Consider the following 70,845-nt stretch of genomic DNA (forward strand, 5'->3'; position numbering starts at 1 on the left):
TACAGAAACAAATACACAACGCTAACAAAGTTGGTTTACTTGGTATCCACCTCACAAGAGGTGACTAGTCCAAGGATCCACACCAACGCACACACCCTCCACTAAATAAAACCTCCTTTGTGGTAACTACCAAGGGCGGAGAAGCCCTACAAGACTCAATACAAGAAGAGAGGGAAAGGATACAAGAAATACAAGCTTACAAGCCTTACAATGAGTACAAACCCTAACCCTAGCTTCTCTTCTTGGCTTTGATCCGCCTCTTGACTTGGAAAGCTTCCAAGAACCTTCAAGAACTGGCGATCACGAGCTTGGAGAGTGTTGTGGAGGAGCTGGCGAAATGCTGGAGTAAATCGGAGAAGAGATCGTGAAGTTCTGCCGAAGACCACGCTCGCCTGCGGCTTTAAACCCGACGCAACGGTCGGATCCCGATCGATTCGAATGTTCCGAATCGATCGGGGAGGCTTTGGATCGATCCACGGATCGATCCAGAGCGCCTCTGTGCTCTGGAAACGCGCCTGGATCGATCCACGGATCGATCCAGCGCTTATCGCGCGAAGCAGCATCGTCCCGATCGATCGGCTGATCGATCGGGACCTCTGGATCGATCCACGGATCGATCCAGAAGCTTTCTGTTCGGAAAAATCCGGATCGATCCACCGATCGATCCACTACCTGGATCGATCCACGGATCGATCCAGCACTTGGTTTTTGCCCAAAACCAAGTCCCAAACCTCTCAAACCAACATTCGGTCAACCTTGACCTGTTGGTACATCATGCCTCGCATCTGGTCACTCCCTTGACCTGCTAGGACTCTCCCACCAAGTGTCCGGTCAATCCCTTTGACCCACTTGGACTTTACTCGTCGTGCCAAGTATCCGGTCACTCCATTGACCTACTTGGACTTCCACTAGATGTCCGTCAACCTTGACCCATCTGGACTTCCTTCTTGCCAAGTATCCATCAATCCTTTGACCTACTTGGACTTCCCAACACCGGATGTCCGATCATCCTTGATCCATCTGGATTTCCTTCTGTCTAGCTTCACTCACTAGGACTTTCACCTAGCTTCACTCACCAAGATTTCCTTCTGCCTAGCTTCACTCACTAGGACTTTCACCTGGCTTCACTCACCAGGATTTTTACTTGGCTTCACTCACCAAGATTTCCAACTGACTAGCTTCACTCACTAGAACTTTCACCTGGCTTCACTCACCAGGATTTCCTTCTGCCTAGCTTCACTCACTAGGACTTTCACCTGACTTCACTCACCAGGATTTCCTTCTGCCTAGCTTCACTCACTAGGACTTTCACCTGGCTTCACTCACCAGGATTTCCTTCTGCCTAGCTTCACTCACTAGGACTTTCACCTGGCTTCACTCACCAGGATTTCCTTCTGCCTAGCTTCACTCACTAGGACTTTCACCTGGCTTCACTCACCAGGATTTCCTTCTGCCTAGCTTCACTCACTAGGACTTCCTTCTGCCTAACATGCCAGTTAGGACTTCCCAGTCAAGTATCCGGTCAACCTTGACCTACTTGACTCTTCTTCGATTGATGTCTTATTGTCAAACATCTAAACCCTAACCAAGACTCAGCTTGGTTAACCAGGTCACCCTTGACCTGAGGGATATTGCACCAACACAGCTCACCCCATCAATAAGCTTGTAGGGCCTCCCCTGGTCTAGAAGATTTTGGACCAGAGGATCTGGCCTTATAAATTTGATTTATAATTAAATCAAAGAGGATCCAATTTGTCTTCAAAAGATGTGGTCCATCTGCGCTTCCTTTGCGGCAAATATCTTTTCATATTTGCTCATCATATGGTTTAACCAGACTTAGTCTCTCTGAATTTAATAATTCAATTCTCAAACTCGTTTTAAGTCTTTCTAATTTACTCTTAGTGCGTGTGACCCAATAGGTTTTTGGTTATATTGGCCGTCCATAATTAACTATTAATTATGGATCAATTATAACTGACACCTGATAATATATTATGATCCTCAATTGATCCGAAAATCAATGGTTGATCTTAGAATCACTTCTGAATCTTTCACCAGCTACAATGAGTTGTGCCTCATTCCTTTCACTTGCCTTGTTTAGTTGTATCTACTTAGTTTAGGATATGATTTATGTGTTAATCCCTACTATGTTGATTACGTCACACCTAGCTCAAGTTATACTTCATCATCCTGCATATTCAAATTACTTAGACATGTGTCTAAGAATACCATACTCTTGACATGTGATGCTTTTAGCCAAAAACTTAGAGTGATAATCCTGACAAATGACCATAGGATATAAGTCTCCTTATTCAAGGAGCTACTTAATTACCTTCGGACACTTCTACTTATGCTCAATTATCCATGGTTCACATCTACAAGGAAATTCTTATTTAAGATGTCAAATAACCATATGAAGTATCATGACAGGTCATTATAATAAATTAGTTATTCTTAACTAGCATCCATGTTTAACTCTTGTCATTCCAATATTTTCAACCAGTGAGGAGCAATTGCTTATTAAATTAAGGAATATAACACGTGCTAGTTTATCAGAATTAATGATATCCGAACTCATCAATTTATCGACTAGGAAATATTTTAATATATTCATAATTATATATAGAGATGTTCATTAATTTTGATTTGATTCAATTATAAATTTTTTCATATTATGAATTATATGGTAGAAATTTAGTAAATAAGTTTACGATCAAATTTTATTTATAAAGAATATATAGTAAATCTTTAGTTTTCTAAATAAATAGTACAACAATTGTTTTAAATATCTCTCAGATATAACACATTTTTAATTATAAAAGCACACTGTTTGCATCGAATATGCCAAAATGTGCTTCTAGATAAAATGAAAACTTCGCACTACTTAAAATTATTATTATTATTATTTTATTTTATAGCAGGGATAAAAGAAATATATTATTTTTTTTGGATACAAGTATAATATAATTATAGACTCATTTTACAACCAAAAGAATAGAACTGCCCCATCTCCTGACGAAACTTGAGCTACCCGCACCGCTTGATGGGACTTGAGCTTTGACTCGAAACGTGCTTGTATTGAGAAAATAAACTAAGGGAGTGCTTGGCATAGATATATAAAAACATTTTGAGTGTTTGTGAATGTTAATTTCTATTTCAGTTTTTATAATTTTTTATTCGAAAGTAAAAAAATTTGATGTATTTTTTTGCTTCTATTTTTATTTATTTATTTATGTCTAAAATTAAAAGTTAATATTTATATCTTTATTAATTTTTAAAAATGATGAAGTTCCAATTTAATAAATTAATGGAAGATTTTTTTTTTAAATAGATGATTGATTTAATAATGATGAGCCTCTCGTTACGAGTGGACGGTAATTATTTTTATAAGATCAATTAGCCTGAGTTAGATAGCTTCCAACTTAAAAAAAAATATTATTATGATTTATTATTTTGTTAACATTAATAAAATTCTAGTAAAAATGTCTCAAAATACTAGTTATTATATATTTTAAATAAAACTATAGTGATTAATTTAAAAAAAACTAAACGCCCAAATAAACTATAAACCCTAACCTGGCGACGCGGCGAAGGAAGGCTCCTCACCTCCGCTCCGGTTCTCCTCTTCGCCGTTCTCATCTTCACTGCGAGACCGGCGATTGTTTTTCTCTGTACCGCTTTTCTCTTTTTCTCGATAACTACATCGCCACCTTCGCGAGCTTTCTCTTTTTCAGGTTTTCTCGGGTAAATTACCGAAGATGAGGAAGTTGAAGTTCCATGAGAAGAAGCTCCTCAAGAAAGTCAATTTCCTTGAGTACAAACGCGAAGGCGGCCACCGAGAAGCCCTTATAACGCGCCGATACCACCTCACAGAGCGAGATGATTACAAGAAGTGACATTCCTTTTCAATATTTGGCAATTGTAGTTACTTTTCTCACTACACAGTTTCATAGGAATTCTATAATTTCAATTCTAGGTACTCGAGTATATGTCTGACGGTGCAGAAGCTGGTGCATATCTTGAAGCAAATGGATCCCAGCGACCCTTTCAGAATTCAGATGACAGATGCACTGCTCGAAAAGCTGTAAGCCAATTTTGATAAACAAATAACTAGAAAATCAGGTCCATTGCAGTTTATTGCGTTTTCTATTGTGGAGTTTTCTCCACTTAGCTATTCCAGAATTGATTTGAATTGCAACTGTTGCAATTGTCCCATGCAAACCTATCACCCGCAGGCTTTTGAGCTGATAAATTAGGGTTGTGAAATATCACCGGTATGGAATGTTTATGTCTGACTGATTGCAAATAACAACTTAGTTTTGTTGCATTGTGCTTTTTTGTTTTTTTATTGACTTGCAAAAGACTCAATCTAAGTCATCAATGGATACAAATATCTATTCTGATGTAGTTTAATGCGCAATCATCAATATGTCATTGTAAGAACCATTGTCACCATTTGTCATTGTTCATATCAGGGATTATTTTTTCTAGTTATTGTACTCTTTAGTATTATGTTACTTAAACCTCTGATTCCATGGAATTGTTGTTTCATAAATATGTTGGTTGATACCTCTGTCTGTTCTTATTATTTGTTTTATTTTTTTCTTTCAGTTACAATATGGGTGCAATTTCAACAAAAAAGAGCCTGGAAAAGTGCCATAAACTGTCAGTAAGCTCATTCTGTAGGTAAGCTGATCTAGTGTGCTATAGTCTAGCAGGAAGCCTTTTACTTGATTTTCTTTGTTGAGACAAATAAAAGAAGCAACTAAGAATTTACACTTGAAAGTAGATGGGTTCTTTATTTGTTTTTCTGCTCTTCACAATTGATTGCTCCTAGGTTTATCCATACACTATCTATATTTGTTTAGGTTAATAAGTTAAAGATATCACTCCCATTGGTTAAATCAATCTGTTACCTTCTCATGTTTAATTGCAAACTGCTTTAATTGGTTGATCACGTTTGACAAGTTCAAAATCTCCTTTTAGTACATAATTGAATTCACCTTGTGTTTTAATCTCTTTTTTTGTTTGTATTTTATCGTGGTACTTCATCCAGAAATTCAAATATCAACTGCTACAATTTGACTATTGAATACAGCATGCTCTAGTGTTCGTTGTTGATCTGCATTCTTAGGGTTGGTTGTCCATGCCTAGATGTCAATTTTGTTGGCTTGTTTACTCAAGTCATCTTTCTGGAGTGAAATAGTAATTTTTATTTAAGCCAAGCTTAAGTATATATATGATGGTGAATTTTTTCATGAGATACTATAGAAGCCAAAAAAGTTGGATTTCAACTCACCTACACAATGTAGAGGGCCATACACAGCCACACGAGTGTAATTTCAACAAGAAAAAGCCTTGCTAAAGTTTTATATATTGTCGGTGGTGATCACTTCTTATGCTACAAAAAAAAAAAAAAAATCAAGAAGCTTTACAAGTGAGCTGTTTTTAAACTTAAAAGAATCAATTTTAATTTAGTTTTTTCCCATTTGTTTACTGTTCTATGCTTGGCTGTTAGGTCTAACAATCACATGGTCTATACTTGTCTAAGGAAGTTAATTAGTAGAAGCCATTTATTCCCTTGATTGAGCATTTTTTTCCTCAAGTTTTTAATTGTACTTGCTGTTGCTTACATTGGACAGACACCTTACCAAAAATCATATTCAAATTCTCTAGATATGCATTCACCTAGAGTTAACCTTGTCAGTCTTCCATTTCCATTGCAGTAGAATATGTAATATGTATCTTCAAGGGAAAAAGAGTTCAGAGTTCCAAGCAGTATAGATATTAGTATATATAGAACTAACAGTTAAATTATAAGGTAGCTATTGTTGTAAGGAATGGATGTATCCTTTCTTTGCCAGAAGTTATTAAGTTAATATTTCAACATTTAGGTCAAGGATTTGAAGAGCTTATTGAGCTTGTATGTAGCAGAATAACTATATAGGCATATGAAGACATGATGCAACTATGTGATCATCATTAAGAACTTGTTTAACATTAGTTGTATTTATAGAATTATAATTTGAATGTTGTTAAGGGGGTTCTCAGAATCAGAAGTCCATAAATAGGTTACACTTCTCACACAAACTGATTATTAAAATTAAGGAACCAAAGTCCTTGTATTTACTGATGTATAAAACACAGTGTTCATTTCACACGGAAAAAAACTTGTCTTGCTAAAAATATACACTATTTATTCTACTAGCTAGATCTTACATGAGGAATTAAGTTATATATCATCCACTTTTAGAAGCAAGGAACCCTTAGAAGTCAATCACAACACTGGTAATTGAGATAGAGTCTTGTTTATCACATCTAGAATCCTTGAAATAAAGAAACACCTCTTAGAACCTACTGACTTCTTTCCGCGGTCACTAAGTGTTTCAATCAGCCATGAAACTCACTATTTTGGTCCCAACCAGATTACCAGCATATAGAAACATTTTTATACTTAACCACCACCTTCGTATTGCCTACTCAACGCCAAAATGTGGCATTTATGATTATAACATCAGAAAAACAAAGCATCACAACAAATTACTCCCTGAAACTATGACATTGTCACCTCTCTTTGATGGTGGGAGCACCCAAAGGGAAGAGTAAGGATCCTACCTAAAGATAGAAGGTTGACAGGACTCAATTCACTGTCAGAAATTGGATCAAAATGCTGCTAATGTTGCTACCTTGAAACAAGATGAATAAGATATTTAGGACAAGAATTCATTTAAGAGGGATAGGACAACCAATGAAGTTCCATGATTTTCATTGTTTGTCAAGATCAAATAACAGCTTCGCCATGTTAGTTCTCCACTACATTTTATTTACTTCAGGAGTGTGTTTGCTTAATCAATTTAAATAGATGAATATTTTTCCAATCTTTGATTAATTAAGCTGCTCGTTCCAAACCTAGGTGAATTAGTTGAGCTTTTGGGTTCATTGAATGTGTTGTTAGGAAGAAGGAGAAGGAAAAGGTAAAAGAAACACAGATGATCACAGAAACATTCTTGTTCCTTCCATTCCCTTCATCTCTCTCCTATTGATTCATCCAAGTAAACAAGCATTCATATTTTTGGGGTTAATCAACTTGGTAATTCGAAATATCATCTCACTAAGTGGGATCACAAAATAATTTGAACTTGGTCGACTATTAATTTACCACAATCGTGGTAATTGGACTTGTGAGTTCCCAACTCGTACGATCACTCTGAACCTTTTTAAAGGAAATGAGCTTTGAGAATTCATGGTTCGGTGTTGATCATATGCTGCTCTTCTTGGTGTCTCATTAGATTAAACTACAGCGACAGCCTTTGAAATCTTCTCTTACCAAGCACATCCCTTCACACCACCTTTGACCGCACAGTAGATGGAGTTGATATGATCTTTGAATAAGTCAAACTTACTCTGCTCCATTTTTTACAGGAGAAGGCTGGCTTCTGTTTTGGTATACCTCAAGTTTGCTGAGCATCTAAGGGAGGCTGTGACGTATATCGAGCAAGGCCATGTCCGAGTGGGACCAGATGTGGTAACAGACCCAGCCTATTTGGTGACAAAGAACATGGAGGATTTTGTGACTTGGGTGGACTCGTCTAAGATTAGGAAGAAAGTGATGGAATACAATGAGAAATTAGACGACTACGATCTCCTGAATGCCTAAGTTATCTTCATGTTACTGATGTCAATTGTAGCAGCTTATGAGGTTAATTAGTTTGCAGAACTTACATATCAGTTTATCAATTAGCAACTTGCTCAACGAGCTTCGTTCCCTTGTTTACTTGCTTCCTAATTTCATTTTTGTGACAGTGGGTTTTGGTACCCGACCCATTCATACTACATGAGACAAAGCCGACCTAATGACAATTATCATGGCCATGTTATAACAAATTACGTCCAGGGGCTATCAAAACTCAAGTAATTTTTTTTTTGAATTTCATCCTCCTGTTATTTGAGTAATTGAAGTCTTCCACGAATTCTTCATACAGTATTCCACATTAGCGGAACACTGTCAAATGTAGGAATGAGATAAGAGCATCCATTGTGGACGTGGCAAGAGCGAAGGAGTTCATAGACGCGGCTCCCAACCTTCCTTTTTATTTTTAATTAAAATAATTGTTTTAATTTAAATTTAAAAAGATAATAAATTTTTTATTTTAAATAATATAATTTATTTTTTAATTATTAATATTATTAAATGATGATTTATGAATTTAAATTTTATTTATATATAAAGTAAAATATAATGAAAAAAAAATATGGAACTCATAAATAGTAGAGAAATGTGTAAGATTTTTTATTTTTGATGTGCGAAAGAGTTCAGAGAGATTCTATCACGGGATGCTCTAATAAATTTATAATATTTTATTTTTTTCTATTTAGCCTCAATATTCATAAATAAAATACAATAAATAGTTTGTCTTAATTTCACTCAGCTCTCATTTCATGGCTACAAGGACATCATCGACAGTTGTAGAAATATTCCACTGTATTTTTCTTTACATTTCCAAATTTTTAATTTGACTATATTTTTCTTAATATTTGTTTTTTTGGAAATTGTTAAAAAGAAGAAGTTATTTTAAATAATATTAAAAAGTTAACAAATAAATGGATGTGTTTAATTTATTTATTTTTTCCTTTTTTATTTTATTTATTTTTTTAATAAATAATAGTGATCTCATCCCACCGTGCTAAGACTCATACCGTGGCTGCTATATCATATTGAACTGATGGCCCACGGCTTAGACTAATAACACATGAGGTAAGAGAGACACCAACGACGCGTTGCATTTCTGGTATTTCTGATAACACTTGCTCTTCTTCGCCGTCTCAGCTTCCAAACTTTGACGCCACTCCAGTCTCACACACCCGCATCCCTCTTTCCTCTCTCTATATAAACGTCTCTCCAGGTTGCACCTTCTTCTTCGTTCTCTTTTCTTCTCTTTGCTTGCTTCAAGCCTCCAACAATTCTCCCACACTCCTCAGATTCCTCCATCAGGAATCAATTTCATCGAGCGACGACTCCAATCATGGCCGTGGATGCAGTGGTTCCTTCCGACGATGGCGGAGAGACGCCGCCGCCCACACAGCAACCGTCACCTTCGCCGCCGCAAGGCTACCAGTTGGAATCGTGGGCCAAGGGGAAGCGGTCCAAGCGCCCCCGCACCTCCAACTCCCCCTCCGCCTCCGACGAGTCGATCACCGAACACCGCACACGCTCCGATGAGGAGCAACTCGCCCTTTGTCTCTTGATGCTCTCCCGCGGAGTTCGGGGATCTACTCTCCTCTCGGTGCCCCAGTTGCAGCTGGGGGACACCGCTCGACGAGATCTCGCGGTGACCCAGCCGCCGAGGACTCCACAATCCTACGAGTGCTCCGTGTGCGGCAAGGCGTTCCCATCTTACCAGGCGCTCGGCGGCCACAAGACCCGCCACCGCAAGCCCGTAGCCCCGACAGCGGAGGTGGTTTCCACATCGGCCATCGGTGCCGTAAGAGGAGGGAGGGCGCACTCGTGCGCGGTGTGCCACAAATCGTTCTCTACAGGGCAAGCGCTGGGCGGCCACATGAGGTGCCACTACGAAGGCGTGATAAATGGCAACGCCGCCGCTATCGGGGCCGAGAAGGCAGCGTCCTCCTCCTCCGCGGCTAGCTCCGGTAGGAACCTGACGCTGGATCTGAATCTGCTGTCTCTGGCGATGTCGAGGGCTGTGGGTGGAAGGCGGAACAGGCCGAAGAAGAAGGGGAAAGAGGAGGAGGAGGTGCTCGGCCCACTGGCGTTGACAACAAAAAAACCGCGGCCGTTGACGCCATCCGAAGGCGGCGTGGTTAATCTGCAGAAAGAGGAGGAGTCGTTGAGCCCATTGGCGTTGACGATGATGCCTTCCCTCTCGACGTCGAAAGACGGCGGCGTCGAATTGCCGTCGCCGACCCTAAATTGGTTCAGTTTCATCTAATTTGCCATCTGTGACTGTTTATGACAAATTCAAGAATCGTTAGAATTAGGATCTGTAATCGTTCTTTATTTGTTAATCTCCCGTTCATTGTTTACTGTAACACGATGCCTTTGATTCTTATGCGTGTTACGGATGAAGAGAACGAAGATGAGAATTGAAGCATGATAAAAATTCGTGGCGTGCGAAAGCGGAAATTAGAGGAGTGGTTGGGTTGGGTTTGGAAGGAAGGAAGGAAGGAAGAAAGGGAGAAGCGGAAATTAGAGGAGTGGTTGGGTTGGGTTGGGTTTGGAAGAAAGAAGAAAGGAGGAAGCGAAGGCAGTGAACGCCAGGCCAGGCCAGGCCAGGCGAGGCAGGCAGGATTAGAACGGGAAAGTAGGGAAATCAATAGCGTGGGGGAGTGGGAAGTTGCGGTTGCCTTAATCGTGGAATCAAACCTTCTTCTGGAATTCAACGTCCAACGTTTTGTTTCCTCAAAAACAATTAGTATCCTATTTGATCTCTAAAACGTGGATGGTTAGGTTACTCGAAAGATTATGATAAAGGTATCGGCCGGTTAATCTACATGATTAGAGTTTCTTGGACGGCAAAAATTGGATCATGGATCTACACACTGTAGCAATTGGCATGGACAAATTTGACACGATGTAAGTCAATCTAGACCATGCCGAACTGATTCGGATCTTGCCGGGTCGGGGTTAGGTGCAGTGGGTGTTTTAGTTGTGATGAAAATTTTGACTACATTTTTAAGGGAGCCGAACCTAACGAACGTGCTTACATGGCGCGACCCATACGACTTTGGGTGGGATTTGGGCGCGGGCAGGAGTTGGATTGTTGAAACCCCTGCCGTGTGCGTTTTGGGAAAAGTAACGTCGCAGGTCCGACACCTTCAACGTCACGGTGGGGGAGAGGGGAGGGGACTGGGGAAGGGAGGGGAGGGGAAGAGGGGAGAGGAATTGTAACTTGGAAGTATCCGATCTAGGGTTTCATTCACAAGGCGAATCCTCGAGATCCTGGCCCCCCCATTTGGTTGGGTCCTTCACTCCTTTCGTCCTAGGAAGCAAAGGTAGCGTCTCTTCGCTTCGTGGTCATCGACGGCTTCCCTCATCTCGTCTAGATCTCCAAAATTTGTTCTTTTTTGCTTGTGTTTTAGTGCTATAGTAGACCTCATCGAGAATTACATTGGGATCTACGACATCGTATGTACTGCTCGTTCGTCAGCAGAGATCGGAGGTAACTACGCTGGGTCCGGCGGCACCATTGTTTTTTGGAGAAACTTGGGGAATGTACCTTGGGCAATAACTTTATATTTTAGGAGTAACTTGGGGGGTGTGCCCTGCGCTCCTTTGGCGTTTTGGTAGTACCGGTTGAATTCTACACTGTTCTGCTTTCTAGTGGTTTTTGCTGGTTCAATCTGCTTCTTTCTTGAATGCGGTGATTTAATAATTTGACCGAGCTGCACATGAAGAGTTCAATGAGCATGGTTAACCTCCATATCTGTTTATGGTTCAAGGGAATAGGCTTTTCGATCTCTTGTCTTGTTGCTCAAGTTATTTTCTTTATCAGCGTGCAAAATTTAAAATTCTTAAATTTCATTGATGTCGTGTTGGTTAATGCTACAAATTGTCTGCGGGAGTTTGATTTGTATGAGAACCAACCGTTCATTTTTTATGATTATATTTTGCTTTTCCCCTTGCAGGCCTTAAAATTGGGCCCTAATCCACTGCTATATTTATTGCTGAAATCTTGAAATTTGAAGTTTTACAAGGGCTTCTTTTCCTTCCAAGCTTGTATTCGATCACACTATACCTGTAATTCTGACTTGCCACTGAGCTTGAATTGATACGATGAGAGCACATGAACGAGTTGTAAACTTTTCTCTTTTAGGTATGTTGCCTTTGGTTTTGCTCTTTTCTCTGTAACTTGCATATTGAAAGTTTTACTCTCCTGTTAATTCTTATTCGGAAACTTTGTTTAGTTATGGTCTATCAATCTTTTAGAATGCTTTATATTTATATTTTAAAATTTTCATTACAGGCTTGACTTTAGCACCACTTTTTGTGAAGGTAAATCCCAATGTCAATGTAATTTTGACAGCATGTCTAACTGTTTATGTGGGTTGCTATCGGTCAGTCAAGCCAACACCACCTTCAGTGAGTACTCTGTCTATTTTTAGTGGCTAAATATAACTTGCTTGTAGTGTTTGTTGGATTATATTAGTAAATATATAATATTATAACATGAAATATCTGCAGGAGACAATGTCAAATGAATATGCCATGCGATTTCCTTTTGTTGGAAGTGCAATGCTGTTATCACTGTTTCTTCTTTTCAAGTTCTTCTCCAAAGATCTAGTTAATGCAGTACTGACATGTTACTTCTTTGTTATTGGGATCGTGGCTCTTTCGTATGTAACTGCCATTTTATTTGAGATGAGATCTGTCTTGATGATATTTACTATTATTATAGCTAAGAGCACCTCAATCGTTACTAAAACTGGTATGCAGGGCAACATTATTACCAGCAATCAAACAATTTCTCCCAAAACATTGGAATGATAACTTCATCATTTGGCGTGCTCCATATTTCCATTGTACTCTCTCTCTCTCTCTCTCTCTAGCTATTATCTTTGGTTCAATATCATGCCAAATTAGTGTATGTGTTATGTTTATTAGTTTGATATAGCTTGAGACTTTAAAAATTGTTTTATGTTTGAAATGAAAAGTTCAGTACTAAAAGTCTGTTGCTAAGTATGATTGGTTGTTCACTTTTCTATATCTTGCCCTTATCCAAGAACATTCATACTTTTCGAGTTCTTTGTTGGTTAATTTCATTTAGTGCATCTACATACTCTTTAAGTTATTAAAATTCATGAGCTTTTTTATTCATTAGCTGCCATTGCACAATCCATCTGGTAACTTCTCAATTTTTGAACTATGAAATTGAAATTTCTGGATGTATTAATTTATGCTTATTCTGCAAAACAAGAAAATTATGCTGTTGATTGTACACTATACATTTAGAAATCCAAAGTTATGGTATCATTCATCTCTCATGTCATAATGACCAACATATTTCTTGCCTTGTGTACTTCATTTTAGAATTTTGTACTGCAACCAGATTGCAATGACTCGTGTTTAAAGAATTTAGGGATGCTATTTTTTTCCTTGAAGTATATATCTGGATTGCCCATGCCCTTGTGGTCCATGGCCATTTTTCTCCTAATTGTTTATTCAATATTCCTGGTTGCAGCTGCTTCTCTGGAATTCACCAGATCTCAGGTTGTCGCATCAATACCTGGAACTTTCTTCTGTGTCTGGTATGCTCTAAAAAAACATTGGCTCGCAAACAATATCTTGGGAATTGCATTCTGCATTCAGGTTAGTTCTTTTCCAAAAACAAAAATAAATTTGATTCTTTTGTTGATTTCTATTGTTGCATGTGCTCTGTAGTGTATTGATGTGTTATTGGCTTTCTCGTCATTTTTTTGTATTCTTTGCAACTGCTTTATTTTACATAATACTTGTGCTATTATTGTTTCTTTTTGATATTATATTTTGTACTTCTTATATTTTACATAATACTTGTGGTTTGATTGTGAAAAGATTCTTGTCTCTCCATTTATAAACCTAGATACAACTACAATATAATTTTCTGGTTATTGCTTTTATTAATTTTCACACTTTTCACCGTTATCAAAATAAGATATTATATAAAGCAATTATATAAAAGGGGAGCCTTGACGCAACGGTAAAGTTGTTGCCATGTGACCCAAAGGTCACAGGTTTGAATCCTGGAAACAACCTCTTGCAAAAAGCATGGTAAGGCTGCGTACAATGGATCCTTCCCCGGGACCCTGCATGGCGGGAGCTTCGTGCACCGGGCTGCCTTTTTTTTTTTAAATAAAGCAATTACATAAATAATATTAGGCTTGGACCAGACAGATAATTATATTCTTGTTTTTTTTTTTATTTAAGTAGGTTCATCTTTGCTTCCTTCCACTTTTTATACTTGTCTCCTAGATGGAAGAACTATTGATGTGTCCATTCTGAGAAACATTAATATTGTATTGGAGTTTATACTTTTTTATTTTGGAATTAGTAACAGAATTACTTACCTAATTTTGTTTGTTCTTTGAATTTTCTGTCTCTGAGATGATGCTTATCAGTTTTTAGAATGGGAAAAAGATACAATATATATTCAAACAGAGTTTACCACAAACATGTTGATAGAACATCTTAATAGATTTGTTAGTAACAATTTAGCATGTTATTCAGCCATTTCTTCTGTTGCAAACATTTAGAGGTTTTTTTACTGGAAAAATGGAGTATATGTATGCCAAAATAAGATTTTCAACATGCTAATTTTTCATGTTTTCTTTCACTGCTTCCCCTGAATATGTTCTACCTTCTCCTTTTTCTCAGGGGATTGAGATGTTATCGTTGGGATCATTTAAAACTGGTGCCATTCTTTTGGTAAGAGATGAGAAAATTCATTCTCTCTCCAGTATTTGTGTTAAAATATTGAAGTGTTAAAATACTGAATTCATTCTTTTCCTCCGACTGAAGTGTGTCCTTCAAACTGACTTTATCCTGCGCTATTTTGAGAGAGTAAATAGTGAACTAACTTAATTCCTGATGTATTTAACTTTGTCTCAGAATAACTGCATATTCCTAATAATAGCTAATGTATACAGAACTACCTTCACATCCATTCTCACGTGTAACCGATGCTCAAATATTGGGAGATAACAATGTAAAACAGAAATGCTCAAGATATGTGTGGATGCTTTGAGGCAATTCCCTTAAAATTAGATCTAACAGTTTTTCATATGATTTTCGTTTACAGAAGTTCAATAGAGTCAAAATTTGCAATGCATTTTGTTCACAACAATGTGAGTTTCATATCTTTCATTGCTTGGATTTTGTAGATTTTTGATATCATATGTCTCTTGTTTTTCTGGGTACCTCACCACTAACATCTTGTTTAGGAAAAAGTTCATAACAAAGAAGATATTATATTTTATTTGTGTAAGGTTTCTTGCCTCCGTACACTCCATGATATAATAGGATCCCCAAGTCTGCTGTCTTTTAATAACTTGATGGGAAAATTCCTCAAAATGCTGAGATACTATGCTTACAGTCAAAGCACAGCACAGAAATGACAGTAACTATGGTGTCCGACATTTCTTGATTCTTTTTCTTCATCTTATTTAATATTGTCATTATGTTGTTCTTTTTTGTTTTCCATCAGTTTACTCATCTGCAGCTAGTAAAATGGAGGAAATAGCTATTTTCTATGCCATGCGGATAATACAAACCCCCAAATCTTTATATTCTTGTTTTCCACCAGCTAATTTGTGATTGGTCTTATGTTAAGGTTGGACTATTTTTTTATGATATCTTTTGGGTGTTCTTGACACCAGTGATGGTTAGTGTTGCAAAATCTTTTGATGCTCCCATCAAGGTCAGTTAATTGTAGTAGTTGATTGTTGATTTTCCATCATTCACACACTTACTTTCTATGTGCTACCAACAGCTTATATTTCCAACTTCTGATGCTGCAAGACCAATTTCCATGCTGGGCCTTGGTGATATTGTTATTCCTGGTAAATATCTAATTCTAAGACAACTTCTTGTGCAGAAAACATGTTTTTGTATTTTATTAACCAAAATTTGGAGTAAGGTGAAAGGACATAGAATTTTGAAGGTGCTTTTTGCTATAATTATTGTAAAGCTATTAGAATGGAACTTAGTATTAAGCTTTACTAGGAGAAACTTGTGTCATCGTCACCACTGACTAATATGCTACTATCAACAATTCTTAGTAGGGTTATATACAAAAGGTTCATGAGCGAGTTTGTTAGTAGACTCGTTAAGTGCTTGTTTGATTGTTTTTCCTAAACCAAACATTAAACCACTTAATTAACAAAAATTCTTGAATCAGGAACAAAGCTTGCGAAACTATTGATAATGTTTGTGGGTAAGTTCGTTGTTTAGGTATTTAGAACAACATGGAATATAGATACCTTTCCAATTTCCGAACTTTCATGCCCCCCTACATTTTGTGCACACATATACCCTGATTTAATGAACCATCAACTAAGGACTCTTTCGAAATTAATTTGATGACCCAAATTTGTTGTTTTGGAGTAAGGGGTTTGTGGAACTAAGAGGTGTTAAAATGGACTGATCAGGCAGGCAAGGCACAAGACCGATTAACTCTTGTTTACATTACATGCTGGGCTGGACATGTTAGGTTGTCATGGACTGACAGTGACATCGATAGGGGGTGCCCAACCCCAGCCTACTGGGTTTATTTTTTTAATAATATTCTAGAGAAATGAAAATGTCTGATTTAGTTTTTTTTTTTCTTTTCAAATTTCTCTAATCTTCAATTTGCTTCACAAGGTTTTAGTATAGTTTTCTTTATGTTTTTTTTCACACCTTGGAGTGTTTGCCTCTGATTAGGGATTTTCGTTGCCTTGGCATTGCGCTTTGATGTTTCCAGAGGAAAGCAAATACGATACTTTAATAGTGCCTTTTTAGGATATACTATTGGTTTGGTCCTTACCATCATAGTCATGAACTGGTTCCAAGCTGCACAGGTGAATGTCTAAAGCTCTATTTTACTATGATTTATTCAGTGTGTTTTCTCTAAATTCATGCTTGTTTGCCATGTGCAGCCTGCTTTGCTGTATATAGTACCGGGTGTTATTGGATTTTTAGCAGCTCATTGCCTATGGAATGGGGAAGTAAAATCGGTTGGTTCTAGATCTCTTTTCTTTTGTAGCGCGACCTTTTATGTCGCCAATTTTAGAGTACTTATGCTAGTAATTCCGACAAATAGGTAAGTGAATTTAAAATTGGAAAAAAAGTGCAATGGCTTTCCTATTCTTTTGGAGGATTATGTAAGATTTAATATAAATAATTCAGCTAATTGGTATAGAAATAATTGATGCATCCAGAATCCACATTTCCTAAAACAGGACCTTTGTAATATTTATGAAGGCCATAGCTGTGTGATGACATTTTCTTGGTTTTTGGTCTCTTAACTAATGTGATGATCAATCCTCTGATGACTTACTAGCTTTAGTTTCATAATCTGTTTGATTGTTGGGTAAGAATTTGATTTCTTATTCGTGATGACTTAGTTTTTCTTAATATTGACAGTTGCTGGAGTACAATGAATCGCAATCATCGACCGAGAAGAGTAGTAGCAGTTCAGCAGAAGATGAAGTTACTAATGCTGACAAGAAAGTGGATTAGTTGTTGATTTTGTTGCCATCTTAACAATTCAGAGATTTTGTTGCAAATGAAGTTCAACTATTTATTTTTTAATATATATATTTTAAAAAAAGAGCATTTGCTATCTTTTAGTAGGTTGAATGGTTACAGGTTACAAATCTATATATCAATACAATGCATATCGAATCTATTACGGTTGTATTCAATCTTGACTTTTAATAACTTTTATGAATTTTAAAAATTTAGGTGTATTCAATCTAGATTTTTTTAGACTCTATAGAAATCTAATAATAACCAAATTAGTTTTTTTTTATAGAGTTTTAATAAGTATTTAAACTTGACTTTTTAAAATTTTATGAAAATCTTTTGGTATCCACTTTTAATAGATTTTCATAGATTTTTTTAGAATTTCTTGGTACAAATTTTAAAATATTTGGTACAACTTTAAAAACAAAGAAAAGTCATTTACTCACCTTTCATGAAATTTTTTGCCATTTTTGTCCACTGCGAGGTCGGCCGTTTTACCCTTTCATAGTCGTGCATTTGTCCTTAAACAGATCCCTCTTGGGTTACAAATGCTATTTCAGAAGAAACATTTGACTTTGAGCATGTCAAAGAATCTTCGATTTGCCTCGTTTTTACTGTTGTTTTCGACGTCTAGGGTTCCATGATCGACTTCAGCTAAGTGGGTTCATCGCTAGGATGGTGTTTGAAGTCAAAATTATTTTAGGTTTTGGTTCGATGGATGGAGTCATGATGCATCATTATTTTGAGAGGATATTTTGGTCTTGAGTTTGGATGGAATTTGAAGTATAGGGAGCGACTCTAAAGGATTGAAAATAATGTTGATCCCTAAGGAGGTTCAGTTAGAGGCGTGGGCAACTAGTGAGAGACGAAGAAGGTGAGGAGGATAATAAGGGAGAGGAGATTGGCTGTTGGATTATATGTGTCATATTATTTTTTTTGTTTCTCGATGAGATAATAAAATCATGTGATTAACAAGTGAAAAAATTATTAATGGATAAAGATCTTGGATGTTGACATAAAATGTTTGATTAGAATGAGAACAAATCAAAATCTTAATGTTTTATTAGGGTCACCATTATTACTTTGTCACAGTCGAACCGTAAAAAATTGGATTAAAAAGAGTTTGTCTTGGGTCAACTATTCAAAAGTTGAAATCAAAAGATGAAAGGCTATAACAATAAGCATTGCCAAACCAGCGATAAAAAGTTACAAAAGAATTTAAGTTTCCCAGATAAAAATGACATACTAGTTTACTTGTCGCATTTTAGTTATTTATTTCTTTGTTTAATAGGAGAACAATGATCCCCACATTGCATTTATGTTGGGCATGTTATCATAGATGTTAAACCTATACTTAAAACAATATGTCTTTAAAGTGACTAATGAAGCAGAAAATATTTAAACAAAAATTACGCTGCTTATGCATGATTGAAATATTTGATTTTTTTTTCTATTATTGGTGCTTGGTAGTAAAAACTTAGGGAAACTTTCAGTTGCATACTTTAAAGGCTTCAAAAAATAATAATCGAAAAGGGGATCATGCCATGTTAAGATAAAATGTTCTATGATCAGTTTGATAGACAATTGATACGTCAAACACTAGATTGTGAATTAAGCCAATTTGCATCATAAATTATATGAAAAATGTTTAGATATGCGTTAATCATTTTCCATGGATAAAAAAATTGGTAAAATATGTGCAATGACATGTGATTTTGAATGATACATGATTGTAGGTTTGTTGCCTATTACTTTTCTAGATTCTTAGGCATGCTTATGTATTTATTTTCTATCTTATGTATATTTAAGTGATATTACCAATGGGAGATTCACAAGCTAAATATAATATATGGACAATTGAAAAGAGCAACAAATTGTTAAAACTCATGGTTGAGGCTGCCATGCATGGATGACGTGATAGAAATGAAGTCTTTAGCAAAAAAATTGTAGAAACAAAAGTACTGTCAGTTCTAAAAAAAAAACTTGCAATCGAAAAGACTTTCACAAAATATTAAAGTCATTTAAAGTGGTTCAAACAGAGGTACAACAACTATTATAAGCATATGCGTTATAACTCTGATTTTGGATGGTATCCCTAGACAAAGAAATTCACAGCTCTTGAAGAAATTTGGAAGGATTATTTTAAGGTTAATATTTTCTATTTAAAATAATAAAATTTACATTTATGATTGGAATTATAACTCATTTTAACACTTGATATTTTTCATTCTTTGCAATCTCACTCGAAACGTGAACATTATCGAACATATACTTTTGAGGATTATGAAGATCTGAGAATTACAGTTGGAAATGGAACTGCTACATGAAAATACTCAATGAGACAAGGAGATGACATTGATGCAAGAACATTAGAGGTGGAAGGAAATCGAAGTACTAATTTGTTAGATGATTACATGTTCGATCACAATACTGGTGATTTCGTACAAAGTGATAGACAAGAATCTTCATATGAGTTTTCATTTTCCGAGGAGTCTGTTCCACCATTACCATCTCAACCCATAAGTTCAGAAGTTTCTCCAACTACTAGAAAATGAGATATGACCAAGTTTGAAAGAAAATCAAGTATATTTAAGAATACTGATACAGTTGTTATGTATATATTCTCTCACACTCTTGAGAAGGTGGCTTTTAAAATAGAATCAATAGAGAATGCAAGTGAAGGTTGTTGGAATGCTATCAAGGAAGTTTCAAACTTGGAACATCGTACTCGATACAAAGTACTTGATTTGCTTAATACCTAATCAAGGAAGATCAATTTCTTAAAAATGATCATTGAAGAGCGTTCAGGATGGATAGACTATAAATTGAATGAATGCGTGAATTTTTAGGGCATGATTAATAATGTTTTTTATTATGTTAAAATTCTATCATATTATTTTGAATTATTTTCTGGTGATTGAACTAGCAACAATTTCTTGGTTCAGATTATTTATAAATTTATAAGTTTCAAGTTGATTATCAATTATATCTTATTTTGGTTATAAGTGGAATGATTTTCATAAATTATTAGAGTTTTTTTTTATTTTAATTTCTTGTTTGATATCAGGCGATTCATTTAAATGTCAAACATGAACATGCATGAAGTAGAAGAATAAATGGAAGAAGAATTAAATGAAACGTTTAGGTGTTTGTTGGTGAAATTTTATAGGATCCTATGTGTGTTGAGTGAGCATATAACTTATATGCGTAGTGAACATGCCCATCCTCCCTTAAGTAGGCAACCAATAACTTCCAAAGGATACGATTATATTAATGGAATATTAAAAGACGATCCAATACACTTTTAAGAAATTTATTAAATGCACCCTAGTGTATTTTTAAAATTATGCAATATCCTTAGAGAAAAAATACCATTGCAAGATACAATATACATTTGTATTGAAGAAATGGTTGTAATAATGTTTTTACTCGTTGTTAGCCACAATACTTGATACTCTTTGATTCGTAAGACATTTGATCGATGTCACTACAATACTAGCTAAAACTTCAATAAGGTATTGAAAGTATTAAATAGTATTGTAGCAAATATGATGGTCAAACTTGGATCTATAGTGCCTAAGAGAATAAGGGAGAGTACAAGATTTTTTCCTTACTTTAAAGTAAGTAATGAAATTCTTCTATTATTTTTATTACTACTATTATTATTGTTATTATTTTTTCATTGTTATAGGATTGCATTGGAACTATTGAGGTCAGTCATTTTCCAGCAATGGTGTCTGGACATGATACTAATAACTATCGTAATCATCATGGAATGATTTCTCAAAATATTTTGACAGTTTGTAACTTTGATTTAGAATTCATATATGTGCTTAGTGGGTAGGAGGGATCTGTCCATGATTCAAATATTTTGACAGATGTTTTATCAAGAAATAATGGGCTTAAAGTTCCACAAGGTATATATATTTTGTTCTATATGTTACTTTCTTATTTTATTTTAATTTTTTATTTTTTTTAAAATTGCAGATGTTATTTATATTTGGTCGTTTGATTCCACGAACATGGTTTGATAGACGAATACTTTTTGGTAGATGGTGGATATCTGAATCGGTGTCAATTTTTGGCTTCATTTCAAGGTGTCCGTTATCATCTTCAGAAATTCACTGCCCAAGGTCATCACCAAAAAAATGAAAAGAAGTTATTCAATCTTCGTCATGCCTCCTTGAGGAACGCCATTGAGAGAGTGTTTGGAATATTTAAATTGCGGCTTAAAATATTCAAAACAGCTCCTCCATTTTCATAAACAACACAAGTTGAGCTTATTTTAAGTTGTGCCGAATTGTATAATTTTCTTCACAAGGAGTGTTATTATGATAAATTTCTAGTTGAACTAGATAATAAAGTTTCATCATCCTTTCCAGAACAAGTTCATGATGTTGATTGCTTTGATCAATTATTTGATACTTAAGAACAAGAGACACAAAAGTAAATCGAATGTGGAGCGATTTTTATCATATCGACAATAACAAACCTTAGATTTTTTTTCCTATAAATCCATAAGTTTCCATGAAAAAATAATTTTTTTCACAACTATGTGAGAATTTATAAAAGTTAATAAAAATTTATCAACTCCATGAAAATTTATCATTTAAAAAAAAATCAATAAAAATCATTAAATCTCTTAATTAAATATAATTCATCAGGTATTTTAGATTGATAAACTATTATATACAATTAATCAAGGCAATTTTATTGTGTAGCTACTTTATCCCATATGATATTTAAGTATTTACTTCTGATTATAAATAAATTATCAGGTATTTTCAATAAACATAAATTGAGTTGGGAAGTACTCCACTAGATTGGTATAACTTCTAAAACTTTATAATAGATCAATTTAAAATCTATGGATATTTATTTAAAATAATTATTATTTAAACCTTTTATCAACTGACAACTTCAACGAAAAAAAAATAAGTCTAAAACAAAAAGACATGAAGGTCGGAGCTAAGTTATGAATCAATTCAAACTCATTAACATGTCCTTTTAATAATCAAACAATTTTTAGCTCAATTGACTGAACGAAGTGCTAAAGATAGGAATTTGTAAGAAACAAATCTATGTTGTATTTCCCTTTCCCTCCAATGTATGAGCTAAAATAGAAGGAGACTCGCACCAAATTAAAGGCGGAGGCGGGAGACCGCCTCCACGTGGGACGAACCGCCGCCGTCGAGCTTCCGACTATTGCTCGATCCAGGGAGGTGTTCAAGGTTGCGTAATGTGCCAGAAACCTATAAAAAGCTCGCATTGCCCCGGTGCTCGATCGCTCTTCTTGTTGTCCTCGATCCTCATCCCGCCACTTCGCCGTGAGACGAATAAGAGAAAGAGGGCAGGACATCGATGGGATGCCTGCTCTTCTTACTCATGTCCTCGATTTTTATTGGGTAGACAATCGTTGGTTGTAGTTTTCTGCACCGCCCGATGCCTTGCTAATTTCTTGCCTGGATCATTAGACGCCTTCTCCTCCGGCCCAAGTTAATTACGCCTTCAAGGTATGCTCCCAAACAACGCTGTGTTAGATCATAAGAGAGGAGGAGGAGGCTAATCTCATCAATTTGAGTTTCATCTATATAAAACTATGAACATGGTTTGTATTTATCAATGTGATGCCAATTTTTGGACTCGAGCTTCATCGATATTCTTCTCTATTTGTTTACAATGCAAATTAGTTAATAATGAACTTGTTCACTATCTATTTATCTTCATTCATGCACACTAATACAAAATACTAAGTGTGTTTAATTTCATAACTCTGGTTAAGTATTCATCCTTTTTGTGGCTTTTTAAGAAATATCAAAATGGGCGCGTGCACATCAAGGCCAAACAGCAGACCCCGGTCTCACAAGTATTCTCGCCGTTCGAGGAAACACCATGGAAAGCCTGTATGTCCGCTACCTGAATTTTCCATGAGCAAGTTTGTTCAGGTTGAATCTGCTGGGAAAACAAGGCGAAAAACAGACATTTCGAATATGAAATTCCATCTGACTCAGTTGCAGTGGCACCACACTCAAGTGGATGTTCATGGTACTAGTATTTCAACTATCATCTCTTCGTATATTTATCAATTAATTTGCTTGGGATTTGATCGTGTTTCATTGTTATTCCTTCTCTCTGTTCATAAGTGTAATTTCAACTCTCATCTCTCTGCATTTTGCGCAATCATTTGCTTCTCCTAGTTGCTTCACACTTTTACCTTTACTTTCTAACTACATCTTTTCCCTGGTTAATCGTTCTCTTTTATAGTTTTTTATACAAGAAATTTATGTGCTGATTGAATTTGATTCTGGCCCAATTAACCCAATTGGGAGAAATTCCTGACTTTGAGTATCTGCAGATTCTTTTGCTCTTCTAAAATTTACAAATATTTTCCCCCAATATATGAATTTGCCTTTTTTTCTTGATATAAAAATAATATGATATGTTTTAGGAATATGTCAAGACACATGGTTTGATTCTGTCAGCATAGCCGAGTCTGATACTGATGATGATTTTATCAGTGTAGATGGAGGTAAACATTTTATGCTGAATGAATGAAAGCATCACATGACATTTCAAAAGAGTACTGACAATGGCTTCTTTTGTTACTTTAGATAGTACGCCATCAGAAAAAGAGGAGACTCAAATGTTGGATTATGAAAATGCTTCACGTGTTGTTGATGCACTGTGTAAGTTGGATGATTGTGGTAGTACTCCAGTGGCATTGGCTGTTGAACAATATCTGAAAAGAGAAGGTAAATTGGAGAAGTTCTCAAGCAAGGATGAAGAGGAAGATGCAGAATTTTATGGTGGAAGGGCCAACAAGACCCAAGGCACAGAAAAAGTTTCTAGAAAGAAGAAACAACTTGAAAAAACATATGGTAGCTTTAAGGATTTGAAAGAAAGACATGATACAGAAGAACAATCCCTTGTGAACAAGATGCAGTGTCGTTTAAGTAGATTAGTTTCTTCTTTGAGTTTCAATGATAAGATCTATGGAATGAGCACTCTTAGTCCATCAGGTCAAAAGAAAAAGTCAGCTGTTGTCAGGCTTTCTTACAAAAGGCAGTCCTGTGATGGTGAAGAAACTACTGATTTTTGTAAGTTTATAATTTGGCATCTGATTTCTTATGGATACACTTGCGCACACACATATATGCCATTGCTGTATTTGTTACTAAAACTGGGCTTCACCTTTGCCACTTGTATTTGTTACTAAAACTGTTACTGGTGCTATGAACAGATTGAATCTATTATGATAATATAACTTAATCTTGTAGAAAACCTGGATCATTGGGGATTGGGATATCAATTTTTCATGTTGCTCATCTATAATATGTCCTGGTTAATTCATTTGTGGGAAATCCCAGGAGCATCATATGTTAGTAAGTTTTATGAATAGAAAGAGAGAATAAAACAATAATTTGTAGCTGGACTGTTTTAATGTTCCCATTGTCAGACGAAACAAAGTCAGGAAGCATTTTTACTTGTCTGTAATGTTGTCTTGAGGATCACAAAGAAACTTTTACTATCTGAATGTTTTCTACACTAATTATGTATTTCAAATAATGCAGTATGGCGGATGGTTGATACATTGGTTCACTTTGTTATGTGCAGGTTATTCAGAGGCCTGAATTTTTTGTTTTATCGAACTTTTACATGTTTTGTCAAGTTCGAGATTTATACTACATGGAGGGTTATACCAAAAAGTCATTAAGGTTGTTACTAGTTTAGAGTACTTACAATAAAAGTTTCTAAGTATGTATAGATACCAAATTGGGTTGTTTGTTGGAGTGATTATGATACTAGTATTCCAGGCAGTATAATGGTTTGTGCATTTTGGTTTGAACATAACTAAAATATGACTGTTATTTAAGCCTTTACTACATGGATTCATAAGAATCCTTGGTGTATATAGCAGTCAGTATATGCTTGGTCCAGGTTTTGTAGCTTGTTTTGTCATAGTTCTCACTGCATTGAGTTTGGATACTAGATTTTTACCGTATAGGCAATATAACTACAAAAGTTCATAGAGTGAGTAATAGTTGTTTTCTTTACGAATGATTTTGATGTCTAAATGACAAAATTGGTCAATTTTATCTTGCATATCCTTGAAGCTGATTGTTGTATCCTTCTTAACATATAGGTGAAACAAAAAAATTCTTACTTCGCCCAAAAGGAGGGTTAGTAATCCCAAAATCCCCAGGGGAAAAGCCAACTGCAGGATGCTGGTCCTTTCTTGATCCATCAACTTTTGAACTTCGCGGAGAAAGCTATTTCAGGTATGATTTTTTTTTTCCAGATCTGAAAACCTATAGTTTGTTTGCATGTTAATAAAAAAGTTTGTGCTTGCATAATCTCTCATATGTATTTGCTGTGAAGGGATAAGAAGAAATATCCTGCTCCAAACTATGCACCATATTACCCAATTGGTGTTGACCTGTTCATATGCCCATGCAAAGTAAATCATATTGCTCAACACCTTGAACTTCCTCAAGTAAAGACATATGGGAAACTTCCTTCCCTTCTTGTTGTTAATATTCAGGCATGGAATGTTTCATACCTTTTTATGGTTGGAGTAGTCAATTATATGTAAAAGTTAATTTCACATTTTCTTACAGATGCCTACTTATCCTGCCGCAATGTTTCTTGGTGATACTGATGGGGAAGGAATGAGCTTAGTCTTATATTTTAAATTATCTGAATGTTACGACAAAGAGGTTTCTGATAATTTCCAACACTTAATAACGGTATGTTTCTTTCCCTCCTAATTGTTGTTTGTTGAACTACTTTTGGTTGAAAATATTACAGGGAATTATGATGCACAATGGGATATTTTGCAGAAATTTATTGATGATGAAATGGAAAGGAATAAAGGATTCGCAATGGAAACGACCACCCCCTTTAGAGAGAGGTTGAAAATCCTTGGTGGGTTGGTTAACCCAGAGGATCTTAATTTGAGTTCTGCAGAAAGAAAGCTAATACAAGGATACAACTTTAAGCCTGTTCTTTCACGTCCTCAACATAGTTTTTATGAGGTATTTAAACCAGAAGTAGTTAAGAACTAACCATTTTTCAAGTTAAGATTTGAGGGGATACTAATATTCTGAAAAACTAGTTCAGTGAGGAAAAGGTTCAAATTATACATTCCTGTTTTCTCAAATCAGAACTACATTCAAACATTCTCGAGTCAATGAACAAGAGAGCTACTTTTCAAAAATGACCTTTTCAACATTAGTATAATGTTAGGTGTTTGGCATTACGTAGTTGATCTATATTTTGTGTATCTACAGGGAATTATGAGTTGGATGGATCGACAACAGTATTTTGATTTCTAATGTCGACTGACTGCATATGCTTCTGTACTGCATTTGTGATATACAGTGTGTCATGTCATCACCTGCCGTCTGAAAATTCCTCTTGCCTCTTGCTAACATTTGTGCTTCTTGACATATATTAGAAGTGTAAACTGAAACTTTTCGTTGGTTACATAATGAATTGCGAGTAGATCTCATAAGTTGTTTCACTACAGGGTGAAAATTACTTTGAGATTGATCTTGATATACATCGCTTCAGCTACATATCAAGAAAGGGTCTAGAAGCATTTAGAGAACGTTTGAAAGATGGGATCCTTGATTTGGGTTTAACAATTCAGGTGAGTCTAATTCATACTCTACACATATTTCCTTTCAATTTGAGTAGCACAATCGTATTCTCTTGTCTTTGCTTCTTTGCTACCTACTTAGATTGGAAACCCTTAAAAATTGTATATTTATTGTATTATGTCTGAATTTGCATTTTGCTGATGCTTATTTTTGTAATCTTTCCAAAATTGAATCAGCCCCAGAAGGCAGAGGAACTCCCAGAGCAAGTCCTATGCTGCGTGAGGCTGAATAAGATCGACTTTATTAATCGTGGGCAAATTCCGAGCATTGTCGCTCTATAATTGATATGTTAAAAAGACAAAGCAAAGTAGCAATGTCTAATGTGATTACCTCAAATCTCAATAATCTTTTTTTTTTCCAGTAATGTATGTCCTATGTGTGTACTCTTGATGTATTCAGTCGTCGTAATGTCTTTAATATGTGTATATATAATACAATATAAATTCTTTTGAGATTTGGATTGATTTTAATTTTCTTTTAGAGAGTAAAACTTGAGTATAGAATATAATTCGATAATTTAATATGATAATTTGCTGATTTCATTAATATTTCTCTGGCGGGTTCATCGTCCATGCATGATGACTTGTGCCTTAGGAAGGACACGAGAGAAGAAAGGGCTCATAGGAGAGTAGTGGGCAGGAGGAGTTTAGATGCCCTGATCAAGACCAGATTGGCTGATAAAAAGTATGTCAAGGACAAGAAGAAGCAGCAGTAGCTCTAGCTAGGATCAGTTGTTATGTTAGCACAAAGAGAAGTGAAGAAGGCTACTGCAGGAACAAGCCGAGTGAGAATTAGCAGAAACCTGCTTCTGATCATCAAGGACAAGTAGTAACTCGCGGGGTTAAATATAATGAAAAAAAAGCATCGTCTTTAATGCGTACTAGAGAGTCGATGGCGAGAAGAGATCATAAAGAAGAGTGCTTGGTGATGGTGAAGGAGTTAGAGGAAGATGGCGAAGGGAGGGAGTCTAGCTTCGATTTGTTTGAACTAGAGAGTTGTCATTTACGAGGTGATTTTTCATTTGATCTTCTTGTTTATGGGAGCCCAAACTTGCATGCATGGTGTTTACAGAGTTGATGCTTCTAATATTACTAATTAATTTGCATATTAGTCGACAAAAAATAGTATGGATATTGATACGGTGCATAAGAGTAGGGTCCAATAAAGTCGGACAGTCAGAAGTCAAGGGGACGTGATAGTTAGAAGTCAAGAGGACGTGACAGTCAGAAGTCAAGGGGACGTGACAGTCAGAAGTCAAGGGGACGTGATAGTCAGAAGTCAAGGGGACGTGACAGTTAGAAGTCAAGAAGACGTGGTAGTCAGAAGTCAAAGGTGACATGACAGTTAACAAACAGGGAAGATGGCAGGACCGCCTAGTATCGTCAGACGTATAATGCTAGGTCGGGTGCTTACAGATCAAGAGCCCAAGTCTGAATCATGGTACGCAATCGAGGTAATGTTTGACCTGCTCTCACTGGTCGGGTTCTCACATACTAGGACCCTAGATCTGAGACACCCGGGTCTGAGACATGGTGGGCAGTCGAAGTGATGCCTAATCTGCTCCAACTAGTCGGGGTTCCACAGCTCGGCTATATCCAAGCCTGATTCTCCCAGTATGCCAACTACGTACCGACCATCTCGAGCTTCTCCTATTCACACACGGTCAGAACAGAGGGTGCTACACGACAACAAAGTCAGTGAATCGTAACCGCTTATCAGAGAATAACTATTGTATGTCAAGAAATATTCCAACGATCCACAGTCATCTACAAATAGAACCTTCTTCCAGTCCATAAAAGAGTGTCATGCATCCTCCATCACCAGATAGGTCCTGACACCCGACATTCCCTGACATCAGTCAGGCTCCAGAGGTACGTACTGTCATATAAGAAGGGAGATCCTCTCCCTTACGCAGGTACGCTCTCTCGCACATTTGAACTTGTCTTCTACTTTTTTCTGGGAAAAAAGTACATGACTTGAGCATCGGAGGACCTGTTCCGGGGACTTTTTCCCTGGTTTTTGACCTCTAACGTTCCGTGTGCTTGTCTGGGTGTGTGCAGAGCTCAAGTATCGTCGGCTCAGTCATCGTCGTCCATCAGTGCCATGTGTGGGTCCGTTCTTGTGGGCGCATATGAGAAGGGTGTCCCAGTCGCCTCTCTGTCAACACCAGCAACAGTTCATCCTGCTTTCGTCTGACTCAGATTCTGAACAGGATCAATTTGACGTCGTTTGTGGGAATCTCCTTCACCTATTCTGGAGCGTGAAGATGGAGGACACCGGACAAATCAACGTGACTATGACGACAGGGGAATACGAACTGTTCAAGGAGGCCAAGAGGCGAGCGGTTTCCGAAAAACAGACCACTGCTTCACGACCATACAAGATGCTTGCAGTTTCCAAGGACCTGACTCACGTTTCTAATAGAGGATCTAAGAGGAAACAACCCGAGGAGTTTCCCCTGGCTTTCTATCGAGAACCGGGCCCGAACTGTTACTATAAGGGCTCAGAATGCTATAATAAGAAAGAGCAACCGCAGACCTCTATGGCATAAAGCTCCCCGCTCAGGGACTCAAAGAAAGGGAAACGTATAGTCCTCAGGGAGGAGTCTCGGGGGGAGCCTGATGAGCAAGTGTCATTCTCTCTAAGGGTACTCGAGGAAAAGCTACCGAAGGAGTACAAGCCCCCAGCTATCGGGGAATATGATGGTAGCAAAGATCTGGAGGATCATCTCCGCAAGTTTAGGAATGCTGCGTTGTTGCACCAATACAACAATGCCATCAAATGCCGAGTGTTCTTGAACACTCTGTCCAGTTCAACACAAAAATGGTTTGATAGACAGCCGAGCGGGTCCATCACCTATTTCCATGACTTCAAGACTATTTTCCTGCATCATTTCGCCAGCAGCAGGAAGTATTAGAAGACAGACCACTATCTCTTTATCCTCAAGCAAGGGTCTGCCGAGCCCTTGAGGATCTATATCAAATGCTTCAACCAAGTGGCGCAGGACGTCCCATCCGCTACTTCTGAAATATTGATGAGCACCTTCTCTCATGGATTGGTAGAAAGAGAGTTCTTCCGAGATCTCATCTGAGAGCTTGTGAAGAATTTCGATGAGATGCTAGGGAAGACTGCCGGTTATATTAACGTAGAAGAAGCTCAGACGACTCGGCGGAAAGCGGACAAGATGCCTGCTCCCGCCAACAAACCAGAGAAGAGGCCACCCCAATTGTCAGCTCAGCCTCTTCCACGCGCCTGGGATGCCTGACCGCAATTCCCTCCTTGTCAGGATTCCAGGCTGGCCCAACGTGTGGTAGTTGTCCAAGCCCTAAGGCCCGGTCAGTGGGAGTCGCGTTATTGCACTTACCATAGGTCCCACACCCATGCCACAAGTGATTACTTCCAATTCGCCTGTGACTCCTGGCGCGGAGCTGAGCTGGGCCTGCCCCCACCTGAGATCGCGCCCAAGATTTAGAGGTTGCTGGCTAGCCAACAGCTCATGACAGGCCAGTCTGGTAGACTCCTGCCCGACAATGCAGGACAAGGAAGTCAACAGCCCGGTCGAAACTAGGAGCCAGGAGAAGCCCGGGAAGAGGAGAATAGGAGAAATACGGTGATCCACGAGATTGGTATGATCTTCGGAGGGCTCACAGATGGAGATTCCACTAGGGCTCAGAAATCTCATGAGCGCCGCCTGGAGATACACGGTGTAGGATGCAGTCGAGAGCAAGCTGCAGGGCCCATCATCAGCTTTGGCTCGCAAGACCTGGAGGGGTTGGAGCTTTCTCACGATGATGCCCTAATAATCAAAGCAGTCATCGCCAACAGTTGCGTGGCTAGAGTTTTTGTTGATACCCGAAGCTTTGTCAACGTGTTGTTCAAGAGTGCATTCGAGGTCATACAAATCGACGCCAGTGAACTCCAGCCCGTGGCTACTTCATATACGGTTTCACCGACAATGAAGTACGCCCCATGGGCCAGATCAAGCTAGCCATATCTTTGGGTAGCGAGCCCCTGGTGAGGACGCGGAGGAGCACCTTCATAGTGGTGGATTCACCGTCCTCATACAACGTCATCTTTGGGAGATCGGTGTTGGTGCAACATCCCTCAGGTCAAGGTTGACCTGGTTAACCAAGCTGAGTCTTGGTTTGGGTTTAGATGTTTGACAATAAGATATTGATCGAAGAAGAGTCAAGTAGGTCAAGGTTGACCGGATACTTGACTGGGAAGTCCTAACTGGCATGTTAGGCAGGTGAAAATCCTGGTGAGTGAAGCCAGGTGAAAGTCCTAGTGAGTGAAGCTAGGCAGAAGGAAATCCTGGTGAGTGAAGCCAGGTGAAAGTCCTAGTGAGTGAAGCTAGGCAGATGGAAAACCCTAGTGAGTGAAGCTAGGTGAAAGTCCTGGTGAGTGAAGCCAGACAAAGGAAATCCAGATGGATCAAGGATGATCGAACATCTGGTGTTGGGAAGTCCGAGTAGGTCAAAGGATTGACTGGATACTTGGCAAGGAAGGAAATCCAGATGGGTCAAGGTTGACCAGACATCTGGTGGAAGTCCAAGTAGGTCAAAGGATTGGCTGGATACTTGGCAAGGAAGGAAATCCAGATGGATCAAGGATGATCGGACATCTGGTGTTGGGAAGTCCAAGTAGGTCAAGGGAGTGACCGGATACTTGGCACGACGAGTAAAAGTCCAAGTGGGTCAAAGGGATTGACCGGACACTTGGTGGGAAGTCCTAGCAGGTCAAAGGAGTGACCAGATGCTAGGCATGATGTACCAACGGGTCAAGGTTGACCGGGTGTTGGTTTGGTAGGCTTGGGACTTGGTTTTGGGCAAAAACCAAGTACTGGATCGATCAGTGGATCGATCCAAGCCTTTCCTAGCGAACAGAGAGCCTCTGGATCGATCCGTGGATCGATCCAGATGTCCCAATCGATCGGTGGATCGATTGCGCGATAAGCGCTGGATCGATCCAGGCGTTTTTCCCAGAGCACAGAGGCGCTCTGGATCGATCCGTGAATCGATCCAAAGCCTCCCCGATCGATTGTGAACATTCGAATCGATCGGGATCCGACCGTTGGCGTCGATAAAGGCCGCAGGCGCACGATTCCTTCGGTATCTCTTAACCGATTCATTCCAGCTCTTCACCAGCTTCTCCACAGCTCTCTACAAGCACGTGATCGCCAGTTCTTGAAGGTTCTTGGAGGCTTTCCAAGTCAAGAGGCGGATCCATTGCAAGAGGAAGAAGTTAGGGTTAGGGTTTTCACTGCATTTCTTGTAAGCTTTTACTTAATCTTTACTACCCTTTCTTCTTCTTGTACTGAGAGTCTTGTAGGGCTTCTCCGCCCTCGGTAGTTACCGAAAAGGAGTGTTTCATAGTGGAGGGTGCGTGCGTGGTGTGGATCCTTGGATTAGTCACCTCCTTTGGAGGTGGATACCAAGTAAAATCCTAGTGTTAGCGTGGTTGTATTTGTTTCTGTATTTTCCGCTGCATATCCTTGAAGAAACAAGCAACGCCAGCAACGCAAGCACCGAGCAACCCCTCTAGCTATTCACTCCTAACAAGTGGTATCAGAGCGAGGCCGCTCTTCACCGGAATCATCGTCGGAAGGGTCAAGCATATCAAGAAAAGCTAGAGGGTGAAGAAGTTGGAGCAAATTCTTCAAGTTCAAGATTTTATCAAGCTCAACTTCAAGATGCAATTCCAAGATGGACTTGGATTTGACACAAGGGTGGCTCCACCATACACATCCACAAGCTTCGATTCTTGGAAATCAAGAATCGAAACCTTTCTTATGATGGAGATAGAGCAATGGTTTGCTCTAATGGAAGGCTTCGAAGCTCCAACAAACTCCAAGGGCAAGCTTCTCAAGAAAAGCAAATGGAGCTCGGAGAAAATCCAAAGGTGCGAGGCCAATGAAAAAGTGACCAAGCTTTTGGTCAATTTATTGCCAAGCACCATCCTTTGCAAAATTGGAGAATTTGAAGATGCAAAGGACTTATGGCCAAGCTTCATGAAGAGATCCCTCCACTGTACAAGAGCAAGAAGAATCCAGAGAGGGTGACTCTTTGGAGCAAGACCAAGAGGAGGATTCCGAGGTTGAGAGATGCTCAACCTCCGAAGAAGAAATCAAGAAGCTTCATCCTCAAGGGAATGCAACGAAGGGAACAAGGAGGGAGCATACTCCTTGTTTCATATTCAAGATGATGAAGCCTCCACCACCAGGATTGAGGGGGAGCAATCCTTGGTGACACCGGATCAAGAAGAAGGAGAAGTTTCTACATCCGGGTCAAGAGAAGAAGAGGAGGAAGAAGCTTCTACCTCCACAAGTCAAGAAAAATCAAATGGAGGAGAATCAAGGTCCGATCAAGAGGAAGCTTCTACCTCCGGATCCAAAGAAAAAGATGCCACCCCTACAAGCAAAGGTATAAATATTTCAATTAATAATAAAAATCATATTATATGCTTTGAATGTAGGGAACATGGGCACTACAAGAGCAAGTGCCCTAAATTAGCCAAGAAGAAGGGCCAAGTGGCACAAAAGGGCAAGGTGAAGCCCAAGGAGACCATCCCCAACACAAAGAAGAGCAAGGAGCATATTATATGCTTCTCTTGCAATCAAAAGGGGCATTACCGGAGTCAATGCCTCAAGGGGAAGAAGATGGTCAAGGCTCAAGGAGGCATTAGTCAAGGGGGAGCCTCCAAGGTAAAGAAGAAGGTAACATTTATTGAGCCTACTCCTTTACATTATGGTAAAAAGCATGATAGTTCTAATTTTTATCATTTTAATGCGATTTACCATAAGAATAGGAAGCATGAGGGGTTTAAGGAAAAGCATGTGGCCCTACATGCCAAAACTACTACACCTAAGGCTAGGAATGTAGGTAAAAGTCTAGGCAAGAACTCTAAGGATTGTAGCTATAAGTCTAGAAACAAAAATGCTCATGGACTTAATGAAAAACCAAATTCTAAGGATTTAATGATAGAAAATCAAGTCTTGAGATCAAGACTTGATAAAATGGAAAAGACCCTAAAAAGGATGGAAAATATCCTAAAAGGGCAAAATGAGCAAAACCTAGGGCTAGGAAAGTCAAAGCCATCAAATAGCCATAGAGGTTTGGGATACAAACCAAAGGTTAAGAAGGATGTGCCTAGTTATCATAGGGTTCCATATAGTTATGGAACAAACCCTAGGTTTAGTGGTCAAGTCAAGAATACTAGGGAAGTCATCCCTAAGAGTATTTTTGCAACCAAAGTGATTAAAACTTCTAAGAAGTCTAAGAAAGTCACTAACAAGGTCACAAGGGAGGCTATCCCTAGGGTTGACCTAGAAAATGTGACCAAGGCTTCTAAGAAGCCCAACAAGGTCACTAGGAAGGTATCTAGGGAAGTTATCCCTAGTGAGTACCTAGAGCATCCAAGGAGCACCAATAGGTGTTGGGTTCCTAGGAGCATCTTCTCTACCCCATAAATGGGTTAGAGAGTGTCAACTCCAATTAGAAAGGTAGTTAACCCAACTTTGAGGAAATTGACACTCAAGGAGCATTTTCAAGGTTTTTGTTAACCTTTGAAAATGAAATGGAACTATTATTTACTCATTGAAAGAGTAAAATGTGCCTAGTGGTGAAAAGTTGATTTTAATCTTAAAAGGCACATATTGGGAAATTCATAAGAGCTACCAAGTTGGGATTTTGGTATGTTCTTAGGAAATTTAAGGCAATCCGGGCCTTAACTTTAAAGTGCTACTCTTGTGGAAAAATGAAATATGCCAACATTTGAGGAATATGCTTAATTTCAATTGGCATAAATTAATCAAGGAAATTAGAAATGCCAATTTAGGTTTTGGCGTTTTCTTGACGCACTTAAGGGCAATCTAGGTTTAAGTTGTAAGTTTAGCTAAGGTTTTAAGGATACTTAGGTAGTTAATCTAGGTATATTTTATTTATGCTAAATCTTGCCATGATTGTTTGCCCATCATATGCCATGACATCATGTCTACTTTTGCATTCATGACTTATTATGAAAAATACAAAAATACCATGTCATGACATTCATACATCATGTAGTTATAGGATATTTTCTTTTGAAAATTATTTCCTTTTGATGTATGCCATAACATTATCATGCATTAAGTTTAATTCCTTGTAATCAAGGACAAAAGGCATTTAACAACACTTATTAACAAGTGACATCCTAGGTGGGTGTCTAATATCTCCAAAATGCCTAGATAGTATGCATGATCCCTAGATTAGGGCAAAACCAATCTCTACATCTCACAAAGACCTATAAGATGACTTGTATGTGTTTTAGTGCACATTAGATACAAGTGAGATGTTAGGATGATGAACAAAACTCAAGATGTTGATTTAGTGCATTCTTTTGAGTTTTAGTTTCATCAAAACACATAGATATGTGTTTTCCCATCATTGGGAAAGCTAATGTACAAGTCATGTGCATTAAGCCCAAGGAATATGGTGGGATATTGGTTTGAAAAAGTTTTCAAAATGATTTTGGAAAACCTTGGTGAAGGCTATCTTTTGATAGTAATCACCATTGAATAGTTAGACACAAACTTGAAGAAAACACTAAAGTTTTTGCAAGTTTTCAAGTTTGTGTCAATCTTTGAAAATATGATGTATTTTCATAGAAAACTATTTTTCCTTGATAATATATGCCCTAAACAATGTCTACACAAAATTTCATTATTTTTGGATTTTTGTAGAATTTTCTAGGGGTTTCTGAAGTTGACTGAAATAGAATTTCAGCAACTATCGAGCTCCGATCGATCCATGGATCGATTGAGTGCCTGAATCGATCCGTGGATCGATTCAGACGGCAATGCTCGCGATCGATCAGTCGATCGATCCAGGTAGTCTGAATCGATCAGTGGATCGATTCAGAGAGGTTCAATCGATTGGAACCCAACTCCAATCGATCCAAGTTGCTGAGTTTGGCTGGGAAAGCCTGATTTCAGCACTTTGAACCTATTTTAGTCTAGGTAACCATTCCAAACCCTTAAAATACATTTGTATACATAAAAAGGGTGTTTTCGTGTTGAAAACAAGGATGGAATGGTTAAGGAAGACTTCATTGAAGTTTAGGTTGAGGTTTGTTTCAAATTTTGAACATTTGAACCTCAAAACTTCTAAATCTGGGTTTCCTAAAGGTTTAGGGATTCCAAGTCATTGTTGGTGCAATGACAGAAGTTACCACCATGTCTTTAGGGGGAGGGACTCTTTAAAGACATGAAAATTTTTTTTATGAACCTTGGAAGGTGGTTAACCTTCTGTTTGAAAATGCTCAAGGTTGAGCGATTGAACTTTAATGGGGAGTGGATATCCTCATTGTTCAAGTGTTTTCAAAGGATAATGCTCAAGAATGGGCATTTACCTACATTGGGGGAGAATGTAGGGTAAGGATAATGAAGGGTATGGGACCTTCAGTATCGTGTTGATCACAATAAGTGATGTTGTGAACAACGATGAGCAACTCTTCAGGGGGAGAGTTTTTCAACAATGGATTTGTTGAAGTGTGCCCAAAATTGGAGCATCGGTTGATGTGTGTCCAAAGATGGGTTGATGTGTTTTATTAGTAAGGGGTTGATGTGTGCCAATAGGGGAAAGAGCTTGTGAAAGGGAGTAAGTTAGGCTTTCATTACCTAGAGGGAGTTTGCCCTCTTAGGGGGAGAATGAAGAGCTTAACTTATGCTTTCATTACCTAGTGGCATGAAGAATGAGGCTATGGGATTAGCCTAACTTACATGTGGTATTGTAAGTGTGATTGTAGTATTGTCAAACATCAAAAAGGGGGAGATTGTTGGTGCAACATCCCTCAGGTCAAGGTTGACCTGGTTAACCAAGCTGAGTCTTGGTTTGGGTTTAGATGTTTGACAATAAGATATTGATCGAAGAAGAGTCAAGTAGGTCAAGGTTGACCGGATACTTGACTGGGAAGTCCTAACTGGCATGTTAGGCAGGTGAAAATCCTGGTGAGTGAAGCCAGGTGAAAGTCCTAGTGAGTGAAGCTAGGCAGAAGGAAATCCTGGTGAGTGAAGCCAGGTGAAAGTCCTAGTGAGTGAAGCTAGGCAGATGGAAAACCCTAGTGAGTGAAGCTAGGTGAAAGTCCTGGTGAGTGAAGCCAGACAAAGGAAATCCAGATGGATCAAGGATGATCGGACATCTGGTGTTGGGAAGTCCGAGTAGGTCAAAGGATTGACTGGATACTTGGCAAGGAAGGAAATCCAGATGGGTCAAGGTTGACCAGACATCTGGTGGAAGTCCAAGTAGGTCAAAGGATTGGCTGGATACTTGGCAAGGAAGGAAATCCAGATGGATCAAGGATGATCGGACATCTGGTGTTGGGAAGTCCAAGTAGGTCAAGGGAGTGACCGGATACTTGGCACGACGAGTAAAAGTCCAAGTGGGTCAAAGGGATTGATCGGACACTTGGTGGGAAGTCCTAGCAGGTCAAAGGAGTGACCAGATGCTAGGCATGATGTACCAACGGGTCAAGGTTGACCGGGTGTTAGTTTGGTAGGCTTGAGACTTGGTTTTGGGCAAAAACCAAATCTTGGATCGATCGGTGGATCGATCCAGAGCTGATCGATCGGTGGATCGATCCAAGCCTTTCCTAGCGAGAGAGCCTCCGGATCGATCCGTGGATCGATCCGGATGTCAATCGATCGATGGATCGATTGGGGGCCCTTCGAGCGATAAGCGCTGGATCGATCCATGGATCGATCCGGCCTTCGCCATAGGCGCTGGATCGATCCGTGAATCGATCCAAAGCCTCCCCGATCGATTGTGAACATTCGAATCGATCGGGATCCGACCGTTGGCGTCGATAAAGGCCGCAGGCGCACGATTCCTTCGGTATCTCTTAACCGATTCATTCCAGCTCTTCACCAGCTTCTCCACAGCTCTCTACAAGCACGTGATCGCCAGTTCTTGAAGGTTCTTGGAGGCTTTCCAAGTCAAGAGGCGGATCCATTGCAAGAGGAAGAAGTTAGGGTTAGGGTTTTCACTGCATTTCTTGTAAGCTTTTACTTAATCTTTACTACCCTTTCTTCTTCTTGTACTGAGAGTCTTGTAGGGTTTCTCCGCCCTCGGTAGTTACCGAAAAGGAGTGTTTCATAGTGGAGGGTGCGTGCGTGGTGTGGATCCTTGGATTAGTCACCTCCTTTGGAGGTGGATACCAAGTAAAATCCTAGTGTTAGCGTGGTTGTATTTGTTTCTGTATTTTCCGCTGCATATCCTTGAAGAAACAAGCAACGCCAAGCGACGAGCACGCGACGAGCTATTCACCCCCCCCTCTAGCTACTTTTGGTCCTAACAATCGGTACTGCACGAGTTTCGGGCGATAGTATCCACTTTTCATCAGAAGATCAAATTCCCTATCGGAGACCAGATCGGGGAAGTTCCAGGTGGCAATATCCACTCTAGGGCGCCTTCCATCCGCTTAGAGGCGCCTCCACGCAGCTCTGAGGCACCTCCAACGCACTCCAAGATGACTCCTCGCCGTGAGAACTTTATCCTTAAAGTTCATCCACGTGAGGGTGCCTCCTCTAGATCCAGGGTGCCTCTGCACAGCTCCGAGGTGCTTTCTTGACCCTCCGAGGCACCTGAGACACTGTTCATCCGAGACTTTATTTTGTTTTTGCTCCAGCAAAAACATGTTAGTTTAATAGAAAAATATTTAACATATAAAACAGATTTATCACAATTTACTAAGATTATTAATTAGATCTTGTCTTCTTGAGACTAAGGTCTAGTCATGGTTTAAACTTAGAATTTCAAAATGGATCTAAGCTGGACCAGCGCCTAAAGTCCCTAACTGGGACTCGTGTTCACTTGATCACTTTCCTCTAGTGACTTTACCTCACTTACCATGCAGAATCGCTTGACTCTCCTTTAACCGACTGGGTATTTCTACCAGTTGTTAGGTCTATAGACCCAACTACACAACGACCAACTGTTAGATCTCACACTCAGTTGAACTTCTTGCCAGATATCTAGTCCTCCAGATCTATCTGGGCTTCCCATCAGCTATCAGGTCCAACAGATCTAACGGGATTTCAGCCTGATATCAGGTCCTCCAAACCCATCAAGTCATGCATACTCGGTAAGAACATTAGATCACATAGAACCTAACTTTAACTATTTGTTATTCATCAAAACTTAAGTTTGATCATTGATGTTTACTGCACTAACAAAAATGATATTTATGATGAACAAGACAACCAAATTATTTTGTCGATACGCTCTCACACGCATCATCATCGCCTTACCTTGAATATCACACGCTTGTCAAACATTTTTTTGAGAAAGATAAATGGTGACATCGAGGGATGATGAGCAAAATCAATAGCCATTCAGATGATCGAACGATAATAGGACTCAGGTCTAGTCAATCGATCATGAACCTCCTTCGACTAAACTTAAAGAGGAGGCTTGTGATACAACGTATTGTGAGTGACCCCCAAAGTAATGTGGGATCAATAATCAAGATGATATGACAGTCAAAATCAAGGTGAGATGACAATCAAAGTTAAGGAGACAGCAGGGTGTACGTAGTGGAACAGACCACCCACCTTTGGGGCTCAGCCACCTACTCCTCCCAGCCATGACTCCAGCATATAGTCGGTCGGTGCTAAAGCCAATCGGACCTTGGGGGCTTAGCTCTCCACTTCTCATGTGCAAGTCTCTCAGCATATAGCTGGTCGGTCCTAGCATCGGTTTAACCTTCAGGGCTTAATTCTCCACTTCATGGGCTTAGCTCTCGAACACAGTCAGTTAGCCCCAGAGCCGGTTGAACCTTTGGAGCCTAACTCCTCACTTCTTATGTGCAAGTCTCGTAGCATATAGCCGACCGACCACATAGCTGGTTGGATCTTCGGAGCTCAGTTTCCCACTTCATGGGCTTAGATCCCAATACACAGTTGATCGACCTCAGAGTTGGTCGGACCTTCAGGGCCTAGCTCCCCGCTTCTCATGTGCACCTCAGCATATAGCTGGTTGGCTTTAGCGTTGGTCGGACCTTTAGGGATCAATTGTCTACTTCATGGACTCAGCTCCCAGTACACAATCGGTCGGTCCAGAGCCTGTTGGACTTCCAGGACTTAGCTCTCTACTGTTAAAGGGTAAGGCTCCCAGCATACAGTCGATCGACACAGAGCTAATCAAACTTACTGGGCTCATGTCCCCACTTTCCATTTACAAGTCTCCCAGCATACGACCAGTCGGTCCTAGAGCCGGTTGGATTTCCTCTAAGAGATAACAGTGTCAAAGAATCGTAACAACTTGTCAGAGAATAACAATTACTCATCAAGAAATATTTCGCTACCTAGGCATATACACGCAATGGAACTTTCCTCTAAGGGTGGTCGTACCTCTTCCTTTATTTGACATATTCTGACACTAGACATTTATTGGCGCCTCATCATTGCGGAGGTTATGAGGGTTAGTATAAAAATGGATCCTCTCCGTTGTCTAGGTATGTTATACTACGCGTGCACATACATATCCACATTTACTGTTATACTATCCATCTTCTTCTCCATTTTGGACACAGTTCTAACTTGAGCTTCGGAGTGCTTGCATCAGGGACCTCCTCCTTAGTTCTCGCTCTAACATTTTCGTTCGCTCTCTCTGTGGTGTGCGCAAAAAGGATCGTTCGGTGCCATCTTCTCCAGCTCAGAATCTATTCATGGTTAGCAATAGAACCGCCTATCTAACGTGTCATCTTCTACTATTTCAAATAGGATTAAGTGGGATTTATTAATGAATAATTATGAACAAATGATATGAAATTGTTGTCGAGTACATCCCTTGTGTGGATGTACTATAGTTTCCAAGTCTCTCTTTTTTAATGTATTCCTAGATAACAATTTTTTTGTTTGTCCACGGTAGTGCGTGGCAAGTACTTAAGGCACCTAGAATTGATCTAAGCACTTTGAACATTTTTTTTTCTTATTGACGCAATATTTTTTTTTAAATCAATATTTCCTTAAATCTTAAATCTCAAATATATATAATATACCCCGTGTGTATCTACAATTTTTTAATATTAAATTTTTTTAGCAACCCCAAAATCCTAGAGGTAAATTAAATTGGCTTAACCCCGAAGCTAAAAAAAAAAAATACTATTAGGTGTCTAAATATATATACTCCGTGAGCATCTAAAATTTTTTTAGTGTTATGAAAATGATGATACTTGGGTTACAAAATTGTTTCATTGGATAAAGGTCAATTCCCACGGGGTTCATTCCCCTTAAAATTAACACTACTAAAAAAATATATTTTTAAAAGCGATTTTAACACCGCTCTAGAAAATCTAACAACGTAATCTATTTGAACTAAATTATTTCTATTGCCTTACTTTTTCAAAAGGATTTTGTAACTACTCTAGTTAAATAGCTTTAATAACGATTTAATATACTATTGTTATAAACCACTCGAATGAAACAATTATTAAAAGCAATCATGAAGCTGCTGATATTGGATATTTTTAGTAGCAGTTCTATATCAAACGCTCCTACTTGCTTTAATTTTTAAGAACAGTTACCAAATCGTTAATATGGAATACTTTTAACATCATTTTATTTAAAGTATTGTCGTAAACTGTTTCTATTACTCTAATGTTGTATAATTGACTTTCAAACTGTACCTATTGCATAGTTTTAACGTCGATTTGCATACATTGCTATTGTAAATCACTCTTAAGGATACAATTATTAAAGTAATCTTGAAACTGATAATATTGGATACTTTTAGCAATGATTTTGTGTCAAATAATGTTACTAACTGTTTCTATTACATTGTTATAACTTTTAGAAGTAGTTTTCAAATGACTCATATTAAATATTTTCATCAATGTATTATCTAAATTGCTGCTATAAATTGTTTCTATTGCTCTATTATTTAGGATTGATTTTGAAATTGCATCTATTACATAGTTTTAATGTCGATTTGTATACATGTTCCTATTAATATAATTATTAGGAACAATTTGAAACTACTTATATTAGATAATTTTAGCAATGATTTTATGTAAAATGCTACTATAAAATATTTTTATTGCTCTAACTTCTAGGAGCAATTTTTAAACGACTTCTATTGAATATTTTTAATAGTGATTTGTATAAATTGATGTCATAAACATATTCTATTACTCTATTTTTTTTAGATTGATTTTGAAACTACATATATTGCGTAGTTTTAATGCCGATTTGTATAAATCATGGCTATAGATCTTAATATAACTATTAAGAGTAATCCTGAGACTACTCATATTGAATATTTGTAGTAGAGGCTTTGCGTAAAATGTTGCTATAAACCAGTTTTATATATATACATATATATACTTCCATGCCCATCTAATTTTTTTTCTGATTTAATTTTTTTTTATACTTAATAGTATAACACAACCTATAAATTCTAAAAGTAAAATCTTATTGACACAACTGACCAATTAAAAGAATAAACAAAAAAAATATCGAGGCACCTCGGATCATCCGAACCTTGGATGATATGAAGTGCCTTAACTTATGTGTATATATATAGATATATGAAAATGACTCGTCCCGGGACTATGATTCTATGGTAAGATATCCAAATTTTCATTCAGGTACCCGTGATTTGATTTCTAATTATGATGTATTTGTAAAAAAATTTCCTCCAAATAGGGGAGCACAATTAAAGGATATTAGGCTTACCATCGCATGCGCTTCTCGATTTACCCTGATGATCGATAGAAAATTTCTATGGGATTAAATTGATCGTCTCAAAAATAATCAATGAGACTAATTAAGATTATCAATTTTTTAAAAAAAAATTAAAATGACGCATTCTCCTTTACTTAGCTTCACCTTAATTGACTCGTCAAATTCTCAGATCATAATTAGTAACATAAAAGAGCATATTCATAAAGTTATTTTATGTAATCATTCTTCTTTGAATCCTAGCATCCCATGCCTTTTTAGGCCAACCTTTATACTTTATTTTCTCGGTCCTTAATAATTGTTTGAGATTTAAGAAAATAAATGTATAAAAAGATAGTCAAAATATGTTTACAAGAGTGATATTTGGATAAGTATTAATAAAAATTGAAGAATTCTCTTAGAAGCATCGAAATTAAAAAAATGAATAAAGATTGTTAAAAGTTATTTAAAGGTTAAAGATTTAAGTGAGTAGCTAAAGGATATCTTAAAAATTTGAGCATGTATAGGGTTTTTTATGAAATTTTGAATCATTAGATTTGAAAATTTTGATGTTTTAGAGAATGTTTAAATTTGGTTTGGTGGAAAAATTTGGAGTCGATTTCAATTTATGGAATAGTTGGAAATTTAAATTAAAGTCCTTTACACTTGGGTAGGCATATGTTTACTATTTTATTTTATTTTCAAACCTTAAGCACTTGGAGGAAGAAATATAAAAAATCAGACACGTTGTGGGGTCGTACAAGAAAAGGGCAAAAAAACGCAGGAAATTTAAAAAATCAGACGTCTTGGGGTCGTACAGGAAGAAAAGGGGGAAAAAAAAAGCGAATTAATTTGAAATGCGCGCGCCAGGTAGGGGTCGAACCTACGACTTTCTGCTTAGGAAACAGACGCTCTATCCACTGAGCTACAGGCGCTGTTGTATTTAAAGTAAACTTGTTAAAATTAGTGTCTTAATTAATAAGAGTTTGTTTATAAATAAAATTTAATAACTTATTAGACGAAATAATAAACTTCAAAATATACGAGTTCAGTTATAGTTAATGCTGTCCCGAGTTGGCCCAGTTAATACGTACATGGATAGTTATTCTAATAAATTTTAGTATTAATTATCAGCGAGTGTAATATTTGATTAGGTACTTGACCTCCTCCTCTATATAAGGAGTCATTACACTAGAGAAAATATCATTCCGGTGTTTTACCTTTTTCTATAGAGTGTGGGGTGTCCTAGAAGGGCCACTAAGGTGATAGCTTCAGATTTTGTTCTAATAAACAATATCTATAGTCCAAACAGGTTAACATAGTTATTATCTGCATGAGTGTTTGATCTCATAGATTTTATTGACCAGCAGATGCAAAAGATCATTGTATTAGGACAAAATGCTCCTCATGGTCACCTATATGTATCTTATCTTAGGGCTGACAATACTGGATTGGGATGAGCGATATCATATTTTGCTCTAATAAACAACATCTATAATACTACAAGTTAACACAGTTGATCCTTATATGTGGTATTATTATAATAGGTCATGAGATTGATTTAGCGTGTCATCTGATCCATATAAAAGGTCACTGTATTGAATGAACCTTTTTATAATTTACCTGTTAGAGTGTATACTAAAAGCCTAACTTTTGTAAACATTTATTTTTGAAATAAAAGAATCACATTTGTCAAATGTCTATATTTATTTGTTAAATATAGTTGTTCAATTAATTTATAAAGTAGATAATATAGTGTGTGGTGTCATACACAGAAGATCATATTATCAGCTCTTTATAAATTATAAACAGTTGCTCATGACTAAGATGGAAAGGAACAAACCATTGGTATAGTCGTAGTGTAATTAGGTATTAGTTTATCTTGACTAATAAATTACACTAGTACACTTTAAGTGTATTGAGTATGACCATTTTAGGTAAGTTCTTTTATATTGACTTAATAAAAGAACTAGACCTTAGTTATTATGGAAGTGTGTACTCTTAATCCTAATATAATAACAATCATATATATTTAGTATCTATTTCTTTAACTCATCAAAGGGTAAGATTTAGCTTGATAAATCAATAGGCCATATAAGTTGGGAAATGATATTACTTATAGTGTGTGTTGTTGATTATAGAAGGAAACTGTGTCCTAGTAATCTAGGTTGAGAATGTCCCCAAGAGGAGCTCATAAGGATTGTCATGTTAAACCCTGCAGGTGGACTTAGTCCGATATGACAATGAGGTTGAGTGGTACTACTCTTAGACTTAGATATTAATTAAGTGAGTTGTCAGTAACTTACTTAATTAGTGGACATTCGTTATCTTAAACACAAGGAGACTAACACACTCATGATATGAAGGAGCCCATAAATGTAATTTGGGATTGGTACGGTAGTGCAACAATAACTCTCTAGTGGAATGAGTTATTGTTGATGAACTTGAGTTGTGTGTTCGGGGCAAACACGGGATACTCAAGCTCATCGGAAGGCCAAAATCAATTTCTCCTCTAGGTCCCTGTCGTAGCATCATTAAAGTCTCAAGTCCATCCAAATAAAAGCTCTTTTTGATTTCCAAGAAGGACGCCGGCCCATTGCTTGGTGACCAAGCAATGGCCGGCCACCATCTCCTTAAGAGGGCCGACCCTCTTGCTTGATGACCAAGCAAGTAGGGGCCGGTCATAATAAATTCAAATAGGAGGGATGTTTTGAATTTTTAAAATCTTCTCTTTGTAGAAAACTATAAGTTTTAAAAGAGAAATTTTAATTTTAAAAAAACTTTCCTTATTTGAATTAAGTCACATGGTTTAATAGAGAGTTTTAAAAGTTTTAAAACTTTCCTTTTTTAACCATCCTCATGATTTTAGAAAAAAGGAAGAGAAGTTTTAAAATTAAAATTTTCTATTTTTTTTGTAGCCATGTTAAAAAAGAAAATTTTTAGAAAAGAAGTTTTAAATTTTAAAACTTGCTTTTAATTTTTTAAAATTTTCCTTTTTAACATCCACTTTAGGAAAGAGAGTTTGTAAAATTTTATAAGAGGATTTCTTCTTGTAAAATTTTATAAAAAAAATTATTATTTCTTCCTATAAGTAGGCGGCCACCCTTGCTTGGTGCCCAAGCAAGGGGCCGACCAAATCATCATCCAATCAATCCATGATTTGGTGATTGATTTAATCAAGAGGAAAGAAAAGGAAAAATAAAAAGGAAAAAGGAAAAACAAGAGGAAGATTTTATTTTTTGTAAAAATTCTTCCTTTATTTGCCTTGAGCAAGTAATATAAAAGAAGGGGTGAGGAGGTCTCATGAGAATACAACTCTTATTCTCTTGGTGGAGACTCTCTTGGTGGCCGACCCTCTCTGCCTCTCTTCTCCCTTTGCTCTCTTTTCTTTTGTGGTGGTGGTGGCCGAAAGTTTGAGAAAGAGGAGTTTTTGGGTGATGTTCATCTTGGAGGATCGTCACCCACACGACGTCCAAGGCGAGGCGAGGAATACGGCAGAAGATCTTGAGGTCATTAGCTTGTAAAGAAAAGGTATAACTAGTAATTTTCTTCCGCATCATGTTAGTTATTTTTCTTTGTTAGAATTCCAAACACAAGAGACATTAGATTCTAGTTTTTCAGATTTGCTATTCGAATTTGTGTTTTTGTTTTTCGAATTTGTGATTTGATTGTTCCTTTTGGTTAAATCTAGAGTTATATAAGGAAATTAAATATTAGCTTTCTTTAAAAGGCTTTGTCTAGGAAGTGGTGGTTGCTCCCATATCCAAGAAGGCCTTGTGTCTCGCCATGTTTAACTTGGAAGTCAATTTTAGAAATTAATATTTAATTGAATTTATAATGTAGGTGGATTTGGATCAATAGTGTTAAGTTCCGCTTGCGATCCAAGTCTAAACCATTAAGAACAGATAAGTTAAATTAATAATGTTAAGTTCCGTTTGCGATTCTTAATTTAACTTCTAAAGAACACAATAGGTTATTTAGAAAAGGTTCGACACTTGTACAAAATTTTTATACAGTGAAACCGATACGATCTTCCTAGGACTAACCAACATTACCTCCCTTTCGAATCATAAGAGACAATCTTAAGGATTATTAAGTTTTATAAAATAAACAATATCCATAAACACATCTTATAAATAAATTTCTTGTCAAATTTATAAATAAATAATAAAAATATTATTATGACAATCTCACTAATCAATCAAATAAGATTTAAAATATAAAATTTTCAAGTAAGTTTAAATTAACCAACCTTTAGTTATTACCAAATTAAACTTGAATAACCATGGCTTATTCATTTTTCGGTTTGTCTAACTTTGTTATCTTAGCCCTTGATAAAATTGAATAATATAAAGCTTAAATCAATATATTTATATAATATATTCTGACTCAAAAGACAACATCAAGGTCCCATGGTCTAGTGGTGAGGACATTGGACTCTGAATCCAGTAACCCGAGTTCAAATCTCGGTGGGACCTTAATTTTGTTAAAATAGAATCCTATCTTTTTTCTGTCGATTGGCTTTTGAAGACTTGACCTGATTGAGATTTTTAAGAGAAAATTACATATATTTTTTTACATTTCATTTCATTTTAAACTGTTCACAGACTTAAGTATTTTAGTTTATTTAAAATAATTTCATAAAATTGTATTCTGTTCATCCTCAACTACCACATGAAGAAATTGAAATTAAAGACGATTTCATAAAATTGTATTCCGTTTATTTAAAATTGTATTTCGTTTTTTTTTTTTACTTTGGAGTCGATTTCAATTTATGGAATAGTTGGAAATTTAAATTAAAGTCCTTTAAACTTAGATAGGCATATGTTTACTATTTTATTTTATTTTCAAACCTTAGGCACTTAGTCTTAGAGGAAGAAATTAAAAAATCAGACATGTTGTGAGGTCGTACAGGAAGAAAAGGGCAAAAAAAAAACGCATGAAGAAATTTAAAAAATCAGACGTCTTGGGGGTCGTACAGGAAGAAAAGGGCAAAAAATAAAACACAAAATTGATATGCGCGCCAGGTAGGGGTCGAACCTACGACTTTCTGCTTAGGAAACAGACGCTCTATCCACTGAGCTACAGGCGCTGTTGCGTTTAAATTAGTGTCTTAATTAATAAGAGTGTTCTTACAAATAAAATTTAATAACTTATTAGACGAAATAATAAACTTGAAAATATACGAGTTCAGCTATAGTTAATGTTTGACCTAGTTAATGCCTATATGAATTGTTATTTTAATAGATTTTTGGATTAATTATTAGAGAGTGTAATATTTGACTAGGTGCTTGACTTTTTCTTTTGTATAAAGGATCATTATTCTAGAGTAAATATCATTTTCGGTGCTTTACCTCCTTCTATAGAGCGGGGGTGTCCTAAAAGAGCCACTAAGATGACGACTTTAAATTTTATTCTAATAAACAATATTTATAGTCCAAATGAGTTAATATAGTAATTACCTGTATGAGTATTGGCCAACAGATACAAAGGTTCATTATATTATAGTAAAATACTCCTCGTGATTTATCTATATGTATCTTATCTTGGAACTAACAATACTGGATTGAGATATAATAAACAATATCTATAACACTATGAGTTAATACAATTATATGTGGTGTTGTTATATAGGTCATGAGATCGATTTAGCAGGTCATCTGATACTTTCATAATTTACCTCCCTTCTAACTTACATGAGACAATATTATAGGACCCCAAAGATGAGGATTATTAAGTTTTCTAGAATAAACAATATCCATAAATACAACTGATAAATAAATTTCTTATCAAATTTATAAATAAAAAAAATATTATTATGACAACCTCATTAATCAATCAAATAAGATTTAAAATGTAAAATTTTAAATAATCAAGTAAGTTTAAATTAACCATCCTTTAGTTATTACCAAATAAAACTGGAATAACCATGACTTATTCATTTTTCGGTTCGTCTAACTTGGTTATCTTAGCCCTTGATAAGATTGAATAAAATAAAACTTAAATTAATTTATTTATATAAAATATTCTAACTCCGAAATCAACATCAAGGTCCCATGGTCTAGTGGTGAGGACATTGGACTCTGAATCCAGTAACCCGAGTTCAAATCTCGGTGGGACCTTATATTTGTTAAAATAGAATCCTATCTTTTTGCTGTCGATTGGCTTTTGAAGACTTGACCTGATTAGGATTTTTAAGAGAAAATTACATATATTTTTTAGTTTATTTAAAATCATTTCATAAAATTGTATTCCGTTCATCCTCAACTCTAACAGCGTTTCGGCATCCAGGAATGAAATTACGAAACGGGCTTTTAAAATAATAGACGTGTTATAATAAATACTAATTTTGTTTAGGTGAACATAAATACAAAATTTCGTCGAACATTGAATATCGAAATATTATCATAAAAACGTGGGTTTATCCGTAAAAGACAAATAAATTTAAAGCACAGCAGATAGGCATCCGAGACGAGAGCACAAGAGCGTGGAGGACCAGCCCTCCCTCTTTTCACAACAAAGACATGCTCTTCTTCGTAGGCTGCCACATCCTCCTCCTCACCCTCCTCATCCCGCCGTCCAAGGTGGTCGCCGGAGGCGACTACGGGAAGGACCATAGCGTTCTACTTTCCATCAAAATCGACCTCGCCGATTCCGGAGCAGCCGCGCTCGCTGCTTGGGACAACGCCACCGATCACTGCTCCTGGCCTGCCGTCACCTGCGATAGCAGAGGCGCCGTCGTCGCTCTCGACCTCTCCGGGAGAAACCTCTCCGGTCTGCTCCCCTCTTCCGTCGGCGGCCTCCGCTTCCTCTTCCACCTTTCCGTCGCCGCCAACTCCCTCTCCGGTCCCATCCCCCCGGAGCTCTCCCTCCTTGCCTCCCTTCGCTACCTCAACCTCTCCAACAACATTTTCAATGGATCCTTCGCCTCGTCCCTCGGCCGCCTTGGGCGGCTCCGCGTCCTCGACCTCTACAACAACAACCTCACCGGGCCACTTCCCAACGCGGTGGCGGCAATGTCCCAGCTCCGCCACCTCCATCTTGGGGGCAACTATTTCTCGGGTTCGATTCCGCAGGAGTACGGCAACTGGAAGTCCCTCGAGTACCTTGCGCTCTCCGGCAACGAGCTCACTGGCCCTATTCCCCCGGAGATCGGCAACCTTTCTGCGCTACGCGAGCTCTACATCGGCTACTACAATAGCTACGAGGGCAGCCTCCCGGCGGAGATCGGCAACCTCTCTTCACTCGTTCGCCTCGATGCCGCAAACTGCGCCCTCTCCGGCCGCATCCCGCCCGAGATTGGCAACCTCCGGAGCCTGGATAGCCTCTTCCTCCAAGTGAATGGCCTCTCCGGCGAGATACCACCGGCGTTTGGTCGACTCAAGAGCCTCAAGTCCCTGGACCTCTCTAACAATGGCCTCACGGGAGAGATTCCTCCGAGCTTCGCCGAACTCAGCAACCTCACCCTCCTTAACCTCTTCCGGAACAAGCTCTTCGGTGCCATCCCGGAGTTCGTTGGCGACCTCCCCCAACTTCAGGTGCTCCAGGTGTGGGAAAACAACTTTACTGGGAGCATCCCTCGACGTCTCGGTACGAACGGACGCCTTCAGCTTCTCGACTTTTCCTCGAACAAGCTTACTGGTTCGCTACCCCAGGACCTCTGCTACGGCAACAAGCTCGAAACGTTGATTGCCCTCAGCAATTTCCTCTTTGGCCCGATTCCAGACTCCCTTGGCCGCTGCGAATCCTTGAGCCGCATCAGAATGGGGGAGAACTACCTCAATGGAACCATTCCACAGGGCCTACTTAGCTTGCCGAAACTGTCCCAGGTGGAGCTCCAGGACAATCTCCTCACTGGCGGGTTTCCCAGTACCGGCAATTCTTCGATCTCTCCTAGTCTTGGACAAATTTGCCTCTCGAACAACCGTCTGACTGATCCTTTGCCTCCGTCCATCGGGAACTTCTCCGGCCTTCAGAAGTTGCTACTGAACCAGAACTCGTTCATCGGTAGCATCCCTCCAGAGATCGGGAGGCTGCAGCAGCTCTCGAAACTGGATCTCAGCGGGAACCGGTTCTCCGGCTCGATTGCTCCTCAAATTACCAAGTGTAAGCTTCTGACATTTGTGGATCTCAGTAGAAACGAACTCTCCGGCAATGTTCCGGCCGAGATTGCTGCGATGCGGATATTGAACTATCTCAACCTGTCGAGAAATCATCTCGATGGCCAAATTCCAGCCTCCATCTCAACAATGCAGAGCCTGACGGCGGTGGATTTCTCCTACAACAACCTCTCCGGTGACGTCCCGAGCACTGGCCAGTTTAGCTACTTCAATGCCACTTCCTTCGTTGGTAATCCAGACCTATGTGGCCCTTATCTTGGCCCATGCCAGCCAGGGACATTGCACCCGGTTCGTACCAAAGGCGCACTCTCGGCGTCCTTCAAGCTTTTGCTCGTCATCGGTCTCCTCATTTGTTCTATTCTCTTCGCCATTGCGGCCATTGTAAAGGCCCGATCTTTGAAGAAAGCTAGCGAGGCTCGTGCATGGAAGCTCACCGCATTCCAGCGGCTCGATTTTTCAATCGACGATGTGTTGAACTGCTTGAAGGAGGAAAACATCATAGGCAAAGGAGGGGCTGGTATAGTTTACAAGGGCGTCATGCCTGATGGCGAACAAGTGGCGGTCAAGAGGCTTCCGGTGATGAGCCGGGGATCATCACATGACCATGGATTCAATGCAGAGATTCAGACACTTGGAAGGATTCGCCACCGACATATTGTCAGGTTGTTGGGATTTTGCTCCAACCATGAGACCAATCTTTTGGTATATGAGTACATGCCTAATGGCAGCCTTGGGGAGGTTCTCCATGGGACGAAGGGTGGACATTTGCACTGGGATACAAGGTATAAGGTTGCCTTGGAGGCAGCAAAGGGTCTCTGCTATCTCCACCATGATTGCTCCCCATTGATCCTCCATCGAGATGTCAAGTCCAACAACATCCTCTTGGATTCCAATTTCGAAGCTCATGTGGCTGATTTTGGACTTGCCAAGTTCTTGCAGGACACAGGCACCTCAGAGTGCATGTCTGCCATTGCTGGCTCTTATGGTTACATTGCTCCAGGTTTTCTTTCTTACTCTGAGATTCAATCCATGTTTTGTTCCCATGGCTATGACATTGACCAATAAACTTCATGCTTACTTTATTGTCTAGTTTCATGATGGTTCAAATTCTCTGCATCATTAGTCTCTTTGTGTACCTATGATTGTTGAATTAGCTAAACCAACTAAAAGGCTTATTGTTCCTACTCATAGTTAGTTTTAATTATATATTTTGCACTACAATTATTCCCATATGAATTACCTTGGAGGCTAGAGAAAAGTTAACTTTACTAGACATGAATAATTTGCATGAGATATTTGTGATTCATCTCTACTTGATTGATGAAGAATCCAAAACCAACTCAAAAAAACTTTAGATCCCTTTTTTTAATTTTTTGCATTATGCCTTTTGATTTGTTTTTATGTTAATTGGAGTACTGTTTTAGAATAGGCAAAGATTTTTGCTGTTATTGTTTAATTTGTGTCTCATTGCCTTTTAATGGAACAAAGTTAATATGGCATTCCCACAGTCGTTTGATCAACATATTTATGATTAATCTCCGTAGGAGATTTTCAATATTGTTCTCATCATGGGAATTTGCTGCACAGAGTATGCCTACACCCTTAAGGTGGACGAGAAGAGCGATGTTTATAGCTTTGGAGTGGTTCTTTTGGAACTGGTTACTGGAAGAAAGCCTGTTGGTGAATTTGGGGATGGAGTGGACATTGTGCAATGGGTTAAGAAGATCACAGGCTCTAACAAGGAAGAAGTGGTCAAAATCTTGGATCCAAGGCTTCCATCTGTTCCCATCCATGAGGTGATGCACATGTTCTACGTAGCAATGCTTTGCGTGGAGGAGCAGAGTATCCAGCGACCGACGATGAGGGAAGTTGTCCAGATTATCAACGAGCTCCCAAAGCCTCCACTGAAGCAGGGAGAAGACTCCTCTAGCGGCAATGTTCCTGCATCACCACCAGTTGCAGCCTCCTTGCAGTCGTCGCTGACCAATGAAACTAAAGATCAACAGCAACAACTACCAGCTTCAACCTCACCGCCATCAGATCTTCTTAGCATCTAGTGCTCCAAAATTAAATGTTTCCTTCAGTAGTATTTTACTTTCCTGGCTTCTAGTTGCATGATCCAGAGCCTTTAAATTAGATGTTATTATTGCTACAACTGGTGTACAGTTGGAATGCCCTGTTAGTATGCCTGTGTACCATATTGGTGGGGTTTTTTTCCCCTCTGCTGCCATTACTACACTGCTTCTTCTGCTCACTTGCCAGTTTGATGCCACTAGCGTAAACACTGAGAAACGACAGGCACATCCCTTAGGTTTCTGTAAATGTTAGCAGATATAACTGGTTTGGTATTGTATTACTGCAAAGTGGTGGGAGAATGCAATGCCCGCTCTGTTCCATGGATTTTAGCTCAGTCACTAGATGATAGGGATTCCAGGGTTCCACTACCACATGCCAATTTGAATTAAATGTCCTCTATCATGACCTTGCTCATAAAAGCACAGTTGACTGACATCTTCAGCTCTGGATACTTGTGCTTAGCTTTGTTTTTGTAGGTTGTCCTCTAATATCAAAATAGGAATCCTCGCATTTGAGAACTCAATATTAGGAGATGGTTATCCACTTATCTTGTTTATGATTTATGAATAGACTCAACCTGCAGCATTAAATCATTGGAAGACTAAATTAGCATCCTCACAATGATTGGATGATAGACACTGCTATATCTACCCAATTATCAATCATACTGAAGACTAAACTTGACACATAATCTAGATCGGTTCCTTCCAAATAATCATTGATGCTGAATATTTTTACTGGATCATTAAAACTGATTTTTTTTCCTTTTTCTTTTTTGTTTTTTTGTTGGAGCAGATGGTCCCAAAAGGTTGGCTCGAGGTTGACGCCGTGCTACATGGCTAACAATCGCAGGACACTACAACGGTGCATCGTCTCTATAGATGGTCAATTTGGCAGCATCCTCTTCGAATGCGTGGTCCCGGTGCCTGCTCTGCTCTCTGCTTCCCCTCTCTACGACGACTACGAGACGCTATTAAACGTTTCTGTCAATAATAAAAGGAAAACAACATCTTGAGTTCGCTGCACGCCTACGGACCATGATATGATGCACCTTCAGTGGCTTACAGCGCACTCCTCTGCATGCCCTGCTCTTGGCTCCAGACGCAGCAGCAGACTGCAGACTCGATCGATAAATGTGTCTAATTACTGATCGAATTCGAGTTTAAAATATTGATCGACAATAAAGTTAAAAGTTGAATTGTGAAGGGGAGGCACGTGACTGGCCTCGTTTCTCATGTCACAAATCTTGATCGAGTCGCGTCGGTGCTGGTCCAACTTCTCTGCCATTTGCATCTCGAAGCAAGGACTGGATATTTTAGATTCGCCCCTCTGAAGTTTGAGATATTTTAATCTCTCACTTGTGTTAAATACGTTTCAATATTCATTAAATGTATTTGGAGTGAATTCAAGAGACTGATACTAAGATAATTATAAAAAAAATATTTTTCTAATTTTATCTCACAATAAACAAATATAATTTTTTATAGAAGAGGAGAGAGATAAAAATAAAATAATATATATAAAAAGAACGTCTATAAACAGAGGAAATAATCATAAGAGTCATATTTGGATTTAATAATTTAAGTAGTAAATTTCTACATAAATTTAATTAATCTTTTACTCAATAAATAATATATGGACATTTTTAAACATATTATTTTCTTACTTTTATCCATCTTAAAATCCAGTAAAACTTTAACAGTTACCATTTATTCAAAAATATATATCTTTCAATGAATTGAATATAACAAAATTGAGTCTTCTAGATAGTATATAAGCATGGCAGTAAATAAGTAGAACATTCATGAATAAATTTAATATTTAATTTGATAAGAAATTATTTTTATTCCTTCACTATATATAAGATTAAATAAATAAATAAATTTAAATAATTCATTAAATTAAATAAACAAATTTAAATATATGTATTTAGCTTGTTAATGTTTGTAAATAGTATTCATGAACAATACTCATGAATAATATTAATAAATAACATTCATGAATCGTATTCATTAATAAACTTTTATCAACATACTAAATAAATAAAAAAACTATTAAAATGAACATACTACATTGAATTATCAAACTTAATATCTAAATAAACAATTAAAAAAGCTTGAACTGAAAACTTAATACATTTAAACAAATTAAGCTCGAAACTCACAAAAAATAAACCAAGTTAAACTTAAACAAACATTTCAATGATTTAACTCATTTTAAGCTCAATATAACTTGACTTGATTATCTTATCAAATAATCATTTCTCCAAAACTTAGTTCTAGTTGTTTACAACCCTATATATAAGTAATCCTATGGAAAAAATATAACATAGTTAAAGAAAAGGTTAAATCTAAATAATGATTAAAATTTTAATAAAATATGAGTTCTAAGTAGGGATGATAATTTCACCCGAACCCGATGAAGGATCTGACATCCGACCCGAATAGAGGAGGGTATAGAGGGACTATCAATACCCGATACCCGACCTGAATATCCGATTAAATAATATATATATATATATATATATATATATTAATTTTTTTTTTCCAAAATCAACTTATTATTTTTATTGATATTAGGAGGAGACTATATAGATGTTTAATCTATTTTTTAAATTATATATATATATATATATAAAAGTTGTTAATTTTAATATATTTTTATTGAATGATAATAGTTGGATAGAAAGAAGAATAATTATAACTATAGAAGATATTCGATCATTTAATAGGTATGGATATACCAATCGGAGATTCTATACCCGATGGATATAGGAATGAAAAATATAAAATTCGACCCGAATCCGATCCATTGTCATCCCTAATTCTAATGTGCTTTTTTTTTTCTTTTTGGTTGTTAATATTCTGAAAATTTCTTCGAACAAACCTTTTTAATTTTGAAAAACTTTAACAGAGAATAGTGAACATGAACTTTCATTATACCAATTGCTTCTGAATCTCGTCACGTTGCCAGTTGCCATCAACGAAAGTAAATTGGTACACAGTTGTTGCACCTTTTTTTAATTTTTTTTTTTTGTACCTTTCTCATCTCTCAAAAACTTAAATATAAACTCAAACACAACGCATGATTATGTACCTGTAAGCAAACACTATGATGCCCGGATTGCTAAATTCATGTTTGAATGAAACATCAATATTCCTCCCGTGTTCACAACAGTTCTTCATGCCTTAAAACCTTTTTATTCAGCACTTCCAGCATCGTAAACATCATAAATGATTATGTTTACAAGACTAAACTAGGTGGGGAAAGTAAACAACCACATTCTTTATATGCAAAAAAGAACCCTTGTCTGGAGTTATCAAACCAAGGTTTAAAGCAACATTGAAAAACATTTTCTAGGTACAGAGAACTGTTAACTCGGATACTTGATTTGCCTTGTCATACAGCAATATAGTTCAGAGATGCCTTGCAGCATTTCTTAAAACATTTATCCAGGTCTTGAAACCCATATAAAACCATGCAGGCAGGGTCATTTGACTAAGAGAGACAGTGTGCGTTGTCTACTTAAATTAAATGACAGTCCAGTAGAATTGAATATGAACTACCATGAAACTGCCCTGAAGACTGGACCGCAAGTTTGGACCGCAAGTTCTCATCAGATTTCAATATGGAGTGTTATCAACGACAACAGCAAAAGGCCATGTGAATGTCAACTTCTCTGTCCCACTAACAGGCAACATTTGTATGAATTAGTATTGGTACTATCAAAGTTATATTTCCTGCCTAGTTATGCCCTCTAAAGCAGGGGAGAGTAGGATTGAGAAAGCTATCGAGATCTACTCTAACTCCGTAGTGCATTCTTGGTTCTAGGTCAGCCTGGATTTACAGCACTGAACTACTGTAAATAATTTGATCAACCCGTCAAGTATAATTACATCATAATGGTGATCTGAAGGGGTATATATACAAGATTCTCACTGTGGGCACATCACCAATAATAGAAGAGCTAAATCGGCATTAATGCTTACGAAACAAGGTGGTAATAACCAAGCAAAAAAAAAAAGAAAAAAAGGCATGTGAAAAGACTAATCATTTCTGCAACAAAGGTGGTCCTTGATGGATTCTCAGCCTCAGTCATTTTTATGCCAACTCATAGGAAAGTTATGTCAATTTGAAACAGACTGCTAAAGTGCACGAGTCTTCCAGATCAATAAAATGTAAAAGGCGGCCATAATTTTGAGATATGATAATGCAGTCCCCCTAGATAATCTCTGGGATAAAGGGTAAAATAAAATTATAGGAAATGAAAGAACATTGGTAGACTGAAGAATTTATGAACAACATAATCCCAACCACAAGTTCCATTTGATGTGAGAAAACCCACAAAATACTAATACTGAGCAAAAGATACCATTTGAGATTTATCCAGAATTATGATTCTTTTTCAAGCCATTTCTGAACCTACTGGTACCATAGTGCTAGACCAAACTAACAAACTTGAGAATGCAAGCCGCTTAGTATGAACTAAATCCCTTGGTCTGTTTGTGCAAAATAAGCTTAAAAAATGGAATCTAGTTGACAATGCAAGGTTAGATTAGTGCGCTTCCATATTGAATCTTGATGTGAATGAGCACTGGTGCAATGTTCTTTTGGGTTCATAGTATCTAAAGTCATTTAGAAACTTCCATCAAATATTTGCATGTAGAATTTCAGAATCTTAAAGTAAGTAAAAAGTGTATAAAAAACAAGAACTTGAGAAAATTCCCTTAGAAAATCAGACAACTTCCACTGTTTTGTAACTTAACAAAGTTGGCTTATTTTTTCCATAGTCCATTTCCACAATATCAGATGATTTCATGAGAAATCCGTATTGTAAACCTTTCTCTGACCATGAAACCTGTAACAAGTTTACCAATATTAACGTTGTTATGAGCTCAATTGTGGAGCAGCTCAAAAGTACCGTCCCATCACTTGTTAATGAATGAGACTCCCTTCTGAATGCTTATTGCCAACTCTTTCTTAGCCTTCTCCAAGCCAGCCCTGTGACAACAAGGATCCCTAATCAATGTCTGATATGGTTTAAAGTGCATAATCTATGTATATATCCTCTTCACGAAACCTATGCATATATCAACATCAAATAGTTCCACGAGATCCACATTATATCTGCAAATGGACTAATTCATCAAGCATAACCTCTCAGAAAACATGATTCAGCAAGTGATGTGTTTTTTTATCTCTGCTTCATCAGTGGATCAATCTCTTATACTTATCAACAAACAAAGCAGCAAAATCTATTAACATCACCTAACAAACAAAGAAATAATTGATAGATTGATCTCTAAAGAACTAATTGTGACTGTGAGCGCAATGTGAATAATCATAAAGTAAATGCTGTTGCACAACAGCAAAATGAAGATTCTGGAACAAAGATACAGACCTTTCAAATTCATTCAACGGTCCAAGAGGAAGAACCTCCTCCACTCCACTACGACCTAATCGAACATTTGATGCAAAGAAAGGTAGTTCTGTAACCTATACATAGGAAATTAACACACAAAATTCAGATCCTCAAAGACATTGAAAATGTATGGAGTGTAGAATAGAATCAGAAGGGAGAGACCTGACAAGCCACAAATGAACATTCCAATATGTTCGCATCACCTCGTAACCCCCTCAAACAAGCATCGGCAAATTTAGCAGCTGCGTATGCCTGCAAAGTGTGTTTTTGTCTATCCACTCTAATATACAAGCAAGGAACTTAACAAAAACACATTTTAATGAAAGGCATGGAGTCCAACCATTGACAATGTAGCAGAGCCTGCGCCAGCTTTTGCCTGCATTACAGGTAGAATGCACAAATTAGAGTGCATTAAAACAATTGACAAATCTGAGTCAGATTAAATACTCTAACATCCAAGCCATCTTTTTTATGTCCCGAAAACATATTCATCTCCTAAATGAGACGAATGAAATCTGTATATGAATTGTTCAATTTGCTGCCCGATTTTAAGCTTCTAGAGACAAGAAATCCAACAGTTTAACACAATTAAGTAGGCATGGCTCCAGTAGGATTTCTAGAGTCAGATCTCCTTGGGAAGTTATTCCTTGTGAAGATTTAATTTCTTCAAGTAAAAAAGGGTGACAGAGGCATCATTATGCATAAAGTTTCAGATTTAGTGATCAATTAAATCAAGATGTGAACCAAAGGCCATTAATCATTTTCATCCCTAACACATACTTTATGTTCCGCCTTTCCCAACAGGATGGTATCCTCTAGTTATCATTTATTAATCAACAGAAATATATCAAACTTGCAGAAAACTTAATAAATATAAACTATAACTTTGCAGCAGCTCATTGTAGTATTGAGACTACAGTTTCAAACTTGAATAAACCTTTATTGGAAAAAAAACAAGAGCAGAAAATATTGTATATTACTATATTATATTATTTTACCTCAACAACTTCTGTTCCGCCATTCTGTATGCGATCAGTCAGATAACTAATTTCCTCTTGTGTAAAAGAATATGAAGGATTGACCTATACAAGGAAATAGCAAAGGACAAATCACTGAGAAAAAGTTGTGGAAGGCATAAAAGAAACTTAAGATCAAAATTAACCAGCCCACCTGCGATAAAAGAGGTAATATGGTAATTCCAGCATGACCACCAATCACAGGAACATTAACATCCCTGGGATCAACCCCTAAGACTTCAGCCTGTAAGCATGCTATAAGCAATAAGAGACTAAGTGTATAAAGCTAACTAGTACAGTGGATATCCTGGGTAGAAAGTTGAAACTATAATCATATAGAAATTCCAGCCCTTATCAACATGAAACTGAAAGGGAGGAAGATACCCATATGTGCCAACAACATGAAGAGTGTGACACATCTGGAACTAATATATAATGTTGATGTAAGATATCAAATGAGAAAATTAACATAATAAAGTTTGATACGTACCACAAAAGTATTGGCTCTCACAACGTCAAGTGTTGTCACCCCCAAAAGACGCTTGGGATTGTAAGTACCAGCTTTCTTAAACACTTCAGCTGCGATGGGAACAGTGGAGTTCACTGGATTGCTTATCAAGTTAACTATAGCCATGGGACAGCATTTAGACACTCCCTCACACAGGGTCTTGACAATCCCAGCATTGATATTAAACAAATCATCCCTAGTCATTCCTGGCTTCCTAGGAACTCCAGCAGGAATTATTACAAGATCCATTCCTGTAAGTGCATTCTCTAATTGAGATTGACCAAGAAAACCCCGGACCTGGAGACTTCCAAATCAGAATTATAATGGTATCCAGTTCCTTAAAAAATAATAGCATTGTGTCACTGCACTACCGTTTAATTTAAGAGAAACAAGACATAAAAAAATTGATCAATAGCATCAAAAAAATTAGATGTATTCGTCTATTTTAATGAGCTAGTGCGCCATAAGAAAAATATGAGACAAGGCAAGAGAAGTGACAATTACCACAGCGCCGGTGTTCATGTGGCTGATATCTGCAGTGACACCGGGAGAATTGACAACATCGTAAAGGTGTAGAACCGAGACCAAAGGATTCATTTTCATCAGCATAGCAAGCGGCTGCCCAATACCTCCAGCAGCTCCCAGTATCGCCACCTTGAATCCATGGGCTCCTCCCTTGGACCGGCAATTCGCACGCCTCAGCAAGGACGTCTCCTCCGTCTTCAAGCACACAAACGATGACTTATTAGACCAACACCCTCCTTGTCATAGCAAAACCATCGCCTTCCAATCAAATCAATTGATATTATAAAACCCTAAATTGAAGCTGACGAAGATAAGTCAACAAAATTTTCCCAGGGAGGAACGAAGAGGAGTGGTTCTCATTTCCAAGATTCCATTTTTCCAAGTAAGAGCACCATGTTGCCGTCAAGTGGAATTAGTGCCAAAAAAAAAAAAAAAAAAGGTTCGTTGTGAATTCAAAATCAATCTTCATAGAAGGACAAAAAAAACAGGTTTCCAAGTTTGAATTAAGAGCGATGACGAAGAGGGACCTGAGAAGCGGGAGGGCGGAGATGAGAACTGATCCTAGCAATGCGTCGGGAAGCATCATCGGAGCTAGGCTGCATCCTTACTCTTCGATTGCGTAAATCGGGCTATAAAATTACTCCACCGGTTGAGGCTGCCCGATAAATAATGAGTCAATAAATAACAAATAAAAGAAAATAATAAATAATAAAATACGGAAAGATGGAGAGGAACAGAAAAGGCTGCAAGAGACGTGTACGAAAAGACGTTTGCAAACTGATGAGCTGTCTATCGTGAATAAATATTCGACATAAATAACGAAAAATATATTGGGCAAAAATTAAAACATGCTCTAACATGAATATCAGATTAGCTTTCTTTGTTTAAACGACAATTTACTACGGAGTATGTAGAAATTTAAATTAAAACATGCTCTAACATGAATGCCCTCCATAATTATTTTTAGTATTTCTATAGTGAACTAGAGGTTTTAAAAAATCTATTTTTTTTTTATTATTGTGCCTGATACGAAAAGATATCAGACTCAATGTGAACCTGATATCTCCCTATATCAGGTTAAATGTGGGCATGATATGGGGAGATATCAAGCCTAACAATAAAAAAAAGAAAAAAGAAAGAGAGATTTAAATTTTTAAAAATCTCTGGTCCATCATTAGGAATGCCAAAAATAATAATGGAGAGTATATTTGGGCTCCTTGTAATTTTAGAAACCCACAGGACCTGAGTAATCTGAGGTCCCTAGGTCGATCAGTGAGTTTCGGTCAAAACCTACTGATGAACTTAGAGAGCTCTGATTGCGCATCCTATGGATTTTTGATATTTCGAGGAGTTCAAATATGTTATCTATTATTTATTTCAATTTCTAAAAGATGTTAAAATATAATAAAAAAATCTGCAAAACAATCCCCATACGTTTTAGGTTTTTCAAAACCTCTGGTCCACTATTAGGAATGTTGAAAATAACAATGGAGAGCATATTTGGACTCCTGACAATTTTAGAAATCCACAGGATCTGAAATAGCTGCAATCTGAGGTCTCTAGGCCAATCAATGGGTTTCAGTCAAAACCAACTGATGGACCTAAAGAGTTCTGATTGCATCCATTTCAGTTTCTGTGGATTTCTAAAATTGCAAGGAGTCCAAATATGCTCTCCATTGTTATTTTCGACATTCCTAGACCAGAGGTTTTGAAAAACCTAAATCCTCTTTTTTTTTTTTTTTTTTTTTTCTTTGGGCCATTGGGCCTGATATGGGGATTTAGGGTTTTGGGCCTGATATGAGGAGATATAAAGCCTAACAATAAAAAAGAAAAAGAAAAAAAGAAAGTGAGAGAGATTTAAGTTTTTCAAAACCTCTGGTCTACCACTAGAAATGTCGAAAATAATAATGGAGAGCATATTTGAACTTCTTGTAATTTTAGAAATTCACAAAACCTGAAATGGTTGCAATATAAGGCCTTTAGGTCGATCAGTGGGTTCCGATCAAAATCTACTGATGGACCTAGAGAGTTCCGATTGCACTCATTTTAGTTTCTGTAGACTTCTGATGTTGCAAGGAGTTTAAATATGATATCTATTATTTATTTCAACTTCTAAAAGATGTTAAAATATAATAAGAAAGAATCAGCAAAACAATCCTCATACGTTTTAGGTTTTTCAAAACCTCTAGTTTACCACTAAGAATGCCGAAAATAACAATGGAGAGCATATTTAGACTCCTTTAAAATTTAACAATCCACAAGACCTGAAATGGATGCAATCTCTCTAGGTCTATCAGTGGATTTTGACCAAAATTCACTAATTGACCTAGAGACCTCAGATTGCAGTCATTTCAGGTCCTATGGATTTCTAAAATTGTAAGGAGTCCAAATATGCTTCCCATTGTTATTTTCGACATTCCTAGTGGTAGACCAGAGGTTTTAAAAAACCTAAATATTTTTTTCCTTTTTTCTTTGTTTTTGTTATTGGGCCTGATATGAAGAGATATCAGGCCCAATGTGGGCCTATATCTCCGCATATCAGGCCTAACAATAGAAAAAAAGAAAAAAGGAAAAGAAAAAAAAGAAAGAGAGATTTAAGTTTTTCAAAATCTCTGATCCACCACTACGAATGCCAAAAATAATAATGGAGAGCATATTTGGACTCCTTGCCATTTTAGAAATCTACAGGACCTGAAATGATTGTAATCTGAGGTCTCTAGGTCGATTAGTGAGTTTCGGTCAAAACCCACTGATGGACCTAGAGAGCTCCGATTGCACCTATTTCAGTTCCTGTGGATTTTTGATGTTACAAGGAGTTCAAATATACTATCTATTATTTATTTCAACTTCTAAAAGATGTTAAAATATAATAAAAAAAAGAATCATCAAAACAATCACCATACGTTGGGCCTGATATAGAATCATATCAGGCCCACGCATGAGGATTTTTGTCAATTCATCATTATTACAATTTTACACCTTCGTAGAAGCTGAAATAAATAATGAATCAGTCTCTGTTGATTTATAGGGTTGCAAAGAATTCAAATATGTTATTTATTGATAATTTTGACTTTTCCAAATGTATTATAATGTTATCAAAAAATCAACTAAACTCTAAACGTTATGAGCCTGATATGATTTATATATTAGGCCTATGTTATGCATGCACGTATGGAAAAAAAGAGAGGAAAGAGAAGAGCAGAGAGGAAAAATTAGATTGGTTGCATGCATAGGAAAAAGTAAATAGAAGAGAGAGTGAGAAATGAGAGTGAAAAGAAAAAAGTCAGATTTGTTGGAAGGATAAAATAGGAAATGCACTTAAAAATGTACGTTCTTTGGTAAATACCAAAGTAGCATACGTCTTTTGGTAAATTTAGATCTCTACATGCATCCTTTGGTAAATTGCTATTTTTTAAAATTAAAAATAAAATTGAGCAGCTTTCCCATAATTTTATCCCAAAAATAGCGTATAACTTCTATATTGTATAACAATTATCAATTAACTTCTAAATATATAAAAGTTATTAGTTAATTTTTACATGTAAAACCTAACCCGCACGTAAAAGTTTTATGGTAGCTTCTATACACTTGATGATGATTAACTTATATTTATTTAAAATATAATAAGTGTCATCAAATCCTCATAGTTTAATTTACTCATTGAAATGTTATTTTAATTAAGTTCTTATTCAGAAAAGTAAAATCAAAACGATATAAAATTATCATTGCATAAGCTAACAATTAGCTTCTATACATTAGCAACTAGTTTCTACACATTATACAAGTTACATACTAGTTTCTACACAGTTGATCATGATTAAATAATATTCATTTGAAATGTAATAAATATCACGGAGTCACAATCATTTACTTTACTCGTTAAAATATTATTTTAACCAAGCTATTACTCAAATAAGTAAAATTAAAATAATATAAGTCCTTATTGTAGAAGCTAGTTGCTAACTTCTATATGGACGAATAATCATATAATGTATTGTAGAAATTATTTATTAACTTTTACATATTATAGAAGCCAGATGTTAACTTCTATAATTGCATAAGCTAATTGTTATTTTCTAGTGACCGAATGATTAGATAATATAAGTATATTTTGGGTAAATCATCTTAATGGATACTTGATAAGGCGAATCTGTCACATCTGCTAATCAAATTGTATAAATGTATTTTTCCACTGAACCCCTTAATTAAACAATAATGTCGTAGTAACGAGCCCAGGATCGATCCCGAGGAACCAACGGTAGAATGTAATTTAGGATTGTCTTTTTATTCCTATTTTTGGGGTTTTAAACATATAAATGGAATTTGGGGAGTTTTGCAAATAAATGGGGGGTTTAAGCTTGAATCTAAATCTAACAAAAGTAAAGCATAGCGAATAAGAAATTAATCTAAAGCAATAGTGAAACCTAACTAGATGATAATGATCAAATCATAACGCATTGTCACACTACGTCATAATCAAATCATCAACACACTTAAACTAAGAGTGAACAACAAGACAATAATGAATACGATCTAAAGCGACATTTAAACCTTAACTACAATAATGAAACTACTCAACAGTACTGAAATTTAAGCTAAAGCAAAATTAACAACAACTTTAAAATCAATTGAAACTAAATTACTCAAAACACATGAATTAAAACAACTAAGCATAAAATGAACTATGATTACTGAATTCAACAACGAAAATTGAAATCTAAATCAATCAACAATAAAAAGAATGCAAAAAGTAAACCCTAAACCATCTCAACACCAAACCAAGTCTCACGGCAACTTCTCCTTGCTGTCACACAAGGAAACAACGGAGAACACTCCAACTGTAATCGGAGAAGATAATCTCAGTAGCTACACTCAGCCCAACCTTTACCAGCACCATCGGAGACCACTCCAAACGAAGTTGATGAAGATCGGAGCTGCCCAACTCTGGAAATCTGCAAATCTGCAACTGCAACCTCAGATCTGAAATGGAGCTGATGGTGGATGGATTGTCGTCGGGAACGGTCCAGAAGCAGTGGAGGAACACCGCCAAAGCTCTCGGATGGAAAAGGGAACCACCGATTGGAGGAACACCTCACAATCGGCAGCGGTAGATGCAGAGGTTTGCGGAGCAGAATTCTCGCCACTAGACCACCTTTGAAAGAGCTCAGATGGCTGGAAGCTGGTCGCAAGCAACTGAGGGCATCGTCGCCGATGAAATCGTCGGAAAAATGGATCTGGAAGAGGAGATGGTGGTCGGAATCCCACTGGAAACGCCGCGACGCGAAGCAAAGGAGAATCGACGAAGAAGCTGGGCACTGTAGCTTCTCTGTTTTAAACAGATCTGGATCTGGAATGGACGGTTGAGATGATTCCGGGCTAAATCAATGGTGAAAAGTCATCCAAAATCTGATCTGAAGGTACTGATGTTGATCTAGGGTCTGGATCTACCCTCCCGTAAGTCGGATTGATCAGATCATCACTGGATGGCCCAGATCGGCCCAGTCTTCATTGAACGGCCCAGATTAATTCGGCTTGATCAATGGCTAGATGAACTCAGATCTGGATCAAAACTTATGGATCTTCATCAATGGCTCAGATCTGCTCCCCATTAAGTTGAATCGGCCAGATCTTCAACGGATGGTCCAGATCTGTCCTATTCTTGATAAACGGCCCATAATACTTCAAAACTTGATCTTCTTGTTTGAACTCCGATTTGAGCCCAATTTCGGTCCAAATTCAAGATCCTTTGATTCTTACAAAATAAGAATCAAATATTAGCATCAAATAATATAAAAATAAAGTAATTTGCAATTAAGTCCAAAAATACACACAATGCATAAAATGTGATGTAACCATGATTTTAACCTATAAAATCAACATCAAACCATGCATATATGAATCAAAATAATGCAATAAAATCATGGTTATCAAATCCCCCACACTTAGTCTTGAACGTCCCGTGAAAGTAAAGAAAACTAAAAATCATCTCCATAGAAAATTCTCTAGTAATATCTAGAAGATAGTAAAAAGAATTTAACTAAGACCATCTAAAGATCACAAACAATCATGAATACAATCCAAACAATAATCAGTAGGTATGGTAGTTTTAATCCAATTGAAAAATTTTAGCAAGTTGCATCTCACAAGGGATTTACCTAATCTATCTCTCACACTCAAGCATGTGTATAAGTGGAGCGCCCTCAATGCAACTCACAACATTTCACTACCATAAGCTTGCTTATTTTCTACTTCTCCACCACTATAAACATAGCATACATGAATCAAAAGGATTTAATCATGAAGAATTGAAATGGAAGCAAAAGGAGCAATTGAAATGAATGTTGTAGCAAAAGAAAAGACATTAATGAAGAAAATGAGAGAATGAGAGTATTGGAGGAATATACTTGATGAGTTGACCAATTTGATGTGAAAAGATATTAATACCATTTATTTTTATTAATCAAAAGACCAAGCTAACTTCCCCTTCAATTTGATGACAAATAAAGAATCTCGATACTCTATCTCCTCATTTGGTACACTTAGTCTTTGCCACTGTTTTTTTTTTACACTTCAATTCAGCTTTCACACTTCAATTCCAACATTTTGAACAAATAATCTCAATATCACCTTATAGAGAAAAGCTCCCTCCCCACACTTAAACTTTGGCCGTCTCGGACAATAAAGAACCACATACTTTCCAATTCTTAACACACTTTAAAAACCACTGTTAAACTTCTTTCTTCAATCTGCAGAATTTTCTGTTTCTTCCTTTCTCTGTTTCTGATTTTTCAGATACAAATTCCAGCAACATCCAGCAATTTAAGCACTCAAATTTTTTTTTTCAGCAGCATACAAACAATTACAAGGAAGAAACTAACCACAACATTTGATTCCTCATCAGCATGTATCAACACAATTTCTCTTGCTTCACACTTGTATCACCTGTGACATCTGAATTTTTGCAACTTCAGAACTCTGATTTCCATGCACTGCAGTGCAGCTTGAAAAATTCTAGGTTCTGGAATCATGAAACAGGTTATCAAAGATTGCAAACTTAGTCTCATAAATATTGCATCCAGCAGATTCAACTTCTGGAATTCCTGTGCTCACTGCTTCAAAATCAGAAATACAAATCTATCTCTGCAACTCACAAGTACAGAATTGGAAGTTTGATATACATTCAAACTCAACCTCAGCTTTGATATTTGCTTCTGTAATCTGCAGAGAATTGAAAACTGAATTCAGCTTGCATTTGATTCCAGAATTCTGCTCTCAATTTCAGGATTGATAACTCAAAGACAACTCATGTTAAGTCATATAAGATCTAGCTTGAGAGGAGATCTCATTTATCATTCACTTATGAATTTCGAACCTTAGTTCCAGAGTCTTCAAAACCTTCAGCAACCTTCACTACTGCAGCTACCAGCTGAAACTCCAGAAACCCAAAACCAATATTTGAATCTATTCCTGGATATAATCTCAGGTTTCAATCACATCTTTTGCTCTTCCAAAATCTTATTAACCTGATAAGAATCCCAACTGCTAAAACATTTCAGCATTTATAAACTTCAGAAATCAGTGCCAGTAAGCAATTCAGCAGCAACAGATTTCTGTTCTTGAACTCTGTTTCAGAAATAGATTCATCACCCAGAATGAAAAGAAACTGAATTTATGATGTGATTGGCACTAAACATGTTCTTGTTGATACATGGGTTCCATCCTGCAGAATCAAGTATTACAGAAATTTCAGTATGAAATCTGGAAATCAGCAACTTAGAATTCAATACTAGCAGAATCCAGCTGCAATAAACGTAGCTCCAAATATTCCAAGCTGTCAACAATAAATGGAACTGAAACTTATTCCTGAAAGTTTCAAATCTCGAATTCTCATTTCTGCAGATTTCATAAGTTGCAGCCACCAGCTATTCTAATCTCAAGTTTCGGAAATATGATTCCAAACAATTGCATCCATTAAGTAGGTTAAACAAACACCAGCTGATTAACATGGATTGCTAGGAGAAGTCCACCAACAATTCAAAGCTTTCCAAGCAGTTCAGTTTCTAATTTAGAGATGCAGATTTTCTTCTCAGGAATCAGATCTGTCATCGCTGTTACCACTGCCCTCTCTATTTCAGAATGGCTTCAGGCTCTAGATAATCATGGAAACAATGCAAACGACAAAGGTAAAGAACTATCAACAGGCCTGAAAACAAAAGGAACCAAAGATATGGAGATTGGTACAGAACTGGTACCACTATTTTGCAGAATCTGCATTTCCTGAATACTTTCATCTCTGTTCATTTCTGTTTTTGCAGCAAAGATCTCCTTTCGTTTTCAATTGATCTTCAGCTAGACTTAACCACATCTTCCTACAATGGCACACAAATTCAGCTCTGAAATGCAGGTGGCCAATTTCCAGGAATGCTGTAGAATTTTTTTTTTCTTTTTTTTTTCTTCTTTTCTCTTTTTTCTGCAGTAACTATTTTTGTAGATTTCTGCAAGTTTCTAATTTTTCAGCCTTCCACCTCACTATTTTGAGTATCAAGTACCACCCTTCCCATTCTTCATTTACAGAATTTATGATAACATCGTGAAGTGCTATATAAATAGAATGATACCTACCAATTAAATTACAAATCCTACTTCCCAATGCCAGATTTTAGCAGCTACAAAAACCACTATCTCAGTTCTGTTCCTGCATTTTCTTGAATTGATTCAGTAAGTTTTAGCTCTGAAGTTCTGATCTAGAGTTTGTAGAAGTCATGGAAGGAGAAGAACACCATTTGTCACTGAAAATACAAGAGTTTTACTCGAGTTTCTCAATGATTTGAGAGCTGCTTCAAAAAGTTTGGTACAACATTGATGTTCAGTTTCTGAAAAATTCAGAAATGGTGGACTTAAGTTTCAGCTCCAGAAATGCACTTCAGCAGAATAATTTTCAGGTTAAGTATCAACACTTTCATTTCTTGCAGCCTCAAAGTTTCGCACACAAAAGACTTGCTCCTGACCAGCAAATAGGTTGAAAATTTCTCCCCATTGATGCCAATTGAAGGACATATTTCTCCTTCTTCCAGATTTTTTTTTCTTGAACAGTTTCAGAGATTAGTAACGATTCTGTCAACAACCAACCTTCTTCAACTCTATCTGCTACTTCTTAAGGAAATCATTCAGACTTGAAATTCCATAACCATTTCTGGCAGCAATTCCTGATTTTAGAAAATTTCCTGCATAAACCATTCTTTGGATCCAACTACTTACTGATAAGAATTGGCACATGGATTCCTCACAAATATTTGTATTAAAATCAACTTCAAAATTCTGCCATGCAACCACACAACCCAAATCTAGAATTTATATTTCCTGGAAACCCATTTTGCATGCTGAATTCTGGTTTTCCAGTTTCTTGAGGTTGCTTGAAGAATTTGTCTTAGCATAACCTTTCATTAAGTTCTACAACTAAAGAGATAGAATCCTGGTTGCTATTCAAAATTAGCATGAAAAGACTTTCTACTCTGATACAGTTTCTTGAGGTTGCTTGAAGAATTTGTCTTAGCATAACCTTTCATTAAGTTCTACAACTAAAGAGATAGAATCCTGGTTGCTATTCAAAATTAGCATGAAAAGACTTTCTACTCTGATACAGATTCCAAAACTTTCCCCTGAAATCCAGTAACAGCTTCCCAAGATGTGTTTCTCTACTTTTCCCATTCCAGAGGATGGATGATTCCATTATCTATCAAGTATGCTTCCCCTCAAATCCTTCATCTTTGCCACTAAAATAATGTATACGCATTTTAGTGTCAATCCCTTCTGAAATAGCTTACAAATTTAATCCTTGTTGTAGAGTTCAATAGAGAACATAATTGCATCACAATTTTTGAGATAATAGGAGCCTGATTTCAGTACAATTCTGATCAGCAAACAGTTTACAGCCTTCCTCATTTCTGCATATCAGAATTCAGAATCAAGTTTTTGCAATTGTTGCCTTCTTCCTTTTTAAAGCTTTTGATACAATCTGGATTGGCTTCATGAACCGGATAGAAACACTTCTCATGTTTCTGAAATTTCTGCCTATCAGTAGCCTCTTCTACTTCAGATTCAAAACCTTTAAACAATTCAAAATCTGCAAATAAAACTTGGCACAAACATACACTCCTGTGATTTCCAGCAGCCCTTGAGATTCAGCAGCAAAACTAAACAGTACCTTTGATTTAAGCAACCACCAGCTACTGTTATTGTGTCTATATTTGTTTCCAAATTCATTATTTACTGTTGAGATAAACCAGCCAAGCCTCACAGACCCATAAATTCAGCCCTATAAATTCTGCAATTTCAGCACTGCTTTTGGAATTCAGCACCATGTTGGTATCTATGAATTATTGCTTCAATCTGCAGCTTCAAAATAAATTTCATTGATTCCAATCAGCAGCCCTCCAAACATTCAGTTTTCCAGCTTTCCATTTCAGCATTCTACAGCTTAAACATTATGTTTCTATTTCAGCAATTCAAATTCTGGTAATCTGAAAATTTCAGTTGGCACACGGATCAGGCACTGCTTGTAGAGGAAGTACAACAAATAGCAAATAGAGCCAAATATATCTTCT

The 70,845-nt window shown here is 37.3% G+C and overlaps 6 protein-coding genes and 4 non-coding genes across 13 annotated transcripts; 7 read left to right on the plus strand and 3 right to left on the minus strand.

Annotated features, from left to right (window-relative positions):
- Positions 1–3,532: 3,532 nt before the first annotated feature.
- On the plus strand, positions 3,533–7,753 carry LOC121975310 (U3 small nucleolar ribonucleoprotein protein IMP3-like). Of its 3 annotated transcripts, none has more exons than XM_042526900.1 (5): positions 3,533–3,616; positions 3,735–3,892; positions 3,977–4,084; positions 4,612–4,686; positions 7,423–7,753. In XM_042526900.1, the coding sequence occupies exons 2-5, from the start codon at positions 3,759–3,761 to the stop codon at positions 7,655–7,657; spliced, it is 552 nt and encodes a 183-aa protein (XP_042382834.1). In that variant the 5' UTR covers positions 3,533–3,616; positions 3,735–3,758; the 3' UTR covers positions 7,658–7,753. The 3 variants fall into 3 exon arrangements, with proteins under 3 accessions (XP_042382834.1, XP_042382818.1, XP_042382827.1); XM_042526893.1 differs by having other exon boundaries at positions 3,555–3,671; XM_042526884.1 differs by having other exon boundaries at positions 3,549–3,892.
- Positions 7,754–9,023: 1,270 nt separating this feature from the next.
- LOC122041302 (zinc finger protein ZAT10-like) lies at positions 9,024–9,947 on the plus strand. Its single transcript, XM_042600943.1, has one exon. It carries the CDS (start codon positions 9,024–9,026, stop codon positions 9,945–9,947), a length of 924 nt encoding a protein of 307 aa, XP_042456877.1.
- An 882-nt stretch (positions 9,948–10,829) lies between these two features.
- Positions 10,830–17,247, plus strand: LOC121975327 (signal peptide peptidase 2-like). 2 transcript variants are annotated; one of them, XM_042526922.1, is made up of 13 exons: positions 10,830–11,010; positions 11,098–11,177; positions 11,644–11,831; positions 11,982–12,097; positions 12,200–12,351; positions 12,452–12,537; positions 13,197–13,324; positions 14,369–14,419; positions 15,324–15,410; positions 15,483–15,552; positions 16,415–16,551; positions 16,630–16,707; positions 17,117–17,247. In XM_042526922.1, the coding sequence occupies exons 3-13, from the start codon at positions 11,792–11,794 to the stop codon at positions 17,210–17,212; spliced, it is 1,041 nt and encodes a 346-aa protein (XP_042382856.1). In that variant the 5' UTR covers positions 10,830–11,010; positions 11,098–11,177; positions 11,644–11,791; the 3' UTR covers positions 17,213–17,247. The 2 variants fall into 2 exon arrangements, with proteins under 2 accessions (XP_042382856.1, XP_042382847.1); XM_042526913.1 differs by lacking the exon at positions 11,098–11,177.
- Positions 17,248–23,037: 5,790 nt separating this feature from the next.
- LOC122041315 lies at positions 23,038–28,257 on the plus strand. The gene is made up of 10 exons (XM_042600952.1): positions 23,038–23,263; positions 23,667–23,747; positions 23,830–24,315; positions 25,362–25,497; positions 25,598–25,760; positions 25,837–25,965; positions 26,059–26,253; positions 26,748–26,870; positions 27,057–27,149; positions 28,225–28,257. The coding sequence occupies exons 1-10, from the start codon at positions 23,038–23,040 to the stop codon at positions 28,255–28,257; spliced, it is 1,665 nt and encodes a 554-aa protein (XP_042456886.1).
- Positions 28,258–43,436: 15,179 nt separating this feature from the next.
- TRNAR-CCU lies at positions 43,437–43,509 on the minus strand. The gene has a single exon. It is a non-coding gene; the product is annotated as a tRNA-Arg (tRNA).
- Positions 43,510–46,980: 3,471 nt separating this feature from the next.
- On the plus strand, positions 46,981–47,052 carry TRNAQ-CUG. The gene has a single exon. It is a non-coding gene; the product is annotated as a tRNA-Gln (tRNA).
- Positions 47,053–47,593: 541 nt separating this feature from the next.
- On the minus strand, positions 47,594–47,666 carry TRNAR-CCU. Its single transcript has one exon. It is a non-coding gene; the product is annotated as a tRNA-Arg (tRNA).
- A 958-nt stretch (positions 47,667–48,624) lies between these two features.
- On the plus strand, positions 48,625–48,696 carry TRNAQ-CUG. Its single transcript has one exon. It is a non-coding gene; the product is annotated as a tRNA-Gln (tRNA).
- Positions 48,697–49,048: 352 nt separating this feature from the next.
- LOC121975339 (leucine-rich repeat receptor-like serine/threonine-protein kinase BAM1) lies at positions 49,049–52,948 on the plus strand. Its single transcript, XM_042526933.1, has 2 exons — positions 49,049–51,694; positions 52,282–52,948. Exons 1-2 carry the CDS (start codon positions 49,099–49,101, stop codon positions 52,749–52,751), a joined length of 3,066 nt encoding a protein of 1,021 aa, XP_042382867.1. The 5' UTR covers positions 49,049–49,098; the 3' UTR covers positions 52,752–52,948.
- Positions 52,949–57,469: 4,521 nt separating this feature from the next.
- On the minus strand, positions 57,470–60,929 carry LOC121975345 (malate dehydrogenase, glyoxysomal). The gene is made up of 9 exons (XM_042526945.1): positions 60,769–60,929; positions 60,221–60,436; positions 59,699–60,013; positions 59,363–59,452; positions 59,191–59,274; positions 58,533–58,568; positions 58,355–58,444; positions 58,172–58,266; positions 57,470–57,771 (listed from the first exon to the last, which is right to left on the minus strand). Exons 1-9 carry the CDS (start codon positions 60,841–60,843, stop codon positions 57,699–57,701), a joined length of 1,074 nt encoding a protein of 357 aa, XP_042382879.1. The 5' UTR covers positions 60,844–60,929; the 3' UTR covers positions 57,470–57,698.
- Between the last annotated feature and the right edge of the window lie 9,916 nt (positions 60,930–70,845).

Source organism: Zingiber officinale, chromosome 1B (assembly GCF_018446385.1).
Source record: "Zingiber officinale cultivar Zhangliang chromosome 1B, Zo_v1.1, whole genome shotgun sequence".
NCBI lineage: Eukaryota > Viridiplantae > Streptophyta > Magnoliopsida > Zingiberales > Zingiberaceae > Zingiber > Zingiber officinale.

Coding starts and splice junctions, on each gene's coding strand:
- LOC121975310 (XM_042526900.1), top strand. CDS start 3,759: ATGAGGAAGTTGAAGTTCCATGAGAAGAAGCTCCTCAAGAAAGTCAAT. Junction 3,893..3,976: donor GAGCGAGATGATTACAAGAA/GTGACATTCCTT, acceptor TTTCAATTCTAG/GTACTCGAGTATATGTCTGA. Junction 4,085..4,611: donor GATGCACTGCTCGAAAAGCT/GTAAGCCAATTT, acceptor TTTTTCTTTCAG/TTACAATATGGGTGCAATTT.
- LOC122041302 (XM_042600943.1), top strand. CDS start 9,024: ATGGCCGTGGATGCAGTGGTTCCTTCCGACGATGGCGGAGAGACGCCG.
- LOC121975327 (XM_042526922.1), top strand. CDS start 11,792: ATGAGAGCACATGAACGAGTTGTAAACTTTTCTCTTTTAG. Junction 15,553..16,414: donor TGGTGATATTGTTATTCCTG/GTAAATATCTAA, acceptor GCCTCTGATTAG/GGATTTTCGTTGCCTTGGCA. Junction 16,552..16,629: donor ACTGGTTCCAAGCTGCACAG/GTGAATGTCTAA, acceptor TGCCATGTGCAG/CCTGCTTTGCTGTATATAGT.
- LOC122041315 (XM_042600952.1), top strand. CDS start 23,038: ATGGGCGCGTGCACATCAAGGCCAAACAGCAGACCCCGGTCTCACAAG. Junction 25,498..25,597: donor CGCGGAGAAAGCTATTTCAG/GTATGATTTTTT, acceptor TTTGCTGTGAAG/GGATAAGAAGAAATATCCTG. Junction 26,254..26,747: donor CTCAACATAGTTTTTATGAG/GTATTTAAACCA, acceptor GTTTCACTACAG/GGTGAAAATTACTTTGAGAT.
- LOC121975339 (XM_042526933.1), top strand. CDS start 49,099: ATGCTCTTCTTCGTAGGCTGCCACATCCTCCTCCTCACCCTCCTCATC. Junction 51,695..52,281: donor TTATGGTTACATTGCTCCAG/GTTTTCTTTCTT, acceptor TTTGCTGCACAG/AGTATGCCTACACCCTTAAG.
- LOC121975345 (XM_042526945.1), bottom strand. CDS start 60,843: ATGCAGCCTAGCTCCGATGATGCTTCCCGACGCATTGCTAGGATCAGT. Junction 58,445..58,532: donor GCTCTGCTACATTGTCAATG/GTTGGACTCCAT, acceptor CACACTTTGCAG/GCATACGCAGCTGCTAAATT. Junction 58,267..58,354: donor GTTCATTTGTGGCTTGTCAG/GTCTCTCCCTTC, acceptor TCCTATGTATAG/GTTACAGAACTACCTTTCTT.